Source organism: Homo sapiens, chromosome 5 (assembly GCF_000001405.40).
Source record: "Homo sapiens chromosome 5, GRCh38.p14 Primary Assembly".
NCBI classification, from domain to species: Eukaryota; Metazoa; Chordata; class Mammalia; order Primates; family Hominidae; genus Homo; species Homo sapiens.
In genome coordinates this window covers 52,080,507-52,152,595 of record NC_000005.10, presented here as the reverse complement: position 1 = coordinate 52,152,595, position 72,089 = coordinate 52,080,507, and the positions used below count along the sequence as shown (strand labels likewise).

Sequence of the window (72,089 nt, the reverse complement as noted above, 5' to 3'; positions counted from 1 at the left end):
GGCCAGTATCTTATGGTAAGACAACTTCCAAATTAGAGTAATTCATTAATCAGTACAAAATGGACACTGCTTTTCAACATGCTTTGAATCCACACATATATATTATTAGTCATCTAATATTGTCCTCAAATTTATACAATTATAAGTAATATTATGAAAAGCGCTTGATCATTTGCTTTGTTGAAAGGAAAATCCACACACTTTTGACCATCTATTAGACAAGCAAGATTGGTAAGGCTATTGTAAATAAAAGGAGAATAAGATTTGGCTTGACTTGATGCTAATAAATTCCTCTGTTAGAGATTTACTTTACTAATTATTTCATATATTGGTGTTATATTACCTTAGCAATTTACAGAATTTGTTTCTTTGATATTGAGAGAAACAGGTGGAGGATGGGGAGAGATCATGAAGGTATATTGTTTATCTCAGTTCTCTGCTAAAATTCCAAAACATTACCATTCTCAAAAATTATTGATAATGGCTTCAGAATGACATCCGCAAATTCTTACAAAATTCTAGAGTTTGATTTTTCTGGGCTTGGAAAAACTAGTTCTTGAATTTATTAAAAATATTTATTCTACCACTTGTAAAAGAAGCTGAAATATGTTGACAAACTCTCCTTTTTTTAACAAAAGTGTTTCACTGTAAAAAAATAAACCTTTCGACTCTGTCTGAAAATAGTGAACCCCTTTATTTCTGTCCCCATACCCCAGTAAATACATGCAAGTCTAGTCTGCAAACTTCCACTAGTAAATGAGACATTTTAAAAACATTTACCCATTACACTAAAGTGCAAAGACATTGAAAATATTATTGAGCTCTGATTTAGAGAAATATAGAAAAGACATTCAAATGTAGTAAAACATAGTAACATACTTTGAAAAACAGATAATAAAAAATATAGCTTGCATGTACTTCACTTGACTGTGACCAAATTTGATCACTGCTAAAACAATACATGGCTGAAAGCACAGCATACTATTTTATGAGTGACTAGCACTTCTAGGACACCAGCAAAATATAGAATTGAACTGCAATGAATTAAGTGGAAGAGATGTGAGAGTGCGTCACGATTTGTTGCTCTGTTGATCAATAGCAATTATAGAGTTTGGGATGATAAATTAAGCTCCAAAGGGACAGGACAGGAGAGAAGGAAATTACACTAAACTAGAATCAAAGCATGTGTTCCTAACTCCGACTACCACTGCAGCATAAAGCCAAATTCATCACTTCAAGACCTTCGTTACTTCATCTTCAAAATGAGAGTTGTATAAAAATAAATTTGAAGCTTTCTTTTGCTTTCAAAATGCGTTAATTCTAAGTTCTCAATCTCGCCACACTTGGTTTTCTGATCTGCTTCCTGCATTTTATTGATTCTCTGAATTTAAAAAATACTAATTAAATATCATGTATAAAACGTTAATACATCCTGTTCCTGACTTTTTTTTTCCATATTTGAGCACTACATATCTGAACTGATGAACTGAGTTTAATCTTCAGTGCCTAACACATTCTTACAATGATTACTCTTTATCAATCACCAAAGTTTGTTGTGCTAACTTTGAAATAGCTGTTGATAGTGTAGTTATTTCATCCAATTGTAACAAAAAGAATTTAATGAGTGTTTGAAGTGTGTGTGATTATATTATTTAAATATTATACATTTTCCAAGATAAGGATTAAACACAACTCAAAAGAAGTCAACATTTCATTATGAAGGGAAGTGATTATATATTATCGGGAAACTTTGAAGCTTTCTACACTGGCATTCTGAATAATCAACTCTGTTGTTTTGTCATTATCAGTGGGGGTGCACTTTTGTAGCTTTTGAAATTTCTGCTGTTTGCATAGTTAGAGGTAGAGAGGAAAGTTTGTTTTCCCACTGGCATTTCACTGATTGTTTGCTCTTCACTGATAGTTTGTGACACTTTGTCTCCCTGGCAGCTGGACTTTTTACCTGGCTTATATGGAGTGGTTTCATTAGAATCTAATTGATTTTGCAGCTGAAGAACTCACTGCTAGTATGTGTCCCTTATAAACTATTTTCTACCTATTTCTTCTTTTTTCTAGTGATATCAGAATAATTGGTTCAGTACTTAAATTACAGCTTATTGAAATAGTAAAAAGTTATTTTAAATCAGTTATGATGTGGTATTTATTTCTTATCAAAATAAAGTTATTTCCCACATCACTTCCTGCCAAGTTTGGGCTCACAAAAGTTGATTATTAAAAGAAATGATAAAAATTTATGTAATTCATTTTAGATGGCAGACAATGGTTTTATAAAATGAGAGACAATCTTATAGCATGCAAGCTAAATATAGTCTTATGATTAATTTGATGAGTTTTAGTTTAATGAATGTTTTTAACAGGTAAACTATAAAGTTTGTTTCTATGTATCTAATACTTACCTCTGAATATTCTTTTCCGTGTGTGTGTGTGCATGAGCATGCGTGTTTATTTTTTTGTGCCTGGACTTTTCCATGGTGACTTTTTAGCATTTAGACAATATTTTTGGCTCTTTAAGAAAAATGTTTTTTAAGCCAAAATTACAACTTGATATATGTGGTAGTTCTTTTATCAAACTCAGTATACCTATTGCCCTATTGTAAGAAAAATACAGCATGTTTGACTTTCCATAAGAAAACCCCAAGACTTAATGAGCTAAAGAAAGTCCTAAGTGAAATCCACTAGCCTATTATTTTGTCGTCCTTGGGATTTAATAACCATGCGGAAAGCATTGTTCAGTGAACTAGAGGGTGGCCCCTTCAGGTGAAATCTTAAATGTACCAGCAAAGCAGGATGGAAACCTCCTCTTTCTATTCAGCCTTAATCTCTTTCTTTCAGGGACACTAAATTCATAGCTTCAAGTTGATTAAATTAAAATTCAATTAAATACATATTTTTAAGTGGACATACTCGCTTTGAATAAGACAGCATCTTTTGAATTACAATCAGTTTTCAGAAGTAATATTCATCAGATACAGGCATTGCCATTTTCTATAAGAAGTTATTTAGCATGTTTTAAATTAGAAAATTTAATATGCACTCCAAAGATCAAAGGACCAATAGCTAAAAGCTGGATATGAATATCGTCATGTAATTTTCTATTATTCTCTTTCATTGAGTATAAAAGACTATCCAGAATGTTGTATCCAAAGAAATATCCTTTTATTATTTCTTTATTTTTAAATTTTTCCCCTGCATTAGTCATCCTGTAATGCGTGGCCCTTATTATTTATTTTAAATCAAAGTATGTGATAAGCAACTCTTTCACAAAATTCTTTATTATGGAAAAATGCCCTGCACTTCTAACATCAAGAATTGTGTTAAAACTAGCTGTGTATTATTAGTAATAGTCATTATCATGTCTGGAGTATATATATAAGTAGAAGAAAAAATACTTGATTAAAAAAGTATTAAGTCTACTTTTTAGCATCTTAGAGATGAAGTGGTTTTTAATAAAATATTGTATTATATTTGAGACTATGTGGAAGTGTGTTTTTCAAACATAAATTAAGTGTAGTATTCCCATAATTAAGTATAAAGCAAACTAAGAAAATGTGTTAGCATTGAACTTGTTTTAGGGCTATATTCTCAGTGCTCATAACATTAGGTTAAAGTAAGGTTTTCAGGTACATGGATGAACAAAGAGAATTCTGAAATACATCCTTGATCAATCACCTCCACTGGGGAGATGGAAAGCCCCAGCTTTCATCATGTCCTGTCAAGTGGTTTGGTTTATTGAAAAGGCTAAATTAGATATACAACAAAGCTAACATCCTGAAACTCATAGCAGAATTTAGTCATTGAGATGATAAAAAATTACAATTGGACTTTGAATGTTTTAAGAAAAAGGGTTTTCTCCTACATTGTGTTTGAATTTATAGCACTTACTGTATCCCTTAGGACTTGCTGTATGGTAAATGGTCAGTAAATATTTATTATGCTTGCTTGTTTTTTGTTGAATTAGTAGCTGATTACCTCAAAGTAATACTGAAACAGACAAAATAAAAAGAGAAAGAGATGGCATGCATTAAATTTCTAAGAGCTTGTGACTGATTTTATTAGTTACAGCATGCTATACTTTAAGACTCAGCCAAGTGACCAATGCATATTTATTTGTTTATTCTACTTCCTGAGAACCTCAAAAATTTATCACATTTCTGAAAAGTATCGAGGGAGTTCCCCTGCTAAAGTTTTAGTTACAGACGGATCCATATATCTTGTGGATTAGTTTTCAGTGGCTTCAAATCCTATCATAAGCTTCTCTTCTAAAAAGTGGTTGAAATTCAGAGATTGTGTTACCTATCTACAAAATAACTTTTTGATTTTTGAGTATTTGGACACTCCAAAAAGATAATGATTTTTTTTACCTTTCCTTACTTCATCCAAAAGGCAATAGATATGATACTTTAGCTAGGAAAAAATAGTACTACAAAGATTTCTCAGGCATAAGTAAGTTGAAAGTGGTTAAAACATAGGATTTTATAATTAACACTTACAGTTTTTCAATTCATATTCTGATAATGGATCAGAATCATTCCAACAATTAGCTCACTAAAAAATAATGGCAAAATGCTATTTTTAGAACAATTTTTGAATATCCTTTCCTAGCATGATTTCTACCAACAAACCCCTGCTGATATTTTGTTGAATTTCTTGGCAATTTGCCTGATGGAAAAAAAATTCAACTAATAATTTACTTTCCTTTCTCTTTTTATTTCTTTTCACATGTTCTCAGAGAAGACAAATGCTTTTTTTATTCCTTCAAAAGGAATATTTTAAAATGGATTGGTTTTGTCTTAATTCTTAAAAAAAATTTTACATTAATTCTTAATTATATAATTGAAGAAATGATATATTATTTTTAGCTTCCTTAAATTTGATTAACTTTTAAGAATTGTTGTTAACACCTACATATTTAAAATATGGTTTACTTTAAACAATAGTTAAACTTTTTTTTCTAAGGAATCATGCATTATTACACTCTACTTATGAAGATGAATATACATTTTACGTTCTTGTAAGAAAAACAATTTTAAAACTTCCATGTGTGCAAAGAATATTTCTCTCACTCTCTTGATATCCCTTTCTCCTATGAAATATTCATAATAATACATGAAGTATTCAAGACTTAATTTCATCCCAAAATGCAAATCAAAAATTATTAGACCCTAAATTTTTGAAAATTCTCTCTGTATTTTCCACATGGTATTAACTCATTAAATATTTGTTGAATACAATTACTGAAAGTATTTCAAAGTCTTTCTTATGCTTAAATGAATTTTCAATAAAGAATAAATAAACTAGTAAACATAGTAAATTTATACACTGGAATACCTTTAATATATAGGTGTAATAAAACATATTCTATATACTGCATTACGAATTTGTGAACATACAAAAAAATCTTTATTGGAAGCGCAGAGACAATCAACTGCATTCAGTTTGCGTGGGAGGACATTTTTAGTGAAAACTATTGTAACACTTTCCATACTTTAAATCAGAGTTTTGTAATGATAAAATTTAATTAGTACTGGATAATTTTGGGACTTAAAAATATAGTACAATAAAAAATGCCATCCGTGAACTTCTCTATATTTATGTTGTATGAGATATATCTAGAAAACCCAAAGAAATAAATATTTTTAGTTAGGAATTTATTTTATAAATCCTCTCTCCAAAACACTAATAATATATGGTCAATTGCATGGTCATAGTAAAAGCATTGCGAGCAATGCATAGAGCCTTGCTTAATCTTGCTTATTCTTTACTAAGATAGAAAGTATTGATAGCACAGCAAAGCTCTCAAATATGAACATATGAGTTTGTATGTTGGCTTATTTTTAATAGTTTGATACTTGTGATCCATTTCTAATTGTATCTTAGAATTTTGAGGATTATTGTAGATGATGAGCTAACGTTAGGTTTTCCAACCTCCAACTTTCATCTTTAAGAATTTAACATATTCTCTTAGATATTTGCTTAGGAGAGGTAAATTTTTTTTCCTTAAAAGGATATAATTTGAAACCTGGGAAATATCTTAGTCCACCTCTTGAGTAACTTTTCCAGATAACAGAGAAGGGAAATTAGTCTAGAAAAGTTGGTGAATTTTAAGGATGATGCAGTAACAAAGTCAAATACCTTGAAATAGGACAACAGTTACCACATCTAGATTAATTTTTTTCCACGGTGTCGAACCTCTATCCAGAGCTTTATTAGATATTTAAATCATATTTCTTATGAAGGCTTGAGATGAAAATTTGATTTCAACTAACAACCTTTCCCTTTGCTACCTGCCTTTTCACTTATCCTTCTTGTTTTCCTGCATATCAAATTCTGCCAGCTGAGAAAAAAGTGTCTTGGGGCTCTCCTCCCAAAGATAGGATAATTTTGATGTCAGAATTTATCTAAACTCCTATTGAATATTTCATAGGTGTAAGTTTTTATTGATAATTTAGATGAGTTTTTAATACCAATCATCTTTTACGATAAAAAATTTATAAACTTATAACAGTAAGATTGAGCAATCAATTTTTTTCTGATTAGTGAACTTTATTTCGCAGAGCAATTTTAGGTTTACAGAAAACTGAGTAAGAAGCGCAAAGACATACTTTCCACTCCGTTCCACCCCTGTACACAGCTGCCTCTTACAGATGTCTTGAATTGATATAGTACATTTTTTATAATTAATGAACCAATATTGATACATTATTGTTAACAAAAGTTCATTGTTCACATTAGAGTTTACTTTTTGTGTTGTGCAGTTGTGTGGATGTTTCCAAATGCACAACGCCGTATATCTACCATTATAGTATCATACAAGAGTTTCAATGCCTTATCTTCCACAATACCCCGAACCAACCTCTGGCAACTACTGATCTTTTTTACTCTCTCTATTGTTTTGTCTTTTCTAGGACGTCATATAGTTGGAATCATACAGTATGTTGCCTTTTCAGACTGGCTTCTAACAACTAACAATATGCATATAAAGTTCCTCCATATCTTTTTGTAGCTTGATAGCTCATTTTTAGGTTGCTGAATAATTTTTCATTTTATGGGCATACAACAGTTTGCCTACCATTCAACCATTAAGGACATCCTCATTATTTCCAATTTTGTTATGAATAAAGCTGCTATACACATTCATGTGCAGGTTTTTCTGTGCACATAAGTTTTTACCTCCTTTGGATAAATACATAGAAACACAATTGCCAGATGGAGTGGAAAGACCATGCTAGCATTATTAAGAAACTGTCAAACTGCTTTCCAAAGTGTCTGTATCAGTTTAGATTCTCATTAGCAGTGAATGAGGGTTTCTGTGGTTCCACAGCCTCCAAAGCATTTGTTGTCAGTGGTTTGGATTTTATTCCTTCTAAAAGATATGTATTGATGCCTTTGATTTCATTTTGCAGTTCCCTAATGATATATAATGTTAAGCAACTTTTCATATTTATTTGCTATCTGTATATCTTCTTTGATGGAATACCTGCTCAGGCACATCAAGAAAATTATACCCAAAGAAAAATTTGATAAGTTGGATTTCATTAAAATTAAAACTTGTGCTCAGTGAAAAACTATTAAGAGAATGAAAAGACGAGCCCTAGACTTGGATTTAAAAAATGCAAACACATATCCAATAAAGAACTTGTATCCAAAATGTACAAAAAAGTCTTAAAACTCATAATAAGGAAACTGAAAAATCCAATTAAAATGTGGGCAAAACATCTGAGTAACCAATTTTTTAAACAGCAATAAGCATTCTGTACTCATAAATTTAACTATAGAACTCTATAAAAACTAAAGAACTACTTAGTTTGTATAATTTTGATGTTTATCAGTCTTTAATTTTTAAAAGACTGTTTTCACACTAAAAGGGAATTAAATGGAGCACTCAAAGGCCATTAACTGGGAAAAGCAACTCTAACACATCATTAACAAAAATGAGAAAAATGCTTTAGTATATATTATATTAATCAGTATAGATAAATAAAATAAAGACCAAAAGAATAATGCTGCTTTATTATTATTTTTAAATAACAGATTTATTGAGATATCACTTGCCTACCATAAAATTCATGATTTTTTTTTTTGAGTTGGAGTCTCGCTCTGTTGCCCAGGCTGGAGTGCAGTGGTGTAATCTCCACTCACTGCAACCTTCACTTCCAGGATTCAAGTGATTTTCATGCCTCAGTGTCCTGAGTAGATGCACACCACCATGCCCAGCTGATTTTTGTATTTTTAGTAGAGACGGGGTTTCACCATGTTGGCCAGGCTGGTCTCGAACTCCTGACCTGAAGTGATCTGCCTGCCTTGGCCTCCCAAAGTGCTGGGATTACAGGTGTGAGCCACTGCGCCCAGCCACATTCATAATTTAAAGGTGTATAATTTAGTGTTTTTTGAGTATAATCACGGAGTTGTGCAATCATCACCATCTAATTTTAGAACACTCACTTATCACAATGCTTTCGATATCTGTCCATGTTGAAACATGTATCAGCACTTCATCCTTTCTATTGCCCAATAATATTCTATTGACATCATTTATTATTGGCTTAGAAAACATTTTATGATATCTCATGCAAGATATCTGCTGAATGTTGACTATGTAACTAAAGATTTTCTTCTAGCAGTTGGTAATCAATCTTAAAAATGGCAAATAGTTTCAGCAGGGCCAAAGACAACTTTGATAGGATAAAAAAAAAAACCAGTCTTCTCAATTTTTCAGTATGTATTTAAGGATGCAGCAGATAAAATTCAAGAATATAATTAAGCCTTGTGCAATATAACTTAAAGAAAAACCAAAGACCTCTTCTACTGACCTTCAAAATGTATAAGTATCAATGGCTGAGTGAAAATAAAGCTAATTATTACAAAAAGAATTAGAATTTTAAAAAATAAAAATGTTGTGAGAAAGTGAAACTATTCAAAAGAAACGTTTAAATGTTTTTGTAAAGTATTGATTGTTTTATAATTAATAAATTTAAATGTTATAAGGTGATACATACATATTTCAAGATGAACAATTCTAAGTTTCCTCTATTTATAGAAAACCTGTTAGGAAATCTTACAAACTCACTAGGTAACTTGCTTAGGTAGTATGAGTGCTATTATTCTGAAATACCAACATGATTTTATTGTGGTAGATATATAATTATTTTAACAGATTAAAGACTCATTTATTCACTGAACCAATTATAATAAAATAATTTGTTCCATGTGTTTATTATGCAAGGATTACATTTTCCACAAACTAAATATAACATTTAACATGTTACATGTTTAAGAAAAATAAAGTCCTTTTACATTTAATTAAAATTATAAATTGCAAAAGTTATCAAATTGATGTGAAATCTACACTAAAACCTTTTCAGAGATTCATAAGAATGCCGAAAATGCACAAAAACAGGTTTTGTTGAGAACAAACTAGTCAAAAACTACTTTAGTTCTTTGCCCTGCCTTGAATGACTTGAACATTGTGCTAGTTTGACATCTTTAACAGTTTTAACAGATTTTCATCTGGTGGTGGTATAGGCTGAGCTTTCTGGCTTACTTTAGAAAATGTAGCACTGAGAAATCTTATGACCACTGTTACTAGCTCCCTTGGTGTGATGTGGCCTCAACAGTTACACCTTATAAAAATGGATCATTCTAAATCAATAAATAGCAGATTAACCTTTAAAATTTACATCGCTGTCTAGAATTTATAAATTATTTTGGTAATCACAAGCCTATTTCTTGTGATCCAGAGTTTACTATTCATCTTATTTATATTTATCTATAATTTTAGCATTAGAAAAAAGTAAAACAACAAGTAGAAGTATACAACAGTGTTACCATTGAGACCATGATGAAATAGTACACATTAGGTGATCTCATTCAACACATTTGTATAGATAACATAAAGAATGATGACTATAAGAACTTTATAATGTAATATATGTAAAGTTGCATATCCTATATGTCACTTATAATACAGATTTATTTGTCTCAAGAATAATTTAATCTACTGATGCATTATTGTTTGATTAGAAAAACAATTTTCCTGCAAGTAGTTTTATGTAGAAAGTTTTGAACTAAATAGGCAGACAAAGTTCTTTAAGAAAAATATTATAAAAAGCATATTGAAAATCAGTTACAATGTTCCACATAAATCAAAATAGTCCTGAAAATAATAGCAGAAAATAGCCATTGATGATGAAGTTTAAGGACAAGAAGTTTGATGGGTAGGAAGGAGACATACTTAACAGTTTATAGAAAAAAAATCTTTGATTCACCCATGGATTTTCAGAAAAATTTAGTTCAGTCAGCAATGACTCCTGGCAATAGATAGATGTGGTAAAACACACATCTAAAAATATATTAGAAGCCAAAAGTCTTCAATGGATTCAGAATTCTGTCTAAACATTTCTTTATATTTCTGTGTAGGTTTTTAATTACACTGATATATTTGTAGTACTGCGTTAACTTGAAATGATTTTATAAACCTGCCTTTCTAGTATAATTATGTTGATAATATTTAATTTAATTTATATATAGATTCAAACTGTCAATTAAATGCTGGTAATTATTGACTTCCACAAAGGAAACTCTTTTTCGGTAATAACTGCCAATCAAGTATCTTTCTATATCTCTGCTATTTCCTAGGCTGAATTCCACCAAACAGAAATTATGTTATTTGAATAAGGGTTGCAGATTACTTATCATATTATTTGAATACACGTAGAATTACTCCACAAATTGAGGAGGTTGCTTTGGATTTTAATGTCTTTGCTAGGTACTCTCCCTAGGCACAAGCAAAAACAGTCATGGATTTGTTTTCATTTGCCAGTTCAGCTAATTTTGTAAGTGCATACAAATTTATATCTGTAGCACTGAAACATATGTAGTACATTCCAAATTGGATAGACAAAATGAACTTGCCATTTTAAGGGAGCATGACCCTTGCCAAGACTTTTTGGCATTAGGTCTCAGCTAAGGGATCATTATCATTAGATCAAGTGTCTTACTTAATCCCTCATTGTAAATTAATCTCTCTCAAATGGTCACTCTCCATGACATCATTCTATTTGTATTTTATTCATAACTTTTACCAGTGTCATATTTGTTTATGTATTTGTTTTCCTAGGTATTGTCTATCTCCTCCAGTAGAAAGTGTCTTTTCCTCAAGGGCAACGTCTTCTCGTCTTGTTCAACTTCATATCCCTAGCACCTAGAACAATGTCTGGCATAGAGAAAGTGCTCACAATTATTTGTGGCATGAGTAATTCTCCCATCTCACATGTCTGTAAACCACAATACTCAGATCAATTAGTTTAATGGAGATGCCCACAACCTAATTTTTAATCTGACCTACCCAATATAGTCTCGGCACTATTGACATTTTGCGTTGAATTGTTGTTGTGAGGCACTGTCCTGTGCATTGTCCTATGTTTAGCAGCATCCTTGGCCTCTACCTACTACATGCCAGTGACACTCCCTTCCCTTGCCATGGCAATAAAGAATTGCAAAATGTAGCTCCAGGAAGGCAAAATTTCTTGGTTCAAACCAATGAAATACAAAGATGTCTGTCTTGCAGACCAATCACATTTAATCTTTGTATCAACTTGATCTCATAAGCATTTTCTATATTGTTTATTGAGAACTTAGTTCGCCTAATCAAGACACTCGAAAACACAAATTTCTCCATATACTCTCTTATTCCCACCTTTAAACCACCACCAAATTCTTTTCATAGTTCATTCATAATATCTTTTCATTCTCATTGAGAGTTATGTTTCAAGCTTTTTTCAACATTTCCTTGAATGACTGTATTTCCTTGGTATGACTGATTAATTTACCTAATGAAAACTTGGAACAGTTTCATGCCTTAATCCTGTGTCTTAGTCCATTTGTGTCGCTATAAAGGAATACCTAAGGATCAGTAATTTATAAAGAAAAGAGGTTTATTGGCTCACGGTTCTGCAGGCCATACAAGAATCATGACACCAGCATCTGTTTCTGGTGAGGGCTTCAGGATACTCCACTCATAACAGATGGCAAAGAGGAAGGAGCGTGTGCAGAGATCACATGGCAAAAGAATAGAACAAGAGAGGAGGGAGGTGCCAGGCTCTTTTAAACAATCAGCTGTGAAGGGAACTAATAAAGCGAGAACTTACTCATTACCACTAGGATGGCATCAAGCCAATCATGAAGGATCCACTGCCAAGATACAAACACCTCCCACCAGACCCCACCTCCAATAGTGGGGATTAAATTTAACATGAGACTTGGCAGACCAGATAAACCATATGCAAACCATAGCACCTTGTCTCAGCAAGCTTGGGTAGCATGGTTATCAGAAGAATCTGGTACAGCTGATATAGCTATGCAGCCTGTCATTTCCAGTGTTTCCTGTTCTCTTTTCTAACAAAAAGCTAATAATTTTCTCTTTGTCTCTGGGACTGTGGTACACTTTAGTCATTTCTTCATAGGAATGGACTTTATGCCATTTTATTGTGAGTGACTCTCACACCACCCACTGGCTCATAGGACTCTTGATTATTCATTAATCATTTTAATTTCTATGCTTGCCACTGTTGAGATTTTCCACATTTCTTGAAGCCAGAGAGTCAAGTACAATTAACTTTATTTTATTGAAAGCAAATTATTTCGACTTTACTCTTTAAATTCCATCCTGTGACAATAGATGTTACATTACTGATTGACTGGAAATCAATGATATTTGGGCAATATCCTGAGATGATTTAAGAGAAGTACGTTGAAAGTCTCCTACTTTCTGCCTCAACAGAAGAAAAAAAAAAGTCAGTTTATAATCGTTTGCAACTTCCAGAATATCCTTAGTTGTACAAAAAGGTGACATTTTTAAATTCTTGATATCAATGCCTTCATGCACATGTGCCTACACACACAGACACACTACATTTTTATACACCAAAATAATCAAAATGCATACTTAAATGGTTATTTTCTTCAACTCTAAGAAAAAAAGAAATGGTTGCAACAAATCATCTGTACTAATAAGGAACAAAGTAAAATTGTTTTGTTGCACAGTGGTAATAGATTGATTTAGCAGCTGTTTCTTAAGCTTTATTTTTGACATATTCTGGCTGGATGTACTACTTTTTTTTTTATTTTTTATTTTTATTTTTTTGATACAGAGGCTTTGCTCTCTTGCCCAGGCTGCAGTGCAGTGGCATGATCTCAACTCACTGCAACCTCTGCCTCTGAATTCAAGTGATTCTTCTGCCTCAGCCTCCCAAGTAGCTGGGACTACAGGCATGCACCACCATGCCCAACTAATTTTTTTATTTTTAGTAGAGATGGGGTTTCATCATATTGGCCAGGCTGGTCTCGAGCTCCTGACCTCATGATCTGACTGCCTCGGCCTCCCAAAATGCTGGGATTACAGGTGTGAGCCACTGTGCACAGAATGGATGTACTACTTTACAGTCATTTTGTAACTTGAAAACTACATTTTTTAAATTTTTCACTTGTATGTATTCACTGTGTTGCAAAATAAAAATTAACTTATTAATTTTCCAAAGAGGAGACATAAGTAAAATTATATTGTCCATTTTGAGACATTTCCTAGGTAGAAAGTAAAATCTCCTAAAATTTTATAAACACAATTAAATGACCAACAAAAACAAAAACTTCAAAATACACTTGAAAGTTAGGTTTACAAAATTTATCTTTATATTTTGTATCAGTAAAATATGTTAATCTGAATCATTTCATTAAAATAAGACTTAGAGGTAGATTTCTCCAATTTCTGTGATCACTTCTATTATACTGTTAAGAGTCAATGATTAAGTTAATTAGCTTGATTGGATCTTTCTACAAGGTACACATTAATCAAAACTATACATCATACCCCATAAATATACACAATTATTATTTTTCAATTAATAATAAATTAATTTTAAGAATGTTTTTCTAAAAGAGTCAATGACTGTATTTTTATGAGATTTAAAATATTTTTAAATTTATGTGCTCATTTTAAAATTTAGATTCATCTATAATATTTTAAATTAAAGAATAAAACAATTTAAGATCTTATTCCAAAAAAGATGAGAAAATAACTAATATTTTTAAATGGAAAAATTACATTTCTAATTCAATAAGGTAATTGAAGTGCATGATAATTTATACAAATTTGGTATTTTAGATCATAATTTATCAAATTCAGATTCTGTCCATAGTATCAATAATATATCATGTCTGATTTATTGTTCATTTACATAATATGTTTATTTTAATTACATTCAATAGCTTTACATACAGAAGCTGATATACATTTCTTATTTTTATTTACATACCTGTTTACAAACTAAAATTTTATTCCAAAGCCTTGAGTTCTATCAAATAGATATTTTTCTGATGATGGATAATATAATAGGTTATTTATATGTCAAAATAAAATTAGACCCGTCCCACTCAAGCTCACCATGTTATAACTTTATCAAAACATTTATCCAATAGGAAAATGTTTCAATTTTTAACATTTGAGATAATCCAATAAATGTATTAATATTCTAAGGCTAAATTTTAAATTGAAGAACTTTTCATTTCTTGAATTTCTAACTCATTTTTCTTTCTTTTCAGTTCCCCCTTACAGAGGGCACTAACATTTTTATCTTTTGATTTAACATAAACATGGAATTTCGTAGAAAGAAATGATTTAAACAGCAATTATATAACTAAAAAGATAAACTGCTTTTCTTTTCCACAAATAAAAAGGGTTATAAAAATGACCTACACAATAATCTCTTTCCTGATTAAATTTCTCATTTTACTTTATTCAAATTTAGGAAAATCAACCATTTTTTACCTGGTATTTCCAATCCCATTTTTATTTATAATTTAAGTATTCTGTATGATTTCTTTAATACACAAACATGAGTGTAATTAATAAAGTAAAGTTCTTTGAAAATAGTTTTTTGGCAGGTACATGCAGACCTTCAATTTCAAAAACACACTTGAACAGTAATTATAAATAATGGTTTAGTGTCCCAGAGGGTCTTGTCAGTGCAATCATTTATCTGTGTAAAAGTCTGTCTTAAATTTTGAATAAAAACCAAGGCACTAAATGTCTGGATTAAATGCTGACTTCTCTGAAGCTAAAAAAGGCATGTCTACCAATTTTAGTTGCTTTTCTTTTATTTGGCATTCATACACTGTTTCCCCTTAACGTGACAGTCTAAAGCAGACAAAGAAAAAGAGGCACTACACTTTTAGAGAGCACAAGTGACTGACATTAGGACCTCTTGACTGTGTGTCTTGCAGTCAGGGACATCCAGAGTGGTGCAGGTGGGGCTTGCACAAGGCCAAGGAACATCTGCTTTGCCACGATGAGAGTCAATGATAGTGCTCTGTGTTATCCTGCAACAAGCTTGAAGGTTAGGAAAAAAAAAAAAAAACAGAAAGAAAAGAAAAGGTTGTAGAAATTTCTATCACAAACAGAGCTAGTGCCAGCAGGTGAGACTGTAGCCCATTTGCGCATGAAGAGCTCCCTTAACAAATAAAATCATATTTTCTTTTCAATGTAATCCACAAAGATGAAGGGCAGAGAGTATCATCTTGGATCAGAGAACAAAAAAGATAGAAATAAAACAAATCTGATACATCCTAAGTAGCACTACTCTTATCACTTCTCAGAATATGTATTAAATACCTCATTTCAGCCAAGCCCTGACTGAGCTATCGCGAAAGAGCTGCTGTAAAGAGCTGCTGGTTTGTTGCAAATGTTGTACCTAACAAATAGATTGATGGTTGAGACTTGGCTCAGATATTTAAAATAATATGTTGTTTTTCTGAACATTTTCACATCTTGGCATATTACTCTCACATTTTGCCTGGATTCTTCTACTGTGATCCGTGGAGATGTTCCTTTCTAGAGAGTCTATGGGCACCTTCAAGGATGGGAGGGTATTTTTGACATCTCTGGTCATTAGCAATTATGCCTGGCAATAAGTGTTTGTTAAATGAACCTAATAATCTTAAAAGAATGTGCTCATTCTTCTAATTTGATTTTACTTGCTCATCAGAAAGTCAATACAGATCATCTAAAATATAAATCTTAAAATATTTTGTTTTATTTTGCTTTACTGGAAAACACAGTGCAAAAATCAATTAAATATTTAATTTTATTTAAACATGTTTATTTTGTAGTGTTCTTGTTAAAACTAATTTTGGCTTCTGTGAGGAGACAAGGAGCATGGTATTCCAACTTAGAATGCACTAATAATCTATTTTGTAGCTTCCAAAAATATGAGAAGTGTTCTCAAAAATGATCTTGCAGGGCTGGGCGCGGTGGCTCACGCCTGTAATCCAAGCACTTTGGGAGGCTGAGGCAGGCAGATCATGAGGTCAGGAGATCGAGACCATCCTGGCTAACAAGGTGAAACCCCATCTCTACTAAAAAAAAATACAAAAAATTAGCCCGGTGTGGTGGCGGGCACCTGTAGTCCCAGCTACTCGGGAGGCTGAGGCAGGAGAATGGCGTGAACCTGGGAGGCAGAGCTTGCAGTGAGCCGAGACCATGCCACTGCACTCCAGCCTGGGCGACAGAGAGAGACTCCATCTCAAAAAAATAAAAAATGATCTTGCAGGAGTATGTTCCATGGGTTTTCAAGACACGTATGAAATTCCAATGAACATCAGCAAGTCCCATTTCAATGATCTTACATAATGATATAGAAGCTAAAACAAAGATGATTTCTTCTAGATTGCTGAAAACATTTAAAAATTCACTATGTATTTTCAGTCTCTATATTTTTTATGGTCTGAATGTTTGTACCTCCTCCAAATTTATATGTTGAAACCTAATCACCAGTGTGATGGCATTGGGATGTGGGGCCTTTGGGAGGTGATTAGGTCATGAGAGCAGAGCCCACGTGAATGGTATCCAACCTTTAAAAAGAGTCCCCAGGGAGCTGCCTTTTGTTTTTCACTATGTGAGGATGCAGAGAAAAGTCCCCTTATATGAACTAGGAAATGGGCCTTCACCAGACACCAAGTCCACTGGCACTTTGACCTTGGACATTCCACCCTCTGGAATGGAGAGAAACCAATTTATGTTGTTTATAAACTACGTAGTCCATGGTACTTTGTTGTAGCAATCCAACTGGACTAAAACAAATTTTTTTTTTTTTTTTGAGACCCAGCCTCGCTCTGTCACCCAGGCTGGAGTGCAGTGGTGTGATCTTGGCTCATTGTAAGCTCCACCTCCCAGGTTCATGCCATTCTCCTGCCTCAGCCTCCCCAGTAGCTGGGACTACAGGCACCCGTCACCACGCCCGGCTAATTTTTTGTATTTTTAGTAGAGACAGGGTTTCACAGTGTTAGCCAGGATGGTCTCGATCTCCTGACCTCGTGATCTGCCTGCCTCCGCCTCCCAAAGTGCTGGGATTACAGGCGTGAGCCACCGCACCCAGCCTAAAAGAACATTTTAATCCTCAAAACAGAATATTTAAGGATATCAAATTGGGGTAGAATAGCAGCATCTGAATTTCTACACTGACCAAATATAGTTTTTTTTTTCATATTAAAGCTTCATAAAGAGATTGTACATTTATTATTTCAACACTACTGTTGAATTATTTTAAACCCTTCTGGGCTGCCAATAAGCAAACCCAACTACACAATAAATGAGAAACCCACATACCATTCCCATGATAAACTCAAAGAAAATTTTCTCCAAGACAAATAAAGGATAAGATTATATTTTAATTAAATATTATTGTATGTATTTTGATAAGTGCACCATAAAGAACTGCTTATATTGAGCTGATATTTTTATACATTATAGATTTTAAGAATTATTTTAACTCATAAACATCTTTTTTAAAATTACTCAATTTAATATTTTAAACCAAAGTTCAAAAGAGGTATCTTTTTGCTGTTGTTGTTGGGGTGTGCTGATTCTGGGTATTTCTGTAAGCCTTTGTACATATTACAATTACAACCCTACTGAAATGCACTGTCTGAGCTTTCTAAGCCAATTATGAATCTTGGAAGTGCAGCTCTGCTTCCTGACCAAAAGGAAGCCACCCAAGCACAATATTATAACTCCTTAGAGAGTAATTTTTCCATAATGGGTTTTACTTGAGTGACTCATACTGATTATATAAGATGCAACACAATTAAATACGCTTCTGTGTGGCTTTGCACACATGCAGTTGCTTCCTCAAATAACCTTAAAAAAGGAACAAGTAACGGCATACAGATTACCAATAGCCACTTCAATGGAGAAGCGTAGAAGAGGCTAGATAGGACAAGAAGAACTTTAGCAGAGGGAAACAGCAAGGCTCAGGAAAAAGAGGTTGATTGTTTCTTTAAGGTTAGGAGTCATAAGGCTGATGGAGAGATGGGGGTTAGAGATATGATTTGAAAAGAGCCAATTAAGTCCAGAGAGGCAGGGAAGTGGTTCCAGATGGCAGGTAAAACACAGGAGAAAGGGAAAGTGGTGGAGTGGGTAGAGGTGAAGAGGGTGAAGAGGGGGCCTTGAGAAAGAAACTAGGGAGGCTTTTAAATCTGAATTTAATGACAGAATAAAACAAGTACAAAAAAGCCAATGTTCTGAAACAATTTTCAATAACAATCTAATGTAATTCAAGTTCAGAATTTTAAGTATATTTGCAGCTGAGAGGTCCAACAGCATAATCCTTCACAAGAAGCTTCTTTTTCCTGCCCTAGCCTCCCTCCATCACCACCAAAACCTATGACATATACACACAAAAAATCACATGACTTATAGCCCACATTTTGAAAGAGGCTGGTATATTTTTCAAGGTTGTTTAACTCTGTAAGCATGAGATTTACATGTATTACAGGAAAATAAAAATGAATTTATAAACCCATGTTTTCCAGACTTGGGTTGAATTTCCCATGGCAACCTACCAATTTTCCTTATGGGGTTTAAGAGGTAAGGGAGGAAGAAACTTCATGTAAAAATGCCCTTGATCGCTACTCTTTGTTCAGACAGTAGAGACGGCCCTTCTTAGAACAGCAGAGATTTTCCCCAATACAACACTCAATCTGTTTTCCCAAATGACAGCCCTCTTTGAGTATTAACTGCCAGAGGTGGAGAGCAAATACTTTTTTGTTTCTGCTCTTCTATGGGGTGGCATTCTCAACAGTAGAAGTCAATGGCACTGAGTAAACCTGGTTCCATTGAGAGCGTAAGTATTTATTAAATATGTACTGGTTTAACTTTTTATTGGGTATCTATTATGGAGTAAGCCCTGTGCTGTGTAATACGGATGCAGTGACCAGTTAGGCAAAGTATTCTTCAGAAGTGTATACACAAGTGAGGGCATAGAATTCAGAAGACAGCTACAAAGCCAAATAAGAGAAATGGTAAGGGTAAATAAAAGGGTAACACATAAAACTAATGCTTATTCGTTGATGAGACATCAAGAACAGTTTCCATGATAAGTAGATCCCAGTAGCTTTAAGAATCCATACTATGCACAAGAACCCAAGGACAGAAACAATAGTTTCCAGGAGTTAACAGTAGCTGTTCAAGTTGCCTGGTCTCACAACAGTATATTTTAGCTCTTTTTAAAAGCTTTGGAAGCTTTGGCTACCGGTCAGTGTAACTTATTAAGCCACTCTCAGAATCACTTTCTCAGTATTATTGCCTCTGCAGAGAAAGAGTCTGGCTGAGAAGCCTTGAGTGTCAAATATACTAATGCAACTAACATAATAAAAATGTCCCCAGAGACATAATCTGGTGTAAGGCAGAGTAATATCAAAGTTTTAAAAAGCTTTATTGACTCTTTTTCTTAAATGTTCCAGATCAGTGGTTCCCAAACTTGGCTTCATAGTAGAATTGTCTGGGGAGATTTTTGTAAAAAGACAGATACTTGCACACACAATTCCAACCATCACCCAGAGACCTGTTACACAGCAGTGGTCAATGAAGCAATTCTAGGAATATACATATATAAGCTAGATTTCACGTACGTTAAACTCCCTTTTCAAAAATGCAGGTTTAGGATTTGGCAAATACTGGTTCAGGGAAAAAAATAATTGGCATTTGGAGACAGCAGTAAATTCTCCATTTGCCGCTAAGTTACTGTTTTCTTCTCTATGACTCAGGATCCAACATTCAGCACTGGCACAGGACAACATTAACCAGAGACGTCTACTCTCCTGACCAATGAGGTGCAGACTCCAGGGCAATGCTTCACCACAACTCTTACCTGATGTACTCAAAGACGATTGCATCCAGATGCCATCAACAAAAGTCTGAGTTTTGCCCTTGCCAGTACCAGAGATGGATAATGCTTCACTGTGTAGGGAGGATTTGAATGGCGAAGAGCCTGGATAGGAGAAAAGACAAGTTAATTAACCTGTCAAATCATTCTGTTCAGAGAACATAAATTCAAAGGAAATTGCATAATGAAATAACATTTCCATTTTCTTGGTTTTTTTTGTATTCTGATTCATTGTTCAAGAGGTACCTACAAATTAGTATGGTTTTGGCAAAGATCAGATATAATGTCTGAGGAATTTTGCAATGTAAAACAAGTTATATGATTCTTAAATTTGTATGTGCTTAGGACTAACAGGAAATGTAATTCTGATCCTTTACAATGGTTACTAGATAGATATCAAATACTAGAACATATATGAAAAATGTTTATAATAGGCGTAAAAAAATTAAAGACCTCTGTAATGTAAAAGAAGATGTTTAAAAAGTTATTTACATTTACTAAATTACACTCTTAATAACAATGCAGAATTTATTTTAAATATAATTATGTTTCAAATTTCTAATCCTTTAGCTAAAGGATTAGCAAGCTATGGTCCACTGCCTGTTTTTGTAAATAAAGTTTTATTGAAACACAACTTCTCTCTTTGTTTACTTGTTGTTGACGGCTGCTTTTGTGCAACAACAGCAAGGCTGAGTAGTTGTAATACACTGCATGTTTCTCAAAGCATAAAATACATATTATCCGACCTCTTTACAGAAAATATTTGCGGACCCCTGCTTTAGACCATTACTTGAATCAGATGTAAAATATGTCAAAATCTCCATAAAACATCATAGCAAAATTAACACTGAAAAATCGCCAAAATTAAGTAAATGTTTTATGAAATAAAATATATGTTTTATGAAATAAAATAAAGTTAATAATTTATTAACTATGTGTCTGTATTTCAATTTCATTTCTAAACATTGCCAATAAAACCAAAAGCCTTTCACACACATGGACAAGAATAATTAACTCAAAACCTCTTTAATATTTTGCTGAATCATATAAAAATTCTACATTTTTTTGGTTGTTTCCTCAGTTTAACAAGTTGGGATGATGGACTGCATTTTATTTAACAATTTGTTAGTTTGATTCATAACTTTTAAATATTTAGAAATATGCTATGTAACCTCATTTGTACTCTTACCTAGGCTCCACCAAAGTTTCCACCTGGCCTCTAGGCTATATTTCATGCCTCAGTCATACCAGAGAGTACACCATTGTGCAAGAAACGCACTCTGGAAGATCCAGTTGTAAACTTTGGTCAAGCCCAGAAAGCAAGATTTCTAAATTGTCGTGGCATTATCAATCAAGTATGAACTGTCCTCCTTCCATGCTCTGTCTGTACGGGCCTTCAAATCAATCTAACTGAAGTGAGAATAGAAGGGGGTGATAGAAGGAATGGTTCCCTCCCACAACAAGAGATAGCCAGCCTGCAAGATAGCCAGGCCTGGATACATAGAAGGAGGAAGTGTCATTTTAAATCAAATCTGACTTTTGCTTTTATCTAGGCGTGTCTATGATGCAACTTAAAGTAAGTTAATATTTCTTGTTACTTAAGAGTGACTAGGTAAGTAATGAGACCCCACTGTATAAAATTAATGGGAGACATAAATAAAGGTGCTTTGTGAGTACAAACCATCAGTCACATTCACAAAACCTAACAGTTTATATATATATATGTATGTGTGTATGTGTATATATATTTGTGTGTGCATATATATATACATATATATATATATATATATATATCCCAAGGACTTATATAAATGTTTCACTCATGAGTCACATTCATAAAACCTAACTGTGTGTGTGTATATATATATATGTGTGTGTGTATTTATATATGCATGCGTGTATATATATGCATACATGTATATATGTGTGTGTGTGTGTGTGTGTGTGTGCATGTATATACAAATATCCCAAAGACTTACTCTAAAATAGGTCATAGGATAGTGCTTAAGATTCCAGAATCGGACAATCTTGCCTAGAGTTGAGCTCCAGGTTCACTACTTAAACTTGTGGCCTTGGGCAAGTTATGTATCTTCTCTGTGCCTCAAAAAGGCAAAAAAAACCAAAACCAAAACAAAACAAAACAAAAAACAGGGAAGAACATAAGCAAATGAACTGTAGCAAATAAGTGTTGTGAATACTGAATGAGTTAATAAATGCCCAGTGTTTAGAGTAATACCAACACAGCAAAGTGAGCTGGAAATGTTTGCCATTTTTATTTCTTAGTTTTTACTATTTATTGCAATAAAATATAACCATCATAGAGTGAGAGAACAAATCTCAAGCGTAGAAGTCAATGAGTTTTTACAGATGTATACACCTATCTAAATACTGAGATCCATATAAAAATATTTCTCCAATTTACACTCCCAGAAGCAATTTATGGGAGTTTTAGTTGTTTCGCAGTATCGTCAAAACTTGATGTTGATATTCTCTTTAATTTCAGTCATTCTAGTGTGAATGTGGTAATATCAAAAGAGAGTTGATTTTACATTTCGATTAGAAATGAAGACTGAAGACTTGTGATGTTTAGAGTCAAATATGTTTATTGTCCATCTGGATATCCTTGTTAGTGAAGTGTCTGATCAAGCTTGTGCCCATTTGAGTTTTGAACGTTCTGTTCTGTTCTTTTTGTTTTTAAGCGTTCTTTACACTGGATATGAATGCATTTTGCATATATGTATTGCACATATGTCCTCTCAATCAGTGGCTTACCTTTACAGCCTTTTTAAAAAATCTTTTTTAATGGAGAAAAACTATCCTAAATATTAACAAAGTCAAATGTATTTTTTTTTAGTTATATAGTTGGTTGTTTTGTCTCCTGTAAGAAATATTTTTCTATTCCAAGGTTGTGAAAATATTTCCCTTTGTTTTCTTCTAGACATTTTTTTCTTTTACCTTTCTGAATTAAATTTATGATCTTTCTTCAATAATGTGAGTGGTGAGATGGCGTCAAAGTTTATAGTTTTAACGTAATAAACTTTGTTTCAGATAAGTTTTAGGTTCACAGCAAAATAGAATGGAAAACATGGAGTCCCACATACCCACTATCCTCACACACAAACAACCTCCCCCACTATCAAGATCTCACACCAAAGATGTACATTTGTTACAGTGGATAAATGTACATTGATAAATCATTATCACCCAGAATCCAGTTTACATTAGGGTTCATTTATGGTGTTGTACATTCTATGGGTTTTGACAAAGATGTAATGACATGTTTCTGCTTGTATGGAATAGCTGTATTGCCTAAAAATCCTGTTCTGCCTATTCATACCTTCTTCCCTGCAAACCCTTGGAAACAATTAATACTTTTTACTGTATCCATATTTCTGTCTTTTCCAGAATATCAAATAGTGTAAATAATAGAGCATGTAGCCTTTCAAACAGGCTTTTTTTAACCTAGTATATATGTATTTAGATTTTCTCATATCTTTACATGGCTTGATAGCTCATATATTATTTTAACACTGAATACTATTTTATTTTCTGGTTGTGCCGGTTTATTTATCCACTCCCATACTGAAGGACATCTTGGTTGATTCCAAGATCTGACAGTTATGAATAAAACTGCTATAAAGATCTCTATGCAAGTTTGTATAGTGAATATAAGTTTTCAAGTCATTTGGATAAATATCAGAGAGCATGATTGCTGGGTCATATGGTAAGAGTATGTCGAATTTTGTAAGAAACTCCTAAACTGTCTTCCAAAGTGGCTCTACCATTTTTCATTCCCACCAGCAATGAACGTGAATTCCTGTTGCTCCACATCCTTGACAGCATTTGTTGCTGTCAGTATTTTGGATTTTTGCCATTTTGGAAAATGTCTAAATTCATTTTTAGCATGAATATCCAGCTGTCTCTGTACCATTGTTTCAAAAACAATATTTTCTTCCTTGTATTTTATTTCCTTCTTTCTCAAAGGTCAGATGAGTATATTTATGTTTGTCTTTTTCTTGACTGTGTATTCTATTCCATTGAAAAATTGATCTATTCTTTCACTAGTACTACACTATCTTTATTATTCTAGCTTTATCATAACTTTTGAAGTCAGGTGGTATCAGTCCTCCAACTTTGTTCTTCTCTTTCAATGTCATGTTAGCTATTTTGGAGATTTGCCCCTCCATATAAATTTTCGAGTCAGTTGTACAATATCTCCACAAAATAACTTGCTGGGATTCTGATTGTGATTGGATTGAATCTATAGATCAAGTTGGGTAGAACTGGTATCTTGGCAATATCATATCTTCCTATCCATGAATATGGAATCCTTTTCATTTACTTAGTTCTTGATTTTTTTCATGAGACTTTTATAATTCTCCTTAAATAGATCTTCCACATATTTTGTTAGATTTACATCTAAGCATTTGTTGGGATACTAATGTAAACGGTATTGGTTTTTCATTTTAAATTCTAAGTTTTCAATGTTGTATATAGGAAAATGATTAACTTTTGTATATTATTCTTGTATCCTTCAAACTTGCTGTAATCATTTATTAGTTTCAGGAGTTTTTTCATCAATTCTTTTAGATTTTCTACATAGACAGTCATGTCATCTGCAAAGAAGGGAGTTTTGTTTCTTTCTTCTAGGTATGTAGACTTTCTATTTCCTTTTCTTATGTTATTTCATTAGCTAGAATTTCCAGTAGGATATTGAAAAGCAGTGGTAAAGGGGAACATCCTTTCTTTATTTTTTATCTCAGTGGAAAAGCTTCAGGTTTCTTACTGTTAATTATGATGATAGCTGTAGATTTTTTGTAGACATTCTTTATTAAGTTAATGGAGTTACTCCTTTATTTTTAGTTTACTGCTAGTTTCTGTCATAATGTGGTGTTGGATTTTATCAAATGATTTTCTGTATTTATTGATATAATAACATGCTGTTTCTCCTTCAGCCTGTTGATGTAACCCATTGCATTAAGTCACTTTTGAATGTTGAAATATTCTTGCATGTCTGAGATGAATCTCATTTGGCCAAGGTGTATAATTCTTTTTACACATTATTGAATTTACTTGCTAATATTTAGTTGAAGATTTTTTCCTGTCTGTACCAATATTGATCTGTATCTTTTTTTTTTTTTTTTGCTTGTAATGTCTTTGTCTCATTTGGTTTTAGTGTAATGTTAGTCTCATAGAATGAAGCAGAAAGTCTTCCCTCTGAATCTATATTATAGAAGAGATTGTAGAGAATTGGCAACATTTTTTTTCTTAAATGTTTGGTGCAATTTATGAGAATTCTGGTTCTGGTACTTTGTGCTTTGAAATATTATTAATTATTGATTTAGTTTTTAAGTAGATATAGGCCTATTTAGATAATCTATTTCTTCTTTTGTGAGTTTTGGCATATTGTGTCTTTCAATAAATTAATTTATTCCATCTATGTTAACAAATTTTGTGGCATAGAGTTGATCATAATATTCCTTTATTATTATTATTTTATTAGATGGGGTCTTGCTTTGTTGCCCTTTTTTAGTGCAGGGACATGATCACTGCAACCTTGACCTTCTGGGTGATCCTCCCAACTCAACCTCCCAAGTTGCTGGGACTACAGGGGTCTGCAACCATGTCTGGTTAACTTTTTATTTTTTATAGAGACAGGGCGTCACTATGTTGCCCAGGCTGGTCTCAAGCTCCTGAACCCAAGTGATCCTACTACCTCAGCCTCTAAAAGTGCTGGGATTACAGGCATAAGCCACGACACCCAGCCCCTTTATTATTATTTTAATGTCCATGGGATCTAAACTGATATCTCTTATTTTATTTCTGATACTAGTAATTGATATCCTCTCTCTTTTTTTCTCAGTCTAATTAGAAGCTTATTGCTTTTATTGATCTTTTCAAAAAACCAACATTTTATTTTATTGATTTTCTCTATCCATTTTCTATATTCAATTTTATTGATTTCTGCTCTAATTTTTATCACTTCTTTTATTCTGCTTACTTTGGATTTAAATTATTCTTCTTTTTCCTAAGGCAGAAGTTTAGTGTCCTAAGGTAGAAGTTTAGATGATTGATTTTTAGCTCTTTCTTCTTTTTTATTACATGCATTCAATGCTGCAAATCACTCTCTAAGCATTGCTTTCACAATGACATGATTGTCTATGTAGAAAATCTGAAAGAATTGATGAATAAACTCCTGGAACTAAGTGATTACAAGAATAATATACAAAAGTTAATCACTTTCCTGTACACAGCATTAAAAACGTAGAATTTAAAATTAAAAACAAATAGCACTTACATTAGTATCCTAACAAATGCTTAGATATAAAACTAACGTGCTTTCATCCAACAAATTTTAATGAGCTGGGTTTTATTGTCATTTAATTCAAAATATTTTTAAATTTTTATTGAAATGTCTTATTTGACTTATCAGGTATTTAGAAGTGTGTTGTTTAGAGTCCAAGTATTTTGGTATTTTTCAGCTATTGAATTCTAGTTTAATTTCACTGTGGTCTGAAAGCAGACATTATACAACACTCTTTTAAATTTGTTAAGGTGTGTTTAAGACCCAGAATGTGGTCTATGTGAATGTTCCACGTGATCTTGAGAAAAAATTAGTATTCTGCTATTGTTGGATGAAGTAGTGTGTAGATCTTGATTATATACAATTGATTGATGGTGCTATGGAATCCAACTATGCCCTTACTGATTTTCTGCCTGCTGGATCCGCTCATTTCTAATAAAGAGGTATTGAAATCTCCCACTATGAAAATAGATTCATGTATTTCTCCTGACAGGTTTGTCAGTTTTTGCTTAGCATTTTTGACACTCTGTTTTGGGGTTCATACACATTAAAATATGTCCTCTTGGAGTATTGACTTTTTATTATTATGTAATGCCGTTCCTTATCCCTGATAACTTTCCTTGCTCTGAAATCTATTCCAACTGAAATTAATTCAGCTACACTCACTTTATTTTGATTAAGTGTTAGCATTGTATATTTTTCTCTATTGATTTGCTTTTAATCTTTTCTGTGCCCTTATATTAAAAGTGGGTTTCTTGTAGACCACATATAGTTGAGTCTTGTTTTTTGATCCACTCTGAAAATCTCTATCTATTAATTGGTGTGTTTGGATTATTTATGTTTAAGTGATTATTGATATACTTGTGTTGATAGCCATGTTCTTTGTGACTGCTTTTATTTGTTGTACTTATTTTTTGTTTTTATTTTTATCCTCTATAATTTTTGCCTTCTATTGTTTTAACTGAGCATTTTGTAAAACTCAATTTCCTCTCCTTTTCTAGCATAGCCATTATGCTTCTTTTTTTTTTGTTTTTTAGTGGTTGCTCTAGAGCTTACAATACATACAAAACTAATCCATGTCCAGTTTTAAATGCCAATATATCACTTCATGGGCAGAGTGTGTACTTTATTGTAACAAAGTATTACAAAGGCCTTCCTCTTGTTCTTTGTGTCATAGTTGTCATTAATCTCACTTAAATATAAACACACACACATATATATAAGCATAAATCACTGAATACGTTGTTGCTATTGTTATTTTTAACAAACTTACGTTAGATTATTTAAGAATAAGAAAAGCAAAGCTCTTTATTTTATGTTCATTTATTCATTCTCTGGTGCTCTTTCTTTATGTAGATTTAGGTTTCTGACCCATATAATTTTCTTTATCTCTGAAGAACATTCAACACTTCTTAAAGACAGATTCTATTTTCATTTGTCTGAGAAGGTATATTTTTCTTCTTCACTTCGAAGGATAATTTCACAGTGTACACGATTATAGGTTGGTGGTGTTTTTGTCTCAGCAATCTAAATATTTCACCCTTCTTTCTTGCATTGTTTCTGAGAAGATGTGGGATGCAATTTTTATTTTTAATCCTTTATAAGTAACATTTTTAATCTGATTTCTTTTAATTTTTTTATATTTGATTTTCTGAACTTTAAACATGATATTCCAAGTTTAGTTTGTTTTTTTTTTAAATTTTTTTTATTATTATACTTTAAGTTTTAGGGTACATGTGCACATTGTGCAGGTTAGTTACATATGTATACATGTGCCATGCTGGTGTGCTGTACCCACTAACTCGTCATCTAGCATTAGGTATAATTTTTTGACATTTATTCTTCTCAGTGGTCTCTGAACTTTATGGATATGTGGTTTTGTGTCTGACATTAATCTGGAGGAAATTTTCAATCATTATTTCTTCAGGTATTGCTTCTGTTTTTTCTCTTTCTTTTTTTTTTTCTGGTATTCTCATTACACATAGGTTACACATTTTGCAGTTGTTCCACAATTCTTGATTATTCTGCTCTGTTTTTTTCCCCCAGTCTCTTTTTCCCTTTGCTTTTCAGTTTTGGGTTTACACTGTCACATCCTCAGGGATAGAGCTTCTTTCCTCAGCTTTGTCCAGTCTACTAATAAGCTCATTACAGGCATTCTTCATTTCTGTTACTTTCTTTTTGATCTGTAGTGTTTATTTTTGACTCATTCCTAGAATGTTCATCTCTCTGCTTCCATTACCCGTCTGTTTTTGCATGGTGTCTACTTTTTCCACTAGGGCCTTTAGCCTAATAATCTTAATTTTATATATTCCTGGTCTAATAATTCCAACATTTCTGCCATTTCTGCTGCTAGTTCTGATGCTTGTTTAGCATCTTTGAACTTTACTTTTTCCTTTTAGTATTCTTTTCTTGAAAGGTGGGCACTATATACTGATTAAAACAAACTGGTAAATAGGCCATTAGTGATGTAATTATAAGGTGTTGAGGCAGAGGAATCATTCTGTAGTCATATTATTAGGTCTCAGGATTTTAGTGAACCTAATGTCTCTGGACTGTGAACTTTACCAGTGGTTCTCAGTTCCCTACCCTAGTTGGGACAGAATGGCTGGAGAAGGGTGAAAATTTTGTATTTTCCTTCCCCTACATGGAAGGCTAGAGCTGGCTACAGTTGGATATTTTCCTCCGTCCAGGTAGGTTAAGCTGTTGTAAAATAGTTTCTCCTGAGGGCAGACCTTGTTAAGAAGAAGAGTGTATTTTAAAATGGTTCCTTTTTCTCTTCTTCTGCCATAAATAAGAGAGGCTTTTACTCCAACATTTACTGTGAACATCTTGGAGAATTCCTGAAAGTAAAATTCACAAAATTGTGGGAGCCCCCTGTGATTGGTCCTGCTAGAGTTTTGTTTTGTAATTTTTTAATAGACTTCATTTTCTAGAGTACTTTTAGGGCCACAACAAAATTGAGCAAAGACACAGAGATTTCCCATATACCACCTCTTCCCACATGTACAGAGCCTCCCCACTATCAAAATCCTACACCAGACACTTGCAGTTTTTCTCTCTCAGGTTTGTCCACATCGATTCTCTAGCAATTCATCAATCACAGTTCAGGGGTTCTATCCTGGTATTGGTTCCCATGGAGGTTCTGCTTGTGGGTTTCTGCTCTGAAAAGTTGTGATTCTCTCTGTTTCTCCAATTTTTAGAGCAGCATTTTCTTTATGACCTCACTTCCCTGATGAACTAAGAAGAGTTGATAATTCTTTTAGTTTGTTCACATTTTTACCTCTTGATAAGATAGAGTGAAGACTTCTAAGCTCTTCTCATGCCAGACTGGAAGCCAGAAGCTCAACACTTAGATAAAAGTTAATGTAAAAATGAAACATGCTCTTCTTTTATTTGAAAGTTACATTTTTACATTAATTTTTATCTAAGTGATTTACTCATTATACGTTGTCTTCTTTGCCAAAATTCAGATGACCATCAAGGTGTGGTGCTCTTTCTGTACTATCTATTTTGAAATTAGAATACTTGTATTACACACTTGATTACTGTACTGTAAGTCTTCCATCTTTGTTCTCCTTCAAGGTTTCTTAATGTATGCCTAGTCTTAGCCATTTGCATTTCTATAGAAACCTCAGAAACTGTTTGTCAGTGTTCACATGCACACACAGTTTTATTGGTATTGGATTTAATTCATATACCTACTTTAATTTGCAGTGAATCAATATGTTAAAAATATCCAATCCTCTGACATATGTTTCCACTGATTAGACTTTCTTTTATTGCTCTTACCTATATTGCCTAGCTTTTAGTGTTAATATATTGCACAAAATTCCACAAAAGTAATATACAATTAATATACATTTACGAACTCTTGTAACCTATACAGTTTTTACAATGTTTTGCTTACTTTTTTTTTACTTTTTATTTTTTTGAGATGGAGTCTCATGCTGTCACCCAGGCTGGAGTGAAGTGGCATGGTCTCGGCTTACTGCAACCTCTGCCTCCCAGGTTCAAGCGATTCTCTTCCTCAGCCTCCCAAGTAGCTGGGATTACAGGCGCCCGCCATCACGCCTAGCTAATTTTGTTGTATTTTTAGTAGAGACAGGGTTTCACCATGTTGGCCAGGCTGGTCTTGAACTCCTGATCTCATGATCCACCTGCCTTGGCCTCCCAAAGTGCTGGGATTACGGGTGTGAGCCACTGCAGCCAGCCGGCTTACATTTTTTATTATAGAAAGACAGTATGCCTTTCTATAATAATACCCAGCAACCTTGCTAACATTACCTCTCAATTAAAATAGATTACAGACTTTTTTGGATTTTCTGCAACACGCAGTCGTATCTTCTACAAATAATAAAAACTTTACACCCCCCTTTATAATATGTATACCTTCTTTTCCTGCTTTTTTAGAAGGTCTGCGGTCTCTAGAAGTATATTCAAAAGAGATATTTATGGTAAATATTATGGTATTTATTTTTCAATCTTATGGGGGAAAATTCCAATAGTTCTTCATTAAAAATGGGATAAGTTGTAGGTGTTTTGCAGATATCTTTTTATCAGATGAAAAATATTTATTTTAATTATAGTTTGAAGAGACTACTTGCTAGTTTCCTTGTAAACATATGATAAATTTTATTGATTTTTAAAAATATTTTGAGATGGTCATGTATATTTTTCCTTATATAGCACATATATCTGTAAATTTTCATTTAATCACCATTAATGATGATTTAAAATTTTTGGTATTAAATTCTTATCAACTGCAATTTACTGATCAGTTCAACACCAGCCTGGGCAATATAGTAAAACCCTGTCTCTACAAAGCACACACACACACACACAAACACACACACACACACACAGTGATTAGAGAAATGTCATAAAAACGTTTAATAACTTTTTTGGACTATAACGTTCAGTAAAAATCTGGTTGAATTCCAAAACCCTTTGTTGTAATTACAATTCTGTATGAGTGTGTGTGTGTTTCATGAATAATTTAGAGCTTTATATTATAATCACATTTGTCTGGTGAGTAAGCAGATCCTTAGAATTTTAAGTCACTCATATCTCAACCTATACCACATTTTCTTTTTTATCTTAGGGAAGATAACACAGGGAATGGTTTAAACACGTGTCGGCATACTAAAAAGGCAAAACCAGAACTTCCAGGTGGCAGAGATAATAATTAAAGCAAGCGGCTACTACCTGTAGGATTGGGGAGGTAGATGCAAAGGAATGAAGTTAGGGTTTTCACAACTTACAAACTTGAAGAAAAGGCCGTGCGCAGTGGCTCATGCCTGTTATCCTAGCATTTTTGGAGGCTGAGGCAGTGGATTGCGTGAGCCCAGGAGTTCAACATCAGCCTGGGCAATATGGTGAAACCCCGTCTCTACAACACATACACACACACACACACACACACACACACACTAGCCGGGCGTGGTGGTTTGCATCTGTAATCCCAGCTATTTGGAAGGCTGAGGCAGGAGAATCGTCTGAACCCTGGGAGGCGGAGGCTGCAGTGAGCCGATCGCACCACTGTACTCCAGCCTGGGCAACATAACCAGACTAGGTCTGAAAAAAAAGAAAGAAGAAAGAAAAAGGAAGGAGAGAAGGAAGGAAGAGAGGGAGAGAGGGAACTAAAGGAAGGAAGTTAGTTGAAGAAAAGATCTGCCGAGCTGAGTTCCAGAAAGCACATGGCCAAATTGGTGTTCATATCTCAAGGATGTCAGAAATGGAGCCCTGTGGAACTGTATCTTAGAACTCTGAGGAAGGAATGTTGTCCATTGTTGCTAGCATATAAAATGTGCTTAACTTAAAGATCTTGAGACAGAGAGATTACCCTGGATTATCCTGGTGGAATTTAAATGGAATCTCCAGTGTCTTTTTAAGAAAGACATAGAGGGAGATTCACACACAGACAGAAGATGAAGAAGGCTATGTGAGGATGGAAGCAGTAAGAGATTTTGAAGATGTCATGCTGCTAGCTTTGAATATAAAGGAAAGGGCCATGAGCCAAGAAATAAAAAAACATATATAGCTGTAGAAATTGGAATAGGCAAGGAAACAAGTTCTTCCTAGAGCCTCTGGAGGGAGTATATCCCTGCCAGCATTTTGGTATGAGCTGACACCATTTCAGACTTCTGACCTCCAGAACGTTTGTGGTAATGTATTACAGCAACTACAGAAAGCTAATAAATAATTTGTTTTAAAAATATTATGACTCATATTGTAATTGTAACTAAATCATTTTCTACTTTTGGATTCAGTAGATTAATAAATCAATTTTCTGAAAATTATGCAATTCAAAGTTGACACCATTGAAAATGTAAAGATGTGAAGACATGGTAAGATTTTGATTTTTAGCCACTGCAAATTACTTTCAAAATCAAAGGGGGGTGTTCTTCTGGCTGGTAAGGAGAGTTTGGCAATCGCAGATTAATAAGCACGGTAATTTGTGTTTTTAAAGTTAGAGTTTGTCTTGGTCGGTCTAAGCTACTATAACAAAATGCCATTAACTGGGAGACTAATAAATAACAGAAACTTACTTCTCACAGTTCTCAGGCTGTGAAGTCTAAGATCATGGCACCAGCAAATTTAGCGTTTGTTGAGGGCGCATTTACAGGTGGGTCTTTTTATTGTAACGTCATGGAGTAAGAGGGGTGAGGAATCTCTCTTGGGTCTCTTTTATTAGGGCATTAATGACATTCATGAGGGCTCTACCCTTATGACCTAATCCCAAGTCCCCACTTCCTAATACCATCACACTGAGGGTAAGAATTCTAGCATATGACTTTTGGGGGCAACATAAACATTCAGATTATAGCAAAGGGTTAATACCCAAAATATATAAGAAACTTCTACAACTCAATTTTTAAAAATTGAAAAATTGGCAGAGTACTTGAATAGCAATTTCTCCAAAAAAAGACATACAAATGGCCACCAGTTGTATGAATAAGTGCTCAACATCATTAGTCATCAGGGAAAAGCAAATCACAACCACACTGAGATATCACTGTATACGTGTTAGGATAGAAATCATCATAGTAATAATAATAATACAGAAAGACAAGTGCTGACAAGAGTGTGGTATAATTAGAACCCTTGCACACTGCTAGTGGGAATGCAAAATGGTGCACCTACTATGAAAAACAGTATGGAGGCTTCTCAAAAAATTAAATATAGAACTACCATGTAATCCAGCTATCCCAATTCTGGTATTTATCAAAAAAAAAACATAGAAATCTAGATCTCAAAGAGATATTAGCACTCCTGTGTTCATTGCAGCACTATTCATAATAGCCAAGATGTAGTAACAACTTAATTATCTGTCAATGGATAAATGGATAAGGCAAATATGATATATATATATTAGAATATTTTTCAGCTTTTAAAAAGAAGGAAATATTGCAATATGCAATACATAGATGAACCTTGAAAACATTATGCTAAGTGAAATAAGCCAGTAACAGAAGGACAAATACTGCATGATTCCACCTATATATGAAATCTAAAATAGCCAAATCCATAGAATCAGAGAGTTAAACGGTGCTTACCAGAAGCTGAGAGAAGGAAGCAATAGGAAATTGCTAAGTGATAGGGACAAAGTTTATTTATACAAGATGAATAAATTGTAGACTATTGTACAACATTGTGCCTATAATTTGCAACACTATTGTGAACTAAAAAATTTGCTGGCCCGTTGCAGTGGCTCACGCCTGTAATCTCAACATTTTGGGAGAGTGAGGTGGGCAGATCACCTGAGGTCAGGAGTTCAAGACCAGCCTGGCCAACATGGTGAAACCCCATCTCTACTAAAATACAAAAATTAGCCAGGTGTGGTGGCATTTGCTTGTAATCCCAGCTAATCGAGAGGCTGATGCAGGAGAATTGCTTGAGCCTAGGAGGCAGAGGTTGCAGTGAGCTGAGATCATGCCACTGCACTCCAGACTGGGTGACCTTCATCTCCAAAAATTAAAAAATAAAAATAAAAATAAAAATATTGCTAAGAGGGTAGATCTTGTGTTAAACATTCTTACCACAATAAAATATATTTTTTTAAAAAATAGAGGAAATGCCATGACGAATAATGTTAAATAGACTGTTTTAATCAGTAATCAGCACAGTATTCTATTTGAAGGCAGCAACCAATAAAGTATTATTGGGCTAGAAATTATCCACCCTATTACCACCCTGAAAAGGTTATGCCCTATAAAAATTTAAAAGTTCATAAATAACCTATTATATAGCTGTTTTTCATAAGTTTATCAATGTTTTTGTCAGCCATTTGTATTTTCATCCTGTATCAACTTATTAGTCCAAAAAGCATAGTTTCAATGTTACTTTATCTTCTCATTGGCTTGATGTATGTTATGTCATCAAAGAATAACCCTGTTATGGTGATATTTGGTAAATTCTGCCCACACTCTACATATTTAAGACATCTCATTTACCATTATCCATTTTTCCATGTTAATGACATATTTTTTCCTAATAACACTTGTGCTATTATTTTTCCATTAGAAAGGGATTTTTGTTTACTTGCTTGCTTGTGTCAAGATCTACCCCACCACTATTTGCACACTTGCATTTTCTATACCTGAAAAATTCCTGCTACATGTCATCTTTTTTTCTTGACATTTAGTGAAATATTGTGTTATAGTCCTGTTGTGGACTTGTCACAAGTATTTATAATATCCCTTTTACTCTCATCTATTTATATTTTACTTGGGGGTCATTTGATTGGTTCAAGATAAAATATCTGATTAGAAGTGTGAATTATCCTAATTACTGATTATTTGATAAACTCAAAAGAAGCCCAGGAAGTTTGAGTACATATTACAATTACAAGTCATGTCTGAAGAGGTCTACAGTTGCTCTTCAGGTGTCACTAATATGCTCCATGTTTATTAACCTGCAGCCCTAGACAAAGTGGCCAGGACTCAACCAGGAATTTATAACAATAGGCAGCCAACTAGAAACTGTACAACTGGACATGAAAGGTGCCAGCTGTCTGCAAAGAGTTCTGTCTTGCAAATTCTGACTACCAGGGATTCTCTCGTATGGTTGGTAAATCACCAATGTGGACAAAACCTTTTTGGATATTCTTAATATAAATCACACAGAGAAGGGATAATCTAGAAGTAATGTAGAAAATCCACATTAAATTGGAACAGAAGGTATAGCATGCATAGAAGCCCACAAACATAAGCCTTCTGGAAGAAATATTAGTGGAAATAGTACTAACAAATTGTAGTAGAAATGGAAGCAGAGACAAAAAAAAAAGCTGGCTCATGACAGTGGTGGACCATATGGGGTTGGCTGGGGGAACACAACTACTGCTGAAATGTCTGGATTTCTTTATGTCCCATGTGTTCCAAATCTATCCCACAGTAAGTTGGGCATCTATCTTTTTCTTGAAATCTGCAATAGTCCTAATGAACACTGGAAATATAACTACCATCTTTTACTCTGAAATCGTCTACAATATTTTAAGTTACTGAAATAATTTAAGAAATAAATACATAACCTGGTGTCTGTCCGTCAGCTAATTTTTTACAGCTCTTTGTTCATCCTTAAGGGACACTTGGAAAATAAACTCAGCCTTATGAATGGCCAAACTCAATTTTGGCATATTTTAAATTAGTATTTAAAGAGGCCTTAAATTTTCAAAATAAGGATGTTTCTAATGGATCTGATTAACTACATTGCATTGATCCTTTTAGATGTTAAAGAAGGCACAGCAGGATAATTGCTAGCACTGTAACAAATGGTGTGTTTTTATTATATTCATTCTTTGGGAATCATAGTGTCAAATCTAATCTTATAATGACAATTATAATGCTGTTAGGAGTAGAGAACGACTTCTGAAATAATCAGGCTGCCACTAAATTGGTTAGTGTTCTAATGTACAGTAATTTTGTTGCTCTTAGCTTAGAATTTCTTTGTTACCATATTTGTGACTTGACCCTAAGGATATAGATTTGGACTGAACTCCAAATGATGTAAAAAGATGTTAAAAGATTTTGCTCTAAACACAGTCAGGAGGCACCATATTTCTTGAATTTAGGTATCCTTTTTAATCCCAGGGGATTTTCTTTGTAAAACATGTACTAGAAGAAAAAAAATGTTAATCGAATCTTCTCATTTACACCTTCCATCTGTTTTCATTCCAGCTGTGTCTCCTTAGATACTCGAGAAGCTAGTCAGGTTTGCATTTAATGGTTTTAACTGATGGCAATTGTAATTTAATGAAACTGTTACAAATTAAAGGAAAATGTAAAAAAAAATAAATACTACATATTTTATATTAAATATACAAAATAAAGAATCTACCTACTTTGGACTAATTCAATATGAAAAATTTAACCCAGCACATCAACCTTTTCTTCATTAGGTTATTTGATTATATGTTGCACACACATAATAGAGCATTTATATTTAGTTCATGTAAGTCAGGGTTACCTAATCTTATACTATTGATATTTTAAACCAAATATGGGGTTTTATTGTGTGTATTTTGAGATAGCAGTGTTCCTGGCCTCTATTAAGTTGAAGCAAATAATACTCACCCCATCCCTCATTCATGACAATCAAAAATGTCTTCAGACTGTGCCATATGTCTTCTGAAAGGCGAAGTCACTCTGTTTGAGAATCATTAATGGAAATAGAAAAATGAACTCTTTTTTCTTTCTAGAACAGAAGGGTGTACTAGATGCTGCAATCACTGCAAATAATTTGATAATATTTTGTGAGTCAGGCAACTAGAAATCCACCAAATGTATTTTTTCTCTCAAATCCTTAGTATACTAAAAGTGACTAAATCTGTTTTATAGCCCTAGTTGCACTAAAGTATAAACATTTTACCAACTCCAAAAAGTGCTCATATTTATTTATAATTTTGAGTACATAAAATACAAGATAATAATATTTCATCAAGAAAGACTGAACCACTGCTTGGCCCAATACTTTCCATACAGTAGAAATTTCATAAATATTTGTTGAATATGAATGAAGGACCATACTTCTTACCAGACATTTTAATAATTAATCTCCATTAAATATAACGGAAAAAAATCAAAGAGAGTACAGCTTCTTTTTAAAAGTATGACTAAAATCTACAGATCAAAAGATTAACAAGAAAATAAGATTGAATAAAAACTTTCACCCCAGATGCTCAGAAAGGAACAATTTTGACAGCTTTGGCTTTGAGCAACATAAAAAACACATAGGAATTCCCAGAAGATGTGCAGATGACATCAAGTTGGTGCAGGTAAAATAGAAGAGAAAAACATAACTGCCTTAAACTCCCAGTAAAAGAAGGGTGAATATGCTGCACAAAGGTTTGTCTTGTAGAATAACAGAACCCACAACTAGAATGGTATCATATTATAAAGATTTTTATGAATATATTTGCCTTATAAAACAGCAGTGGTAAAATTTTATAAATCTTTCAACTTGCTTATTTTGGGGATGGGGCTCAGGGACAGAAGAACAGGAGAAGTGAAGGAGACTCAGTAGCCAAAAACTGTACTAGTAAAATTCTGATAAAGTATTCTTTGTATAAACTCTGTAGAAGATTAAGAAAATACCTAAGTCATTCAAATAAGCAATTGTAAAGATTTCATGCAACAGATATTCTTTAAGTCCTTAAATGTTCAAAAATGAAAATTTTTGATGACATAATTTAAAGAACTTTGTTATTAAGTTTCTCAGTTCCCTTATGTAGGTAGGTACTCTCTAGGATGTAATTTTGTAAGTAAGGTGATGTCAGCATTATCTGGCAACACCTTACAAGGTCACTATCGTAAAATCTAATTATGACCTCTCAGTCTATCTCTAAACAAAAAGTGACAGGAAACTTGGGCTTTGGGACTACAGTAGTACCTTCTTATTTATGGTTTTGATTTCCAAGGCTTTAGTTCCCAGTGGTCAACCGCAGCCTGGGCATATTAAATGAAAAATTCTGGAAATAAACAATTTATAAATTTGAAATTGCCTATCATTTTGAGTTGCATTTTGAAATCTTGAGATGTTCCTCTTTATCCCACCCAAGATGTGAATCATCTCTTTGTCCAGTGTTTTCACGCTGTATACACTACTTTAGCTAGCAGCAATCTGGGTTATCAGATCAACTGTCACAGTTTCCACAGTTTGTGTTCAAGGCACCCTTATTATACTTATTAATGGCCCCAAAGTGCAAGAGTAGTGATTCTAGCAATTGGGCAATGCCAAAGAGAAACCATAAACTGCTTCCTTTAAGTAAGAAGGTGAAAGTTTTTAACTTAATAAGTAAAGAAAAAAAAAGTATAGGCTGCAGTTTTGAAGAGCTATGGTAAGAATGAATCTTCTATTTGCAAAATCGTGAACAAGAAAGACAACTTATGCCGATTTTGCTACTGCATCTCAAGCTGCAATAGTGATGGCCACACAGCATGATAAATACTTAGTTAAGATGAAAAAGACAACAAATTTGTGGGTGAAATGAACAGAAATGTGTTTGGATGATTAGCATTTGGGTTCTATACAATCTGCAGTTTCGGGGGTCTTGGAACATATACCTCACATATGGGTGGGACTACTACTTTCAGAAATGGCTCATGTCTATACATCTATAAAGACACACATAGACTAAAAATAATGGATAGAAAAAGATATTCCAAGCTAATCACAACCAAAAAGGAGCAGGAATAGCAATACTTATATTAAACAAAATAGACTTCAAGACAAAAACTATGTAGCAAAGAGGATCTCTATATAATAATAAAGGAGTCAGTTCAGCAAAAGAATATAACACCTTTAAATATAGATGCACCCAACACTAGAGTACCCAGATATAAAAAGCAAATATTATTAGAGCTAAATAGAGATAGTTTTAATACAATAATAGCTCGATACTTTAACACCCCACTTTCAGCAGTAGACAGATCTTCCAGACAGAAAATCAACAAAGAAACATTGGGCTTAGTCAGCACTCTAGACCAAATGGGTCTAATAGATATTTACAGAATATTTCATCCAAAAGCTGCAGAATACACATTCTTTTCTTCAGCACATAGATCATTCTCAAGGACAGACCATATGTTAGGTCACAAAACAAGCCTTAAAACATTTTTTTTAAAAAGCCTGAAATAATGTCAAGCATCTTTTCTGATACATGGAATAAAACTAGAAATCAATAATAAGAGGAATTTTGGAAACTACAGAAATAAATGGAAATTAAACTATATGCTCCTAATGAAATTAAGAAATTAAGAAGAAAATTGAAAATTTTCTGGAAACAAATTATAATGGAAACACACCACCAAATTTCTGGAAACAAATTATAAAGGAAACCAACATACCAAAACCTATGGGATACAGCAAAAGCAGTACTAGCAGGGAAGTTTACAGCTGTAAGTGTCTACATCAAAAAAGAAGAAAAACTTCAAATAAACAACCTAATAATGTATCTTAAAGAACTAGCAAAGCAAGAGCAAACCAAACTCAAAATTAGTAGATGAAATAATAAAGATCAGAGTAGAAATAAACAAAATTGAAATGAAGAAAACTATACAAAAATCAATGAAACAAAAAGTTGTTTTTTTGGAAAGTTAAACAAAATTGACAAATATTTAGCTAGACCAACTGAGAAAAGTAGAGAGAAGATCCAAATAAATGAACTCCTAGATGAAGAAGGAACCCTTACAACTGATACTGCAGAAATCCAAAAGATCATTAGTGGCTACTATGAGCAACTACATGTCAATAAGTTGGAAGATCTGGAAGAAATAGACAAATTCCTAGACACATGCAACCTAACAAGATTGAACCAGGAAGAAACCCAAAACCTGAACAGACCAATAACAAGTAACAAGAGCAAAGCCATAATAAAAAGTCTCTCCGTATAGAAAAACCCTGGACCCGACAGTTTCACGGTTGAATTTTACCAAACATGTTGAAAAGAGTTAACACCAATCCTACTCACACTATTCTGAAAAATAGAGGAGTTGAGAATGCTTCTAAACTCATTTTACAAGGCCAGTATTACCATAATACCAAAATCAGATAGACACATTAAAAAAACAGAAAAGAAAGAAACTGCAGGCCAATATCCTCAATGAATATTGATGCAAAAATCCTTAACAAAATATTAGCAAACCAATTCAACAATACATTAAAAAGATGATTCATCATGACCAAGTTGGATTTATCCCTGGGATGCAAGGATAGTTCAACATAGGCAAACCAGTCAATGTAATACATCATATCAAAAGAATGGAGGACAGAAATCATATGATCATTTCAATTGATGCTAAAAAAGCATTTAATAAAATTCAACATCGTTCCATAATAAAACCCATAAAAATATTAAATACTAGGTTTAGAAGGAACATACCTCAACAAAATAAAAGCTGTGTAAGACAGAACTATGGCTAGTATACAGAATGGGGAAAAAACAAAAGCTTTTCCTGTAAGATCTAGAACACAACAAGGATACACACTTTCACCATTGTTGTTCAACATAGTACTGGAAGTTTTAGCTAGAGCAATTAGACAAGTGAAAGATATTAATGGCATCCAAATTGAAAAGGAAGTAATCAAGTTATCCTTGTTTGCAGATGACATGATCTTATAGTTAAACAAACCTAAAAACTTCACCAGAAAACTGATAAACAAATTCAGAAAAGTTGCAGGATAAAAAATCAATGTATAAAAATCAGTAGCATTTCTATAAGTCAACAGTCAACATTCTGAAAAAGAAATTTAAAAAGTTTTCTCATTAAAAATAGCCACAAACAAAATTAATACCTAGGAATTAATTTAACCAAAGAAGTGAAAGATTTTTATAATGAAAACTGTAAACACCAATGAAAGACATTGAAGAGGATACCATAAAATAGAAAGATATACCATGTTCATGGATGGGAAGAATCAATATTATTAAAATGTCTATACTACCCAAAGCAAACCAAAGATCCAATGCAATCCCTATCAAAATACCAATGACATTCTTCACTGAAATAGAAAATCTGATCCTAAAATTTATATGAAATCACAAAAGACCCAGAATAGCCAAAGCTATCTTAAGCAAAAAGAACAAAAATGAAGGACTCACATTACGTGACTTTAAATTATACTACAGATCTATAATAGCCCTGTGGGTTGGGGGATGGGGGGAGATGAGGATTGTTATTGGATACAAAAAAATCATTAACTGAATGAATAAGGCCTAGTTTTTGACAGCACAATAGGGTGACTATAGTCAATAATAATTTAATTGTACATTTTGAAAGAAGTATAATTGGTTTGCAACACAAAGGATATATGCTTGAGGGGATGGATACCCCATTTTCCATGGTGTAATTATTATGCATTGCATGCAGGCATCAAAAAATCTCATGTACCCTAGAAATATATATACCTACTATGTACCCACAAAATTTAAAAATAAAAAATTTAAAAAAATTTGAGCTGAAATCCATTATTCTCTAAATATACATAAGAACCAAAAAGAATTCATCTGTAATATACAATTATACCAATGATCAAAAATATGTTATGACGTGGACATATATTAATATTGGAAAGACTTGAATGCTTTACTTATGTCCTTTGAAGGATCCTTTGTTGGTGTGGTTGTCGGAATAATGGCCCTCAAACATGCTGTCCTAATCCTTGGAACCTGTAAATAGTAGAGTTGAAAAGAAGCATATTTCCTTCCCATCCCTAGGTTCATGCTGAGGCACCTATAAAATATAGATTAATAAGAGAAAAATATGACAAGTGTATTTAATATAAATTTTATGTGACACAGAAGACTTCAGAAATAAAAACCCGAAGAAACAGGGAAACCTGCGTTTTTTTATGATTAGGTTTAATGAAGAATGAGCAGTCACTCAGAAGTATGATTGGACAAAGACTGTATGATCTGATGGGAATAAATTGGGGGTAACTTAGCAAGTTCTGTTTTTTCAGATTCTTCTTGGCATCTCTGTGTCTTTGTGGGTAAGAATAAGGATAAGGGAAGGCTGCTCTGAAATAAAGGTTTATGACCTGCTTCAGGGCAGGAGGGAAAGGGAAAGGTGAATGTGGCCATCCTGCTTGTACTGGAATATTTGATCATTAATGATTTTAGGACATCTATATATACTCTTGGTATTAACTCTTTTTGTGATACACACATATATGTAATACATATAAACACATTATACAGATATACAATTATACATATATACACATATAAACATAATTATATATTTTTTTCTCTCCCATAAGGACAGTCCCATTTCTCTTTATTGTCCACACTGGGTCAATGAACATTCAGGTTACATGCTTGTTCCTTAATGCATGTGAAGTTCTGAAACAGTACTTGAAGAAAGCTGTTGTAAGGAAGGCTCACCTTTGAAGAAACGACATCTGAGAAGTGAAGGATAAGAATGCATGAGCTATGGGCTGATCTGGGAGAAAGGCCATTCCACCATCAAAGCAAAGCAAAACAAAACAACACACAGGAGGCCTCTTTTTGTTTCTTACATGTTAAGCAAGGAGATATACAGTAAAATGATGAATAAAGAAGTAGAAAAAAAATGAAAGAGAGACATATTATACTAGGAAAGAATCAGGAGGCTTCTCCAGGGAGATAAGGCAATGGTGAACAATTGCATGTCCTAAAAACCAGGATGCTCAGAAACGTCTTCCTTGAAAAGATAGTATTTAACTTGAACCTGAAGAAGGAAAAGTAGCCAGATACAGGAATGGGTAGGGTAGAAAAGAAAAAAATAAAATAACTTTAGGTGCAAGCATCCAAAGTGATAATGTATCTGGCATGATCAAATAACTGTGGGCTGCAGAAAAGCAGGGTGCTGCTTGTGGCTGGCAGGAAATATGCTGTCTAAGAGGAAATGGGGTCTCAGAACCGAATCCTGAATGAACTTTAGGATATTACACAGAAAGTATTTGTATGTTATTCTGGAAGAATTGCAAAAGTTTCAGAATTTATTTAAGCATAGAAGTTACTTGATGTCTATATAATGTGATAGCTCTGATTACACATTGTTAGATATTTGCATCTACTTTTCTCTCTCTCTAGAGCTTTCTTCCGCCAAGTGTTTTCATAGCTCATGCCTGAACCTCTGCAAATATTTTACTCAAGTAGCACATTCCCAGTAGTCTTCTCTTTCTACTCTATTTTAAAAAAGACCCCATAATTTCTTATTCTCCTTTATCCTTCTATGCTTCCTTTTCCTTCTTACCACTTTAACCATCAAAATTATACTTATTTTACTTACATTTCTCATTTACTGTGTGTTTCCCTCATTAGGATGTAAACTCCATAAAGGCAGGAATTTTTGTCTGTTCTGTTTAATGCTATATTCCCTATATGTAGAACAATGACAGGCACATAACATATGTGCCCAATAACTATTACTTGAATTAACGAATGGTATGCAAAATTCAAACCAGGAAAAACAGGTAGGATTTATATCACTCCATGAGATAGATTTGACTGACCTGGATTATGAAATGTTCATAGAACCTGAGAACTAGCAATGAGTTGAAGGGGAGGGAAGAAGAAAAGGGTAAGTGGGTGGGATCAAGGATAATTGCCTGATTTGACTGGTGATGTATGGAAGGAAGGAAGGAAGGAAGGAAGGAAGGAAGGAAGGAAGGAAGGAGAGAGGAAGGAAGGAAGAAGGAAGGAAGGAAGGAAGAAAGAAAGAAAAAGAAAGAAAGAAAGAAAGAAAGAAAGAAAGAGAATTGAAAAGAAAAGTTTATTGCATCAGTCAGGCACTGTTTGGCCAAAGTCATTACACTTCCCTGAAGGCATTCTATTAATGTATGCCTTGAAAGACTCTCCCACTGTTTTGAGAAGTTGTATATATGAAAAACCATCCTCTGGTCTCTTAAATATCTATTGTTCATGTTGATTGTACCTGTCAACACCGGGAAAGTAAGCTGTTACCTTTCCATCTTTTAAACCCCAATAAAGTATGCTTATTTTCAAAGTGTTATAGTACTCGGCATTTCATGTATCATTACTCACCATCGGGCCTAATGAAGGGATTTACCACAAAGGAAAAAGCAATTTCAGACAAAAGAGCTATTTTTTTTTCAAGTTTAAGTTCATTGTGAATATGGGAAAGTTTGCCTTGGGAAAATATATGGGCTTCTCTGTTCAATTCCATTTTAGACAGCAGATGACATTTAGTTACAGGCATTACCATAATAAGTTTGCATTTAGTCACAGGCATTACCATAAGTCTGTTTCATGCAAGTTCTAAGTCATCAATTTTTTAAAGTGCATTTTTTGTTAGGTGAAGTAAGGGTGTGTCTGTTGGTGTACAAGAAAAAAATTAATTAACATATTTACAAAATAGCCAACTCTTTCCCCTCTCTGACGTCTATTCTTACTCATTCTTCTTATTTCTATCACAAGTGGCATACTGGAATAAAGCTCATGAACCCTCTCTTATGAAAAGAAAAACACTGTAAATGGTTAGGTCAGTTGGAGATATTGCTCCAGTAATGACTTCTGGGCTTCAATTCCATAAACCCTCTCATACTAGGGTACTGCACCTGATATGGTTTGGATCTGTGTAGCCACCAAATCTCAAGTTGAATCATAATCCCCAGTGTTGGCGGTAGGGCCTGGTGGAAGGTGACTGGCTCATGGGTGGAACTTTCATGAATAGTTTAGCACCATCCCCATGGTGCTGTTGTCATGACAGAGTTTTCACGAGATCTGGTTGTTTAAGAACGTGTAGCACCTTCTTCTTCTTCTCTCTCTCTCTCTCTCTCTCTCTCTCACTCTTGCTTATGTCATCTAAGATGCTTCACTCCCCCTCTGCCTTTTGTCATGATTGGAAGCTTCCCGAGGGCTCCCTAGAAGCAGATGCTGCCATGCTTTCTGTACAGCCTGCAGAACCATGAGCCGATTAAACTTCTTTTGTCTTATAAATTACTCAGTTGCAGGTATTTCTTTATAGCAAAGCGAGAATGGGCTAATATAGTACCCAATAACCTCCTAGAAAATTGTTGCTACTTGATTCCGTTTCCCGTTGTTCCTCTGATATTCTGACACATTCCAATAAAATCTATACTTTTGTACTTTCCCCATGATTGGTTTCTCCTTTTACTCTCCAATTTTTTATTTTTAAATTTAAACCTGTTGGTGTTTTAGAATGTCTTAACACTGAACATCTCACCCTTCTTCTCATTTTTATACTGTGTTATTTCAACCTTGCTTTTAACTCCCACGTCATTTCAAGTTAGAGACATATTTCAATAAATACATCTTTGGATTTATCAACATATTTACCACTCTCTTCACTCTCCATTACTCTTTTCCCACTTATTCATTCAGAGTTCAATTTCATTTTGGCCAAAGTGCATCGTTTGGTAATTCATTAAGCAGGAATGAATAAGTAGCAAACTCTTTGCATGTCAGAAAATGTATTTATTTACTCTCAATATTGAAAGATACTATTTCCAGGTATATTATCCTAGTTTAAATATTTCTCTGCTCTATTTTAACAATATTAAAATATTGTTTAGGCAATTGTTTGTTTCTGCTATTATTACTAACAAGAGATCGGCTGTCAGTATAATTATTGCTTCATTGTACATGGGTTTATTTTCTAGTAGGTCTTTACAAATTTCTCATTTTGTCTTTAGATTTTTGTAGTTTCAGTGTGCTAAGTCTAAATCAGAATGTGTTTTATATTTCCATTCCAGGCATAGTATGCTCCTTCAAAATTCTCATCTATTATCACTCATAACATTGATTCTGCTCTGTTCTTTCTATTCTAATCTAGAATTCATGCTATTCATACGCTGATAGTACTGAAAACCATTTTTCAATTCAGTAATTTTCTATGCTTCTGTGGATCTTTCTGCTGTAATTTTCAAGTCTGTCTTTTTTTATTTTGGGGCCTTCTATGTGTTTGTTGTTTTGAAATCTACCTATATTTTTATATATGGTGGTCTTATAATTAGGAGAATGTTCTGAACTAGATCTGAAGAGGTTCTTTGACTTATTTCTACAAAGTTGACCTTCTTTCATGCCACTTTGCATTTGAATTTGCTGCATCATGAAATTGAAGACTTCACACGAAATCTCTATTAAATCACTAAATAGAATTCCACATGTATAGCTGTTGTTTCAAAGGGCATTATTTGCCTCCAATAATGACTGAAAAATTATATGTTTTTTTTTCTGACAAAGTGTGAAAATTACAATATTACTATACTTATTTTATTGGAAAGATCATCTGGTTTTGATAAATATAAAAATAATCTTTGGTTAGAACATGATTGCCCCCAGAAATGCCACGGATAGTACAGTCAAGAGCTTACTTGCAAGGGCAATACCTCAGGATATGTGGCTTTTAGTTATGTTATGCTTAATGTATATATTTTATAGCAGGAGTTTATATAAGTTTGTTTTAAGAATACATTGCCAGTTTGCTGGCATGGGCACATAAGCTCAATTTTTATTTAGTAACGGTAGTTTTTTCTGTAAGTTTTACCACTTCCCTCATTTTTAAGATTTTTGTAAATAATTAAGGTAAATTGATAGTAGACTTACATGAAATCTTAGTTTGAATAAGCATCCGTGTTTGTTCTATTTATCCAACCAAAAGCATTTAATTGAACAACTACTTTGCCCTAGCCACTGTGTAAAGTTGGTGAAAGAAGATGATGAAAACAGTGGTCAATGAACAAATAAGTTGTTTTCTTGCAAGAAGTTCACTATTAAGAGTTTTATATATCTTTAAAGTAATAACATTGAAGTGACTCATGTTAGGAGAAAAATAGCTGTTACTTTGGAGTGGAAAGTATTACCCATATGGCTACTTTTGCACAACAACATAGAAATACATGGAGAATATTTACTATTTGGGAAGTACTGTGCCAAGTGTTTCCAATAGGCTGTATAATTTAATTCCCGTGCCACATCCATGTGTAGATGAAGAAACTATGGAATGGAGTTAACTCATTCACTCAGCTAGTAAGTGGCAAAGTATTGTATCATTCACAGTGTAGTCCTATTTCAAATACATAATAAAAGAAGTCAATTACCCAGGATATGATGCATGTCAGGTTTGCCAACCAGCTCTAACACTTAACTAAATGTATTGCACAAGTAACTTGACCTCTTTTTGCCTTTGTTTTACAATCTATCTATATATAGAAATAATAATAATAGTCCTACTTTCTTAGGGTTCCTGAAGGAATCAAGTGAATCACATATGTTAAATAGCTTACCACTGTAAATATCTAATAATTTTTAGTCATTTTGTTTTCTTTTTTTTTTTACAACTACAACTATTAACCTATAACAAGACAGATTTGAGGTACAGTAGGTTTAATTTCAAAATTTTCTGACAAGTAGAGTTCTACACTGATACAATTTGCTGCCTCAGAATATACTGTGCTGCTTATCACTAGACACAGGTACTGCTAATTTCCCATAAGACTGTTATTTCACTGCGTGGCTGGAGAGAGAGCATTGAGATATCTGTTTATTCACTCATAAACCTTTAATGAGTTTCTATTTGTGCTAGTTACTGAGACAAATGCAGTAAAACAAAATGACAAGTAAGGCACAGCCTACATTTTCAATAAGGTTACTATCTACTAGGGGAGAGGAAAAAGAAACATAATTAAAATACGATAGAGTTCAGTATTATGTTAAGGGTATACTAACCCCTTTATTTCAGGATGCAAGAATCATTAAGTGCAGAAACTTTGTCTTGTTCTCTGCTGAAACCCCAATGCTTTTGGAAGCCCCTTGCATGTAACAGGGTCTCAAATAAATACTTGACACTTAAAGAATGAGAGGAAACAAGGGGAGTCTTATTGAAGATGGCAACAAGTAGGGATTAACTCAAGAGAAGAAAAAAAATGTATTCCGGAATGTAGTTATCACTTCTAGAAAATCTTAGAATCGAATAGTCATATGTAGTTTCAGGAAAATGTAAGCAATTCATCACTACTGAAGGTTAGGTAAAGAAGGAGAGAAATAAAAGGAAGATCTTGAAGACTCCTGGTAAGGGATCTATGGGTCTATGGGGGATATGTGCAAGCAAATCAGCCCCAAAGTGCTATCATCAGATTTGCCTGCTAGAAAAAGAATTATAGTCACAGTTGCAGAGTGAATAATGGTTGAGATGGACAAAAGGAGAAATGAAACAAAATTAAACATTAAATATCATTTTTAAATATTACGGTCTTCACATAAGGCTGGACTCAGTGGCTCACACCTGTTAATCCCAGCACTTTGGGAGGCCATAGCAGGCAGATCACCTGTAGTCAGGAGTTCGAGACCACCTTGGCCAACATGGTGAAACCCCATGTCTGGTAAAAATACAAAAATTAGCTAGGTATGGTGGTGCCTGTAATCCCAGCTACTCGGGAGGCTGAGGTAGCAGAACCACTTGAACCCAGGAGGCAGAGGTTATAGTAAGCTGACATAGCACCACTGCACTACAGCCTGGGCAACAGAGCGACATTCTGTCTCAAAATAAATAAAATAAAATAAAATAAAATAAAATAAAATAAAATAAAATAAAATCTTTATATAGATGATTTGAGCATACTTTTAGATTAAACCTATACTTCTGACATTAGGAAGCCACTCACGATGTACTCATAGTTTCTGAAACTCTCAGCTGAGCATAATGTTAGAAAGTAGACATGAAGAAATAGAAGGTAAAAATTAAGTTATTGATGTTTCGTTCTGTTGATACACGACAGAAAGCACAGTTATGAGATTTCATAGTCTGACTAAAAAGCACTCAATATTTAATTAGAGGGAAGCAATACATCCTTATTATTGAAAAGCAACACTATGAAACAAATCACTCTAAGAATTCACTAAAATGACTTTCTTGATTACCATTACCAATTTTTATAGAAATTGACCTGGAAATTTTGAATATGTCTTCAAAAGAAAAGCATTTTCCATTTTAGTGACAAACAGCAGAATTTCATGAGGTTTTTCTTTTTTATAACAATTTCAACTTTAATGATTAACAATTGTTTATATTTTCATAAAATTAAATCTCCACTCTGAATTTCAACATTTGAAATGTATGTCCCTCTTAAGTTAATCTTAAGATAGAAATCTTTATCAGGTGGAGCCAAGATGCCCAAATAGACACAGCTCTAGTCTACAGTTCCCAGCATGAGTGACACAGAAGACAGGTGATTTCTGCATTTCCAACTGAGGTACCGGGTTCATCTCACTGGGGAGTGTCGAAAAGTGGGTGCAGGAGAGTGGGTGCAGTGCACCGAGTGTGAGCTGAAGCAGGGCAAGGCATCACCTCACCTGGGAAGTGCAAGGGGTCAGGGAATTCCCTTTCCTAGTCAAAGAAAGGGGTGACAGATGGCACCTGGAAAATCAGGTCACTCCCACCCTAATACTGCACTTTCCCAATGGTCTTAGCAAATGGCACACCAGGAGATTATATCCCATGCGTGGCTCGGAGGGTCCTACACCCACGGAGCCCTGCTCATTGCTAGCACAGCAGTCTGAGATCAAGCTGCAAGGCAGCAGCGAGGCTGGGGGAGGGGTGCCCGCCATTGCCAAGGCTTGAGTAGGTAAACAAAGCAGTGAGGAAGCTCAAACTGGGTGGAGCCCACCACAGCTCAAGGAGGCCTGCCTGCCTCTGAAGACTCCACCTCTGGGGGCAGGACATAGCCAAACAAAAGGCAGCAGAATCCTTTGCAGACTTAAATGTTCCTGTCTGACTGTTTTGAAGAGAGTAGTGGTTCTCCCAGCATGCAGCTTGAGATATGAGAATGGACAGACTGCCTCCTCAAGTGGGTCCCTGACCCCTGAGTAGCCTAACTGGGAAGCAACCCCCAGTATGGGCAGACTGACACCTCACACGGCCGGGTACTCCTCTGAGACAAAACTTCCAGAGGAATGATCAGGCAGCAACGTTTGTTGTTCACCAATATCTGCTGTTCTGCAGCCTCCACTGCTGACACCCAGGCAAACAGGTTATAGAGTGGACCTCCAGCAAACTCCAACAGACCTGCAGCTGAGGGTCCTGACTGTTAGAAGGAAAACTAACAAACAGAAAGGACATCCAAACCAAAAACCCAACTGTAAGTCACAATCATCAAAGACCAAAGGTAGATAAAACCACAAAAATGGGGAAAAAACAGAGCAGAAAAACTGGAAACTCTAAAAATCAGAGCACCTCTTCTCCTCCAAAGGAACACAGCTCCTTACCAGCAATGGAACGGATGGAGAGTGACTTTGACAAGTCGAGAGAAGAAGCCCTTCAGACAATCAAACTACTCCGAGCTAAAGGAAGTTCGAACCCATGGCAAAGAAGTAAAAAACCTTGAAAAAAAAATTAGATGAATGGCTAACTAGAATAACCAATGCAGAGAAGTCCTTAAAGGACCTGATGGAGCTGAAAACCAAGGCACAAGAACTACGTGACAAATGCACAAGCCTCAGTAGCTGATTCGATCAACTGGAAGAATGGGTATCAGTGATGGAAGATCAAATGAATGAAATGAAGCTAGAAGAAAAGTTTAGAGAAAAAAGAATAAAAAGAAATGAACAAAGCCTCCAAGAAATATGGGATTATGTGAAAAGATCAAATCTACATCTGATTGGTGCACCTGAAAGTGACAGGGAGAATGGAACCAAGTTGGAAAACACTCTGCAGGATATCATCCAGGAGAACTTCTCCAATCTAGCAAGGCAGGCCAACATTCAAATTCAGGAAATACAGAGAATGCCACAAAGATACTCCTCAAGAAGAGCAACTCCAAGACACATAATTGTCAGATTCACCAAAGTTGAAAAGAAGGAAAAAATGTTAAGGGCAGCCAGAGAGAAAGGTCAGGTTACCCACAAAGGGAAGCCCATCAGACTAACAGCTGATCTCTCCACAGAAACTCTACAAGCCAGAAGAGAGTGGGGGCCAATATTCAACACTCTTAAAGAAAAGAATTTTCAACCCAGAATTTTATATCCAGCCAAACTAAGCTTCATAAGTGAAGGAGAAATAAAATACTTCACAGACAAGCAAATGCAGAGAGATTGTGTCACCACCAAGCCTGCCTTACAAGAGCTCCTGAAGGAAGCACTAAACATGGAAAGGAACAAATGGTACCAGCCACTGCAAAAACATGCCAAATTGTAAAGATCATCGAGGCTAGGAAGAAACTGCACCAACTAACAAGCAAAATAACCAGCTAACATCATAATGACAGGATCATATTCACACATAACAATATCAACCTTAAACATAAATGGGCTAAATGCTCCAATTAAAAGGCACAGACTGGCAAATTGGATAAAGAGTCAAGACCCATCAGTGTGCTGTATTCAGGAAACCCATCTCACATGCAGAGACACACATAGGCTCAAAATAAAGGGATGGAGGAAGATCTACCAAGCAAATGGAAAACAAAAAAAGGGAGAGGTTGCAATCCTAGTCTCTGATAAAACAGACTTTAAACCAACAAAGATCAAAAGAGACAAAGAAGGCCATTACATAATGGCAAAGGGATCAATTCAACAAGAAGAGCTAACTGTCCTAAATATATATGCACCCAATGCAGGAGCACCCAGATTCATAAAGCAAGTCCTTAGAGACCTACAAAGAGACTTAGACTCCCACACAATAATAATGGGAGACTTTAACACCCCACTGTCAACATTAGACAGATCAATAAGACAGAAAGTTAACAAGGATATCCAGGAATTGAACTCAGCTCTGCACCAAGAGGATCTAATAGACATCTACAGAACTCTCCACCCCAAATCAACAGAATATACATTCTTCTCAGCACCACACCTCACTTATTCCAAAACTGACCACATAGTTGGAAGTAAAGCACTCCTCAGCAAATTTAAAAGAACAGAAATTATAACAAGCTGTCTCTCAGACCACAGTGCAATCAAACAAGAACTCAGGATTAAGAAACTCACTCAAAACTGCTCAAATACATGGAAACTGAACAACCTGCTCCTGAATGACTACTGGGTACATAACGAAATGAAGGCAGAAATAAAGAAGTTCTTTGAAACCAACGAGAACAAAGACACAACATACCAGAATCTCTGGGACACATTGAAAGCAGTGTGTAGAGGGAAATTTATAGCACTAAATGCCCACAAGAGAAAGCAGGAAAGATCTAAAATGGACACCCTAACATCACAATTAAAAGAACTAGAGAAGCAAGAGTGAACACATTCAAAAGCTAGCAGAAGGCAAGAAATAACTAAGATCAGAGCAGAACTGAAGGCAAAAGAAACACAAAAAATCCTTCAAACAATCAATGAATCCAGGAGCTGGTTTTTGGAAGAGATCAACAAAATCGATAGACCGCTAGCAAGGCTTATAAAGAAGAAAAGAGAGAAGAATCAAATAGACGCAATAAAAAATGATAAAGGGGATATCACCCCCGATCCCACAGAAATACAAACTACCATCAGAGAATACTATAAACACCTCTATGCAAATAACCTAGAAAATCCAGAAGAAATAGACAAATTCCTCAACACATACACCCTCCCAAGACTAAACCAGGAAGAAGTTGAATCTCTGAATAGACCAATAACAGGAGCTGAAATTGAGACAAAAATTAATAGCTTACCAACCAAAAAAAGTCCAGGACCGGACGGATTCACAGCCGAATTCTACCAGAGGTACAAGGAGGAGCTGGTACCATTCCTTCTGAAATTATTCCAGTCAATAGAAAAAGAGGGAATCCTCCCTAACTCATTTTATGAGGCCAGCATCATCCTGATACCAAAGCCTGGCAGATGCACAACAACAAAAAAGAGAATTTTAGACCAATATCCCTGATGAACATCGATGCAAAAATCCTCAGTAAAATACTGTCAAACCGAATCCAGCAGCACATCAAAAAGCTTATCCACCATGATCAAGTGGGCTTCATCTCTGGGATGCAAGACTGGTTCAACATATGAAAATCAATAAATGTAATCCAGCATATAAACAAAACCAATGACAAAAACCATATCATTATCTCAATAGATGCAGAAAAGGCCTTTGACAAAATTCAACAACCCTTCATGTTAACAACTCTCAATAAATTAGTTATTGATGGGATGTATCTCAAAATAATAAGAGCTATCTATGACAAACCCACAGCCAATATCATACTGAATGGGCAAAAACTGGAAGCATTCCCTTTGAAAACTGGCACAAGACAGGGATGCCCTCTCTCACCACTCCTATTCAACATAGTGTTGGAAGTTCTGGCCAGGGCAATCAGGCAGGAGAAGGAAATAAAGGGTATTCAATTAGGAAAAGAGGAAGTCAAATTGTCCCTGTTTGCAGATGGCATGATCGTATATCTAGAAAACCCCATCATCTCAACCCAAAATCTCCTTAAGCTGATAGGCAACTTCAGCAAAGTCTCAGGATGCAAAATCAATGTACAAAAATCACAAGCATTATTATACACCAATAACAGACAAACAGAGAGCCAAATCATGAGTGAACTCCCATTCACAATTGCTTCAAAGAGAATAAAATACCTAGGAATCCAACTTACAAGGGATGTGAAGGACCTCTTCAAGGAGAACTACAAACCACTGCTCAATGAAATAAAAGAGGATACAAAGAAATGGAAGAACATTCCATGATCCTGGGTAGGAAGAATCAATATTGTGAAAATGGCCATACTGCCCAAGGTAATTTATAGATTCAATGCCATCTGCATCAAGCTACCAACGACTTTCTTCACAGAATTGGAAAAAATTATTTTAAGGTTCATATGGAACAAAAAAAAGAGCCCACATCGCCAAGTCAATCCTAAGCCAAAAGAACAAAGCTGGAGGCATCACACTACCTGACTTCAAACTATACTACAAGGCTACAGTAACCAAAACAGCATGGTAGTGGTACCAAAACAGAGATATAGACCAATGGAACAGAACAGAGACCCCAGAAATACTGCCACATATCTACAACCATCTAATCTTTGAAAAACCTGACAAAAACAAGAAATGGGGAAATGATTCCCTATTTAATAAATGGTGCTGGGAAAACTGGCTAGCCATATGTAGAAAGCTGAAACTGGATCCCTTCCTTACACCTTATACAAAAATTAATTCAAGATGGATTAAAGACTTACATATTAGACCTAAAGTGATGAGTTCAGCAACAGAACAAGTTCTTTAAAATGTAAAAAGATTAAAAACCAAACACCGCCTGTTCTCACTCATAGGTGAGAATTGAACAATGAAAACACATGGACACAGGAAGGGGAACATCACACACTGGGGCCTGTTATGGGATAGGGGGGAGGGGGGAGGGATAGCATTAGGAGATATACCTAATGTTAAATGATGAGTTAATGGGTGCAGCACACCAACATAGCACATGTATACATATGTAACTAACCTGCACTTTGTGCACATGTACCCTAAAACTTAAAGCATCCACTCATGTGCTTTCTTAGTTAATTGTATTTGTAAATAATGAAGAAAAGGAAGCATTGAAAATATCTATTCCATTTTTCTTCATATCTTCACTACTTTCCCCAAAGGAAAAAGAAATTTACTGGTTAGAATCCAGAGTATGTGCTGAGTTACATTTACTGAAATCACTCTCTAGGAGGTTGAAAATACATTTCCTTGAATGAATTTTTCTGATAAAATATCATCTGTCATGGAGGGCAACTTCCTCAACTTTATAGAGAATATCTACAAAGATTCTAGAGCTACCATCATACCTAAAAGTAAGAAACTATTACCTTTCCTACTAAGATTAGAAACAAGACAAGGATATCTCCTCTCAACATTCCTTTTCAGCATTCTACTGGACGTACTAACTAATGCAAAGAAAAAAAAATAAAGGGTATGCAGATTGGGTAGAAAAAAATAAAACTGTATTTTTTTCCCACAGTGGACGTGACTGTTTGGTAGAAAATCTGTAAGAATAAACAATCAAAAAAATCTTGGAACTAGTGTTTATAGCAAGGCTGCAGGATACAAGATTAATATACAAAAGTCAATCAATTTTCTATATATTAGCAATGAAAATGTGGAATTTGAAATTAAAGAGATGATATTATTTACATTAACAGCCCTCGAAAGGAAATACTCAGGTATAAATCTAACAAAATATGCACAAGATTTATACAAGGAAAGTTACAAAACTTGAGTACAAAAAATCAAAGAACTAAACGTATGAAGAGATATCCCATGTTCATGGATTGGAAGACTCAATATTGTCAAGATGCAGTTCTCCTCAACATGATATACAGATTCAATACGATCCCAATCAAAATGCCCCCCCCAAAATATCTGGAGGTATAAATTGATATGAATCTTAAATATAGAGACAAAAGACCCAGAATAGCCAACACATTATTGAAGGAAAAGAACCAAGTAAGAAGACTGATTCTACCTGACTCCAAGATTACAATAAAGCTTAATAATCAAGACAGTGTGCTAGTGATAAAGGAATAGACAAGTAGATAAATGGAACAGAATAGAAATCCCAGAAATAGGCCCACACAAATATAGTCAACAGGTCTTTGACAAAGGAGTAAAGTCAATACAATATAGAGAAGATAGCCTTCAACAAATGGTGCTGAAAAAACTGAATATCCTTATTTAAAAAAAATCAGTCTGAAAAGATACCTTACACCATTCACAAAAGTTAATTCTGAATGGATCACAGACATAAATGGAAAAATCAAAACTGTAAAATTTCTGGAATGTAACAGGAGAAAACCTAGATGACCCTGGGCATGGCGATGACTTTTAGACACGATGCAAAAGCACAATGCACGAAAGAACAACTTGACAAGCTGACGTTGTTAAAATTAAAAATCTGTGCTCTGCAAAAGACACTGTTAAGAGAATAAAAAGACAAGACACAGACTGGGAGAAAATATTTGCAGACATATCTTATAAAGACTGCTATCCAAAATGAACAGAGAACACTGAAATCTCAATAGTAAGAAAATGAACAACCTATTTTAAAAATAGGCAAAAGACCTGAACAGATACTTTATCAAGGAATATATAGAGATGACAAATAAACATAATAAAAGATGGTCCACAACATATGTCTTCAGATAAATACAAATTAAATATCAGTATTAAAATGGCCAAAATCCAGAACACTGGAAACAAAAAATGCCAGCCAGTATGCAGGAACACTCATTTACTGCTGGTAGGATTGCAAAGTAGCACACTTGCTTCAGAAGACACTATTGCACTTCGTTACAAAAGTAAATATACTTTTACCATGTGATCCAACAATCTCATTCCTTTACCCAAAGGAGCTGTAAACTGTGTCCATATAAAAACCTGCACAACACAGGTGTCTATAGCAGCTTCATCAATAAGACAGAGAGAAATTAAATGCATATTACTAAGCGAAAAAAACTCAATCTGAAATGGCTACATATTGTATGATTCCAACTATATAACATTCTGGAAAAGGCGAAACTATGGAGACAGTGAAAAGATGAGTGCTTCCCAGGGGTTATGAGAGCAGAAAGAATAAATAGGTAGAGTACAGAGGGCTTTTAGGTCACTGAAAAATAAATGATACTATATTGGTGAATACATGTCATTATGCATTTGTCCAACTCCATAGGATGTACACCAGGTGTTAGCCCCTATGTAAAATGTGGACTGTGAGTGGTATTGATATGTCGATGTGGGTTAATCAACTGTAGTAAATGTACTACTTTGGTAAGGGATGTTGATAATGAGAGAGGGTATGTGTGCATGGGGTCAAGGATTATGTGGAATATCTCTGTACCTCCCTCTCAGTTTTGGTGTGAACCAGACACTGCTTTACAAAAAATAAAGTTTAAAAGAAACATCAGCTCTCATTCTTATCATTGGGTTTCTCTGTATAACGTATCTTTTTCCTGACCATTTCAGTGTTTTTTCTCTGTGATTTTCTAAATTTCAATGAGATATGATTCATATATTATAAAGCTAAATACATTAAAGTGTGCAATTCTGTTGTTTTTACTATATTCACAGTGAGGCAACCAGTACTACTATCTAATTTTAGGATGTTTTTATCACTCCCCAAAAGAACCTCATACCCATTAGCAGTCACTCCCATTTCACCCTAAGCCCACCAGTTAGAGTTAAAGAGTAACCTACTTTCTGCTTATACAGATTGGCCTGTTTTGGACATTTTACGTGAAGTAAATCATACAATGATATGATTTGGCTCTGTGTCCCCACCCAAGTCTCATTTTGTAGCTCCTATAATTCCCATACAATACAGTAAATTGGTACCAGTAGGGTGGGGTGCTGCTGAAAAGCTACCCGAAAATGTGGAAGCGACTTCGGAACTGGGTGACAGGCAGAGGTGGGAACAGTTTGGAGGGCTCGGAAGTAGACAGGAAAACGTGAGAAACTTTGAAACTCCCTGGAGACTTGTTGAATGGCTTTGACCAAAATGCTGATAATAATATGGACAATGAAATCCGGTATGAGGTGATCTCAGATGGAGATAAGGAACTTGTTGGGAACTGGACTAAAGCTGACTCTTGTTATTTTTTAGCATGGCTGGGGAGGCACCAGAAAACACAATCAGGGCAGAAGGCAAAGAGAAGGTAAGGCACCTTCTTCACAAGATGGTAGGAAGGAGAAGTGCCCAGCAAAACTGAGGAAGAGCCCCTTTTAAAACCATCAGATCTCATAAGAACTCACTCACTACCACAAGAACAGCATGGAGGAAACTGCTCCCATGATTCAATTATCTCCGCCTGGTCCTGCCCTTACCACGTGGGGATTATGAGGATTATAATTCAAGATGAGATTTTGTGTGGGGACACAGGCAAACCATATAAGGGCATTTGAGTCTTTTCTCTTTTTTTATTTTTGATCAGTCCAGGTAAAGTTTTTTTCAATTATATTGATCTTTCAAAGAGCCTGGGCTCAAGTGATCCACTCACCTCAGCTTCCTGAAGTGCTAGGATTACAGGCATGAGCTACTGTGCAAGGCCTGAATTCTTTAATTGTCTCTTCAGTCTTTTATTTCATGTATTTTGAAGCTCCATTGTCAGGCACATATATAATTGTTATAGCTTCCTAATGGATTGACCCTTTATCATAACAAAATGTTCATTTTAATCTCTAATAACATTTTTTACTATTTAAAGACATTTTGTCTATAGAAACTCCAGCTCTCTTGATGTTTGATTTCAATCTTTTTTCTATGATATGCCTTAGTATAAATTTTTTTTTAATTTATCTCACTTGAGACTCACTTAATTGATTGGATATCTGAGTTGCTATTTTTGAAGAAATCAGAAAAAATGGAGAAAATTTTCTTGACATTTTTTTCTGCCCCATTCACCCTCTTCACCCCATTAGGAACTGTAATTAGAGGTTGTGTTATTATATGCAAATAATGATGTATTGTTTTCATTTTGCTTCAATTCACATTTCTTTTGGCATGTCTTCAAGTTCACGTACCTAAAGATTTATTCTTTTAAATCAATTTGTAATATCTTCTTAGATGAATTTGTGAAAAATGATATAATAATGAGACTTAAAACAAATTTTGCTGAGTCTTACCTATGTATTTCTATGAAATGTTGTGCATTTCTCCTTATATATTGAATATTGTTTATATTTTTTGGAACATCTTATATTTGTTACTGTTGGACATGACCCATATGCATGTGTGTGTGTATAGTACACATACATATTCTAATTATATTTCCAGTTGTTGATCTTTTAAAGTCATTTTAAAATTGATTTTATATCCAGAATAATTTTATACTTTCATTTTAGTTTTCATTGTTTGCATGTATATTATTTTATAAAAAAATTTTTCCCCTCTCAATTTTTTGTTTTAGGGAAGATGTCAAGGACAGAGCACAACACAAGCTGTTAAGGTAGGCTTCTTTGATATTAAAGGCAATACCACAAATGATTTACAACTAGGTATCACATTTTTTACAGCTTTTTAGTGGATACCCTATCAAATTATTACAGTTTTTTTAATCTCAGTTTCTTAGAGACAATTTGTATGCTTTTACTGAATCTACCAAGATGGCTATATATTTGTCTCCAATAATTTCTTAATGTAGTAAATTAATTATTAAATTAGTAAATATTAAAATATTTTCCATCATTGAATAACCTTTGCATATTGGGAAAAATTTAATTTGTTTATAGTACATTAGTTTTCAAAGCTCTACTGGATTTTTAAAAGTCTTAGGATTGTAAAAAACACTTTTATAAGATATTGGCTTAAAATGTTTCAATATTTTTAACTATTTCAACATTTCTTAACTATTTTTGACACCACGATTATAATTAGTCTAAAAAATAAGTCAGCATGTATACCAAAAAGTTTCTTTATTCCAAAAAGGTTGTATAACATTGAAATTTAATATGAATATTTCATCAAAACCCACTTGTAATGCCATTTAAGCATTAGGACTTTTGTGAGCTTAGATTTTTTAAAACACAAATTCAGTTTCCCTAATGTTTTTTTTTTATTTTTTTATTTTTTTTAATTATTATGCTTTAAGTTTTAGGGCACATGTGCACATTGTGCAGGTTAGTTACATACGTATACATGTCCCATGCTGGTGTGCTGCATCCACTAACTCGTCATCTAGCATTAGGTATATCTCCCAATGCTATCCCTCCCCCCTCCCCCCACCCCACAGCAGTCCCCAGAGTGTGATGTTCCCCTTTCTGTGTCCATGTGATCTCATTGTTCAATTCCCACCTATGAGTGAGAATATGCGGTGTTTGGTTTTTTGTTCTTGCGATAGTTTACTGAGAATGATGGTTTCCAATTTCATCCATGTCCCTACAAAGGACATGAACTCATCCTTTCTTATGGCTGCATAGTATTCCATGGTGTATATGTGCCACATTTTCTTAATCCAGTCTATCATTGTTGGACATTTGGGTTGGTTCCAAGTCTTTGCTATTGCGAATAATGCCGCAATAAACATACGTGTGCATGTGTCTTTATACCAGCATGATTTATACTCATTTGGGTATATACCCAGTAATGGGATGGCTGGGTCAAATGGTATTTCTAGTTCTAGATCCCTGAGGAATCGCCACACTGACTTCCACAATGGTTGAACTAGTTTACAGTCCCACCAGCAGTGTAAAAGTGTTCCTATTTCTCCACATCCTCTCCAGCACCTGTTGTTTCCTGACTTTTTAATGATCGCCATTCTAACTGGTGGGAGATGGTATCTCATTGTGGTTTTGATTTGCATTTCTCTGATGGCCAGCGATGGTGAGCATTTTTTCATGTGTTTTTTGGCTGCATAAATGTCTTCTTTTGAGAAGTGTCTGTTCATGTCCTTTGCCCACTTTTAGATGGGGTTGTTTGTTTTTTTCTTGTAAATTTGTTTGAGTTCATTGTAGATTCTGGATATTAGCCCTTTGTCAGATGAGTAGGTTGCAAAATTTTTCTCCCATTCTGTAGGTTGCCTGTTCACTCTGATGGTAGTCTCTTTTGCTGTGCAGAAGCTCTTTAGTTTAATTAGATCCCATTTGCTAATTTTGGCTTTTGTTGCCATTGCTTTTGGTGTTTTAGACATGAAGTCCTTGCCCATGCCTATGTCCTGAATGGTAATGCCTAGGTTTTCTTCTAGGGTTTTTATGGTTTTAGGTCCAACGTTTAAGTCTTTAATCCATCTTGAATTGATTTTTGTATAAGGTGTAAGGAAGGGATCCAGTTTCAGCTTTCTACCTAGGGCTAGCCAGTTTTCCCAGCACCATTTATTAAATAGGGAATCCTTTCCCCATTGCTTGTTTTTCTCAGGTTTGTCAAAGATCAGATAGCTGTAGATATGTGGCATTATTTCTGAGGGCTCTGCTCTGTTCCATTGATCTATATCTCTGTTTTGGTACCAGTACCATGCTGTTTTAGTACCAGTACCATGCTGTTTTGGTGACAGTAGCCTTGTAGTATAGTTTGAAGTCAGGTAGTGTGATGCCTCCAGCTTTGTTCTTTTGGCTTAGGATTGACTTGGTGATGTGGGCTCTTTTTTGGTTCCATATGAACTTTAAAGTAGTTTTTTTCCAATTCTGTGAAGAAAGGCATTGATAGCTTGATGGGGATGGCATTGAATCTGTAAGTTACCTTGGGCAGTATGGCCATTTTCTTGATATTGATTCTTCCTACCCATGAGCATGGAATGTTCTTCCATTTGTTTGTATTCTCTTTTATTTCCTTGAGCAGTGGTTTGTAGTTCTCCTTGAAGAGGTCCTTCACATCCCTTGTAAGTTGGATTCCTAGGTATTTTATTCTCTTTGAAGCAATTGTGAATGGGAGTTCACTCATGATTTGGCTCTCTGTTTGTCTGTTGTTGGTGTATAGGAATGCTTGTGATTTTTGCACATTGATTTTGTATCCTGAGACTTTGCTGAAGTTGCTTATCAGCTTAAGGAGATTTTGGGCTGAGACAATGGGGTTTTCTAGATATACAATCATGTCATCTGCAAACAGGGACAATTTGACTTCCTCTTTTCCTAATTGAATACCCTTTATTTCCTTCTCCTGCCTGATTGCCCTGGCCAGAACTTCCAACACTATGTTGAATAGGAGTGGTGAGAGAGGGCATCCCTGTCTTGTGCCAGTTTTCAAAGGGAATGCTTCCAGTTTTTGCCCATTCAGTATGATATTGGCTGTGGGTTTGTCATAGATAGCTCTTATTATTTTGAAATATGTCCCATCAATACCTAATTTATTGAGCGTTTTTAGCATGAAGGATTGTTTAATTTTGTCAAAGGCCTTTTCTGCATCTATGGAGATAATCATGTGGTTTTTGCCTTTGGCTCTGTTTATATGCTGGATTACATTTATTGATTTGCATATATTGAACCAGCCTTGCATCCCAGGGATGAAGCCCAGTTGATCATGGTGGATAAGCTTTTTGATGTGTTGCTGGATTCGGTTTGCCAGTATTTTATTGAGGATTTTTGCATCAATGTTCATCAAGGATATTGGTCTAAAATTCTCTTTTTTGGTTGTGTCTCTGCCAGGCTTTGGTATCAGAATGATGCTGGCCTCATAAAATGAGTTAGGGAGGATTCCCTCTTTTTCTATTGATTGCAATAGTTTCAGAAGGAATTGTACCAGTTCCTCCTTGTACCTCTGGTAGAATTCGGCTGTGAATCCATCTGGTCCTGGACTGTTTTTGGTTGGTAAGCTATTGATTATTGCCACAATTTCAGCTCCTGTTATTGGTCTATTCAGAGATTCAACTTCTTCCTGGTTTAGTCTTGGGAGAGTGTATGTGTCAAGGAATTTATCCATTTCTTCTAGATTTTCTAGTTTATTTGCATAGAGGTGTTTGTAGTATTCTCTGATGGTAGTTTGTATTTCTGTGGGATTGGTGGTGATATCCCCTTTATCATTTTTTATTGCGTCTATTTGATTCTTCTCTCTTTTTTTCTTTATTAGTCTTGCTAGTGGTCTATCAATTTTGTTGATCCTTTCAATAAACCAGCTCCTGGATTCATTAATTTTTTTGAAGGGTTTTTTGTGTCTCTATTTCCTTCAGTTCTGCTCTAATTTTAGTTATTTCTTGCCTTCTGCTAGCTTTTGAATGTGTTTGCTCTTGCTTTTCTTGTTCTTTTATTGTGATGTTAGGGTGTCAATTTTGGATCTTTCCTGCTTTCTCTTGTGGGCATTTAGTGCTATAAATTTCCCTCTACACACTGCTTTGAATGTGTCCCAGAGATTCTGGTATGTTGTGTCTTTGTTCTTGTTGGTTTCAAAGAACATCTTTATTTCTGCCTTCATTTCATTATTTACCCAGTAGTCATTCAGGAGCAGGTTGTTCAGTTTCCATGTAGTTGAGCAGTTTTGAGTGAGTTTCTTAATCCTGAGTTCTTGTTTGATTGCACTGTGGTCTGAGAGACAGCTTGTTATAATTTCTGTTCTTTTAAATTTGCTGAGGAGTGCTTTACTTCCAACTATGTGGTCAGTTTTGGAATAAGTGAGGTGTGGTGCTGAGAAGAATGTATATTCTGTTGATTTGGGGTGGAGAGTTCTGTAGATGTCTATTAGATCCTCTTGGTGCAGAGCTGAGTTCAATTCCTGGATATCCTTGTTAACTTTCTGTCTTATTGATCTGTCTAATGTTGACAGTGGGGTGTTAAAGTCTCCCATTATTATTGTGTGGGAGTCTAAGTCTCTTTGTAGGTCTCTAAGGACTTGCTTTATGAATCTGGGTGCTCCTGCATTGGGTGCATATATATTTAGGATAGTTAGCTCTTGTTGTTGAATTCATCCCTTTACCATTATGTCATGGCCTTCTTTGTCTCTTTTGATCTTTGTTGGTTTAAAGTCTGTTTTATCAGAGGCTAGGATTGCAACCCTTGCCTTTTTTTGTTTTCCATTTGCTTGGTAGATCTTCCTCCATCCTTTTATTTTGAGCCTATGTGTGTCTCTGCATGTGAGATGGGTTTCCTGAATACAGCACACTGATGGGTCTTGACTCTTTATCCAATTTGCCAGTCTGTGTCTTTTAATTGGAGCATTTAGTCCATTTATATTTAAAGTTAATAGTGTTATGTGTGAATTTGATCCTGTCATTATGATGTTAGCTGGTTATTTTGCTCGTTAGTTGATGCAGTTTCTTCCTATTCTTGATGGTCTTTACATTTTGGCATGATTTCGCAGCGGCCTGTACTGGTTGTTCCTTTCCATGTTTAGCGCTTCCTTCAGGAGCACTTTTAAGGCAGGCCTGGTGGTGACAAAATCTCTCAGCATTTGCTTGTCTGTAAAGTATTTTATTTCTCCTTCACTTATGAAACTTAGTTTGGCTGGATATGAAATTCTGGGTTGAAAATTCTTTTCTTTAAGACTGGCTTCTTGGGGGAGGAGCCGAGATGGCCAAATAGGAACAGCTCTTGTCTACAGCTCCCAGCCTGAGTGATGCAGAAGACGGGTGATTTCTGCATTTCCATCTGAGGTACCAGTTTCATCTCACTAGGGAGTGCCAGACAGTGGGCGCAGGTCAGTGGGTGTGCGCACCATGCGCGAGCCAAAGCAGGGCGAGGCATTGCCTCACTCGGGAAGTGCAAGGGGTCAGGGAGTTCCTTTTCCTAATCAAAGAAAGAGGTGATGGATGGCACCTGGAAAATCGGGTCACTCCCACCCGAATACTGCGCTTTTCTGACGGGCTTAAAAAACGGCGCATCACGAGATTATATCCCGCACCTGGCTTGGAGGGTCCTACCCCACGGAGTCTCACTGATTGCTAGCACAGCAGTCTGAGATCAAACTGCAAGGCGGCAGCGAGGCTGGGGGAGGGGTGCCCACCATTGCCCAGGCTTGCTTAGGTAAACAAAGCAGCCGGGAAGTTGGAACTGGGTGGAGCCCACCACAGCTCAAGGAGGCCTGCCTGCCTCTGTAGGCTCCACCTCTGGGGGCAGGGCACAGACAAACAAAAAGACAGCAGTAACCTCTGCAGACTTAAATGTTCCTGTCTGACAGCTTTGTAGAGAGCAGTGGTTCTCCCAGTACACAGCTGGAGATCTGAGAATGGGCAGACTGCCTCCTCAAGTGGGTCCCTGACCCCTGACCCCCGAGCAGCCTAACTGGGAGGCACCCTCCAGCAGGGGCACACGAACACCTCACACTGCAGGGTACTCCAACAGACCTGCAGCTGAGGGTCCTGTCTGTTAGAAGGAAAACTAACAAACAGAAAGGACATCCAAACCAAAAACCCATCTGTACATCACCATCATCAAAGACCAAAAGTAGATAAAACCACAAAGATGGGGAAAAAACAGAAGAGAAGAACTGGAAACTCTAAAAATCAGAGCACCTCTCCTCCTCCAAAGGAACACAGCTCCTCACCAGCAACGGAACAAAGCTGGACGGAGAATGACTTTGACGAGCTGAGAGAAGAAGGCTTCAGATGATCAAATTACTCTGAGCTACGGGAGGACATTCAAACCAAAGGCAAAGAAGTTGAAAACTTTGAAAAAAATTTAGAAGTATGTATAACTAGAATAACCAATACAGAGAAGTGCTTAAACGAGCTGATGGAGCTGAAAACCAAGGCTCGAGAACTACGTGAAGAATGCAGAAGCCTCAGGAGCCGATGCGGTCAACTGGAAGAAAGGGTATCAGCAATGGAAGATGAAATGAATGAAATGAAGTGAGAAGGAAAGTTTAGAGAAAAAAGAATACAAAGAAACGAGCAAAGCCTCCAAGAAATATGGGACTATGTGAAAAGACCAAATCTACGTCTGATTGGTGTACCTGAAAGTGATGGGGAGAATGGAACCAAGTTGGAAAACACTCTGCAGTATATCATCCAGGAGAATTTCCCCAATCTAGCAAGGCAGGCCAACATTCAGATTCAGGAAATACAGAGAACGCCACAAAGATACTCCTCGAGAACAGCAACTCCAAGACACATAATTGTCAGATTCACCAAAGTTGAAATGAAGGAAAAAATGTTAAGGGCAATCAGAGAGAAAGGTCGGGTTACCCTCAAAGGGAAGCCCAGCAGACTAACAGCGGATCTCTCGGCAGAAACCCTACAAGCCAGAAGAGAGTGGGGGCCAATATTCAACATTCTTAATGTTTATTTTTAATTCAAGTTTGTTATTACACTTTGAGAAATAATTGATGGGTTTTCCTTTAAAAACTTCAATTCCTTTTACTTTGCAAATGTATTAGTGTATGGAATTCACAATAATGTATTTGTATTTTATTCTCTATAATATATATGTATTTACATCTCTGTTTCTTATTATTGTGACTTACTATTGTGCCATTACTCACTTTTTGTTTTTAGTCTAACCAATGTCTGTCTACCTTATTACTCAAAGAACAAACATTTGGTTTACTTTGATACTATATGTTTTTGTTTGGTTTGTTCCTATTACATTAATTTTGGTTACTATATTTTATCATTTCATTCAGTATAGAAACTAATATAATAAAGGAAGCCAGTAATTACATTTTTGGTGAATGAATATCTAAAGGGCTCAATGCAACCCAAGCCCAGGCTTGATAACAACTGTAATAAACCCAGGAATCTATGAAGGTTTTAGACTATTCTATACCTTAACATAGCAAACTATATCAGCACCACTAAGTGAGCATGAAAATATAATTTAATTCCTATCAAAATATTAGTGAGAGATTTGATTGACTCATTCATATGTATTTACAATATATTACATGTAAAAATATTATAGATTTATTTTATATAGTAAGAATAATTAGGAATTTTTAGGAAAAATAAAGTGGCTTATGTTTTTCTTACTAGGTATGCAATACTTTTAAAAAATACTTTTAAAACGGTAACATTTATGCTTGCATTGTCATAGGAATGGAATGAAAGTTCAATGAAACAGAAAAGTTTATCCAAAAATGAATGTAGGCATATGCAAGTGTTTAATATGAGATAAAGTTGACACAAATAATCAGTGGGATGAATATTTTTTGAATAAATTGTTGGGACAACTGACCCTTCACGTAGGTAGGGGTGTGTGTGTGTGTGTGTGTGTGTGTGTGTATGTATACACAGATACATATACACACATACCTATCTACATGAAGGGCCAGTTGCCTCAACCTATATATATGGTTGAATTTATCTCTCTTAAACCCAATTTGTAAGATTTGAATGAAAGAATATAAACATGAAAATAAAATTACAAAAGTACCAGAAAAAATAAATGGAAATATTTTTACATTTTTTATAAATTATGTGATACAATAAGAAATCAGATAGCAAATTGCTAAAACATTTTACTATTATCAGGTCTATACTTTAAAAAGCTTGCATAAGAAAGCAACTTAAAACACATTTTAAGATGGGGATAAAAATTTAATTTACATGGCTAGCAAATGATTAATATTCCTTGAATATTTACAAATATTAATTCCCCATCCTGGTTTTATGTTTTAATAACATGCATGTCTTAATAATTGATATATTTGTATTTTATTGTCTCTCTTCTTTTGATAAAATGTGAGTCCTAAGAAGGCAATTATTTTTGTCTGTTTTATTTAATGATTTATTTCCAGTACCCAGAATATGGCTTGGCTTAATATAGATTTTAGTAAATGACATCAATAAATGTCCACTTCCATAGTACAAAAATGACATAATATAAGAAAAGATTGCCAAAGAAGAAACATAAAGTATCAATAATGTTGTGAAATATGCTCAATTTTGAAATCTACAAGTTGAAGCATTTACATTATTTTCATGTAATACTGGCAAGCTTTTAATTGCTTAACCTTAGCAATTGTTTGTAAGAATATGAAGTATATAATGATATAATATGCTGATAGTACTATACACTGAGGAGTAATACAACAATAAAAAGTATAGATACATTGTGGTGCAGACATTTTATTTCTGGACACATTCTAAAAATACAATGAAACAACCATGCAAAAACGTTTGGTGATGAATGTGTGCGTGTGTGTGTGTGTGTGTGTACTTTTATGTAAGTGCTAGATACATATTACATATATATCAAGTAGAAATTTATATTTAAATTACACACACTTTACATATTCTTTCTGTAAAAAATATTCTCATCCCTATCTCTACATATGTTTATAATTCTAAATGTATCTTGAGAGGATAGATATATAACTATAGATATAGAAGTCTGGTATAAAGCTGATATGGTTTGGCTGTGTTCCCACCCAAATCTCAACTGGAATTGTGTCTCCCAGAATTCCCACCTGTTGTGGGAGGGACCTATGGGGAGGTAATTGAATCATGGGGTCCAGTCTTTCCCTTGTTATTCTCATGATAGTTAATAGGTCTCATGAGATCTGATGGGTATCAGGGGTTTCTGCTTTTGCTTCCTCCTCATTTTTCTCTTGCCACCACCATGTAAGAAGTGCCTTTTGCCTCCCACCATGATTCTGAGGCCTCCCAGACATGTGGAACTGTAAGTCCAATTAAACTTCTTTTTCTTCCCAGTCTTGGGTATGTCTTTATCAGCAGCATGAAAATGGACTAATACAGTAAATTGGTATCAGTAGAGTGGGACATTGATGAAAAGATACCTGAAAATGTGAATGTGACTTTGGAACTGGGTAATAGGCAGAGATTGAAACAGTTTGAAGGGCTCAGAAGAAGACAGGAAAATCTGGGGAAGTTTGGAACTTCCTAGAGACTTGTTGAATGGCTTTGCCCAAAATGCTGATAGCGATATGGACAATAAGGTCCAGGCTGAGGTAGTCTCAGATGGAAATGAGGAACTTGTTAGGAACTGGAGTAAAGGTGATTCTTGTTATGTTTTAGCAAAGAGACTGGGGTCATTTTGTCCCTGCCCTAGAGATTTGTGGAACTTTGAACTTGAGAAAAATTATTTAGGGTATCTGGCAGAAGAAATTTCTAAGCAGCAGAGCATTCAAAAGGTGACTTGGGTTCTATTAGAGGCCTTCAGTTTTATAAGGGAAACATGGCATAAAAGTTTAGAAAATTTGCAGCCTGACTATGCAATGGAAAAGAAAAATCCATTTTCTGGAGAGAAATTCAAGCTGGCTGTAGAAATGTGCCTAAGTAGCAAGGAGCCTAATGTTAATCCCCAAGACCATGGGGAAAATGTCTCCAGGCCATGCCAGAGACCTTCATGGCAGCCCCTCCCATTACAAGCCCAGGAGGTAAAAATGGTTTCATGAGGCGAGCCCAGGGTCCCTGTGCTGTGTGCAGCCTGGGGACTTCATGCCCTGTGTCCCAGCCACTCCAGCCATGGCTGAAAGGGGCCATTGTACAGCTCAGTGCCTTCAGAGGGTGGAAGCCCCAAACCTTGGCAACTTCCACAAGGTGTTGAGCCTGCAGGTGCACACAAGTCAAGAGAATTGAGGTTTGGGAACCTCCACTTAGGTTTCAGAGGAAGTATGGAAACGCCTGGATATGCCGTGGCTGGGGCAGGGCCCTCATGGGGAACCTCTGCTAGGGCAGTACTGAAGAGAAATGTGGGGTCGGAGCCCCCACACAGAGCCCCTACTGGGGCACTGCCTAGTAGAGCTGTGAGAAGAGGGCCACCATCCTCCAGAATCCTGAGATCCACCATCTGAGATCCACCAACAGCTTGCACTGTGTGCCTGGAAAAGCCGCAGACACTCAACACCAACCCGTGAAAGCAGCTGGGAGGGAGGCTGTACCCTGTAAAGCCACAGGGGTGGAGCTGCCCAAGACCATGGGAACCCACCTCTTGCATCAGCGTGACCTGGATGTGAGACCTGGCGTCAAAAGAGATCATTTTGGAGCTTTAAAGTTTGACTCTCCCACTGGATTTCTGGTTTGCATGGGCCCTGTAACCCCTTTGTTTTGGCCAATTTCTCCCATTTAGAATGGCTGTATTTACCGAATACCTGTACCCCCATTGTATCTAGGAAGTAACAAGCTTGCTTTTGATTTTACAGGCTCATAGATGGGAGGGGCTTGCCTTTTTTAAGATGAAACTTCGGACTGTGGACTTTTGGGTTAATGCTGAAATGAGTTAAGACTTTGGGGGACTGTAGGGAAGGCATGATTGGCTTTGAAATGTGAGGACATGAGATTTGAGATTTGGAGGGTCCAGGGACAGAAATGATATGGTTTGGCTGTGTCCCCACCCAAATCTCAACTTGAATTGTGTCTTCCAGAATTCTCACGTGTTGTTGGAGTGACCCAAGGGGAGGTAATTGAATGAATCATGGGGGCCAGTCTTTCCCGTGCTATTCTTATGATAGTGAATAAGTTTAATGAGATCTTATGGGTTTATCAAGGGTTTCCACTTTTGCCTCCTCCTCATTTTTCTCTTGTCACCGCCATGTAAGAAGTGCCTTTTTCCTCCCACCATGGTTCTGAGACCTCCGTAGCCATGTGGAACTGTAAGTCCAATTAAACCTCTCTTTCTTCCCAGTCTTGGGTATGTCTTTATCAGCAGTGTGAAAACGGACTAATACAAATACTCATGCGAACTCACAGTGTTAATATTTAGAACTACTTCCTTCTTATTTTTAGCTATTTTGTTTTAAATATTTACATTGTCCAAGCATCAAACTTCCATACTCTAAAGACAAAAGAATCAATGGCATTTTTAAGGGGACCATGAAAACCTCTGGAAAAAAATAGCATGCTTTACTTTTGCAAGGGAGGAGCTATGTCTTATTTACTATTGTGCTCCTGTTAGCAAGTGAAGTGCTTGGCAACTAGTAAGCAGTCAATAGTGATGCACAAATGAATGAATAAATAGGAAGAGGATGCTTCTAATTTCTCATCCCTACCCTACTTTATTACCTTCAAGGAGAAATGAATGAAGGCTCAATCTGTTATTAATGGTAAAAATTAATATTCATTGTCTAACAGATTTTTAACGTATTTTTTTCTTTACTGCTGAACACAGTCTTAAGATTTTGATTCTCTATATTTGGAATACTCTCTGAGTAGTCCAAAAACTCCGCATTGCTAGTTGGAAGGTAGAAGAAACTAGGGCCAGCCAACAATCTGTCTGAAAATAGAGAGAAACCATCCACCTGGGGTCAATGACCCACTCTATTTCATGAAGCCATCTCATTTCCACACTGAAGTGCTCTGGATGGGTGAAAATGGCAACACTTATTGGTTCAGGTAACCAAGGTCACAGAAGGGGTTCACTTTTCAATTAGATTCACTCAGAGAAGTCTGTAAAGCATCCTACTGAGGAGAACTAAGACTCCAACTTGCTCATGATCCGTCTGAGTGAACTGATTGGTAATCTATGCTATAGCATCCTGCCTCTCTGCCTCCAGAATAGCTCAACCTATCAGAACCAAATATTCACAGATAATTTTTTTAAATGCAGAGCATAAAATAAGATTTAATCAGAATCAATTGCCTAGTTTTTTTTTAAATTTATACATCTGGATAAAAGAGGAGTCATTTCTAAAAGATAATTTTGAACTCCCAAATAATATACCTAAATAAACCCAATTTTGATTAATTTGATCAATTCAGGTTAAATATTAGTGTGAAGGTTTATTCAACCCTATTTCTAAAGATTCACTCATTTATGATGCAGTCACATTTAACACTGACCACAGGAGACTCACCTACACACATATACATTACCCACATGCCTCACACATTTGCAAAGAAAAGTCTGCAGGTATTTAATTCACTGAAAAGTAGTAGAAAGCTTGACAATGTCCACAGACTTATAAAAGGTCCATTCTGATACCAGAGAGCTGAGCTAAAACAGAAATCCAAAACTGGTTAATTTATGATCACTTCTGAAAAAAGTAATGAAACATTTGTTTCCTTAACTTTGAGATGGATTATTCTGCAAACAGCATCACAGCCAACAACAGAGATTCTCTGGGATAAAGCAGGAATCTAGTTGAGAAGAAAAGAGGAGGCAGAAAGAAAACAGCTTAAGCAGTGGGTATGAAACCATGTAGCAGTTTAGATGGAATTTGATAGTTACCTTCCCCAGGTTGGCACATGAAAGCATGTAACACATAGTGCATGGCTTCAGCAATCACCCTCAGATCCCTTCCCAAACACTCTCACCTACTTACAGGTTCCTATATTCCAATTTTAGAATTCCTATCTCCAGAGACCTTGCTTCA

General features: G+C 35.1%; 1 long non-coding RNA gene across 2 annotated transcripts; it reads right to left on the bottom strand.

The window, feature by feature from the left end:
- Nucleotides 1-15,105: 15,105 nt before the first annotated feature.
- Nucleotides 15,106-45,118, bottom strand: LOC105378961 (uncharacterized). 2 transcript variants are annotated; one of them, XR_948318.2, is made up of 4 exons: nt 45,094-45,118; nt 37,107-37,178; nt 20,217-20,336; nt 15,106-15,400 (listed from the first exon to the last, which is right to left on the bottom strand). It is a non-coding gene; the product is annotated as an uncharacterized LOC105378961 (long non-coding RNA). The 2 variants fall into 2 exon arrangements; XR_948317.2 differs by lacking the exon at nt 45,094-45,118 and adding an exon at nt 42,121-42,248.
- Nucleotides 45,119-72,089: the final 26,971 nt, after the last annotated feature.